General features: G+C 42.3%; 1 protein-coding gene across 1 annotated transcript; it reads left to right on the forward strand.

Annotated features, from left to right (window-relative positions):
- The first annotated feature begins 4,200 nt into the window (after nt 1-4,200).
- RAB18 (RAB18, member RAS oncogene family) lies at nt 4,201-20,083 on the forward strand. The gene is made up of 7 exons (XM_054816564.1): nt 4,201-4,500; nt 7,158-7,213; nt 12,400-12,461; nt 14,412-14,484; nt 16,755-16,873; nt 16,951-17,017; nt 18,503-20,083. The coding sequence occupies exons 1-7, from the start codon at nt 4,433-4,435 to the stop codon at nt 18,679-18,681; spliced, it is 624 nt and encodes a 207-aa protein (XP_054672539.1). The 5' UTR covers nt 4,201-4,432; the 3' UTR covers nt 18,682-20,083.
- The last annotated feature ends 52,006 nt before the right edge of the window (nt 20,084-72,089 follow it).

The following is a 72,089-nucleotide window of genomic DNA, read 5'->3' on the forward strand; positions in this document are numbered from 1 at the left end:
GTGCCCAGCTCTGGCTGCTGTTGGAGGGGGGGAAAGAAACATTATTATGTAGTTGCTTCATAGAAATAGGTTGGATTCTTTAGAAAAGGAGTGGCCAGCCACAGCAGGATCATTTACATTGCAGTGTGGTCTCCAGAGAAATCCTGCCCAGAGTTCTGGGACTGCTGCAGCACTTTTCACTCCTTGCTATTATTTGCTGAATGTGAAATCACACGGATGTGCTGACTGTGTTTAAGGATGTCACACAGAAAAGGAACCTCCCTGAATCTGACACACATGCTGATAGTCACTTTTACAAACTTTGCAAATTACTGCATGAAGAAGAAAAAAAGAATGAGCATGTGTATGTGTGTCATTTCTGCTAGGAGGGACTGGTGAGCTTAGCAATCATGCTTGTTTCACTGTGAATCGTAACTCCTGACTCACTGCCACGGCAACATATGGGTCAGCCTCCCAATCTGGAAATGGGACAGCAGGATTAGTCTTTGCAACACAAGACCTGTAGACTGCTGTCAACTTCTCTCTGAAGTGGCTGAGCTTCTCAGCTTCTGCTGGACATTTTGCATAGTTGATGTACCTGAGAAAATCTTTGAAAGTACCAATGAATTAAGGACTTTGACACCTGGAGATGTGCATCCTCCTGAGACTTTTGTGTACCTAAACAACCTGAACAGAACCTATACATTTCAAGGCCTCTTTTTACTTGTGATGTCATTGATGAAGGGAGGGAGAGGAGGATAGCCATGTAGTTATGTAGCCACTCTCCCATTATGAATCTCACAGCTCATGCTAAACTAGGCAGTGCTGGCAGAGAAAACGCAAACCCTTAGCTCCCTTGGCATATCAGCCCTTGCTGTTTCTGCAGTCTTCTACAGCAAATACCATTATCCCCATGTTTAAGCTGTGGAAGATAAGGCAGATGGTTCAAGTGAATTTATCAAGGGCTCCCAGGTGTCTTTCAGACACACAAGGAGACTGCAGGAGCCCTGCGTTGTTTATACCAGGTTGTTTCTCACGGTATTGACTCATTCCTGACACACTCATCCCTGTTGCTAAGGTTACACTGCTGCTAGTTCAGCAGGAACAAACTGGATGGAGGTCCTTCTCGCCTTTACTTGCTCTCAGTGGCTGCCTAAGGGCACTGCACTATGCAACTGGTCTAGGATGCCCTGAGGACACTTGAAGTGCAATGGCTCTTTCATTATAAATCCCAGCCCTAAGGGAAGGACTGTAAACAATTCCCCATCTTTTGAGAAAGGTAATCAGAGTTACTCAGTCCCAATGACCTGTTTTCATGGTCAAGGATATAGTCAAGTCCGTAACACAGTGGACAGGGAATTCTGATGCTGAAAATATGGTTACAGGAGCTATCATTTTTAAGATGTTTTCCCTTTTTTGTCACATCTCCAAAGTAATAAAAATCTCAGAACACTGCTTGCATACATTTGCGCTAGCTGAGATCACAGAATCATAGAATCATAGAATGGTTAGGGTTGGAAGGGACCTTAAAGATCATCTAGTTCCAACCCCCCTGCCATGGGCAGGGACACCCTCCACTAGACCACGTTGCCTAAAGCCTCATCCAACCTGGTCTTAAACACTGCCAGGGATGGGGCCTCCACAACCTCTCTGGGCAACCTGTTCCAGTGCCTCACCACTCTAACAGTAAAGAATTTCTAACATCTAATCTAAATTGACCCTCCTTCAGCTTAAACCCATTACCCCTTGTCCTGTCACTACACTCCCTGATAAACAGTCCCTGACTGTTTAACATGCTGAGATGGAGCTGACATTTTTCTACTTCTCTGAGCCCTGTATCAGGCCAGGGATTGTAAAGGCATGAGGGGAAACACTGAAGTGCAAATTCCATCTCTCTATAGATACATCTCCAAACGTGGCAGGGAGCTGCCTTGGAACCAGTTATGCTAGTTTTCTACCATTAGACTGCTTCCCTTAGCAGCTTATGAAGAATCAGAAAAGTATACCTATAATTATTTACAAATATTATTTGTGGACAAGTTGATCTGCTTGGTGGTATCCTACCAGAAATTCAAAGAGATCACTGGAAAGAAATCAAGATGAAACAGAATAGCATTAAAAAAAAAATGCAGTCAAAAGATCTCCAGTGTTCTAGGAACACTAATTATCAGGGAAGGCTAACCAAGCTGTTATGGCTTGACCCTCCCACATCTGAGGTTGGGATCAAATGGAATAGTAAATGATAAAAAGAAAAAAAACACCTCCAGCTTTATTAAATAAATGGATTGGGTTAGTTGTCACGAGTAACTCTGGGCTCCTCATGAGTAGTGAAAAGCACGCAAGAAAACAGGCAGACACACATGAATTACAGCAGATTAGAGGTCTCTCCCAATTCAGAGATGGCTTCACTGAAGAGACCCTAGAAAAGCTTCATAGGAAAATAAGTTAATATTTTTCCCTGATCATTGTACATCTTTCAGTGAATAAATAATACTCTTATTTTGAAGGAGCACAGTTCTACCTGGAGGAGGACAACATGAAGAAACACCTATTCTCAAAGAGCATGCTCAGGAAGGTCTAAAGCACCACATCCATAAGCATGAGCTGTGGGCCTGTTCATTCAGGGCAGGTTTTGCCTCCTTTCTTGCGTCTGCTCACCATTAAGGTTAAGGATCTGAATGCCATCCTGGCCAACCCTTCGTTCTGACTGAGGTATAGAATTATAATCTGAATCAGGACTAATATCCATATTGACTAGTTTGATTCTATGGCTACAGTGGGAAAAAAATCAAATCCCAGAATACAAATACTCTCTGACTTCAAGGGATTCAGTATCCTTAGTAGAATACTTTGCTGTTTGGGTCCACCTTCCAAATTCAAATTCTCATCCTGTCACATGCTAACACCCCGCAGCTCTTATGCACTTCAACAAAAACTACAGAGCACAGACATACTGCTTTGTTGTATGACTGCAAAGCACAATCCAGACCATGAAAACTAAGTCACACCTTCAACAAATCTCAGATTATTACTAATAAACAGGCACAGTCCTGGTATAAACGCAGCCAGCCATTTGCACATTTAATTATAGAATATACCTCCATAATTTAATAGGATAATTATTGTTATTGTACTCATCCTGGGAGTTAAGTTTTCTGAGGTAAAAGAGGCAGGAGAGCAGATCCTGAAAGTGGAAGGAGCGAGGCACCAGAGATGTTTACCACACAAACACCAAAGAACGGTTACTGTGTTGACCCTGTAACTCAGTTGAAGGCAACTGCCCAGCAAAACCAGGGCTCTGCTAGAACTGTGCTCTCTGGAGCCAGCATTCTGACAAAAACCACCTCACAAGTCTCACAAGTACACCTGCCTTGTGCAAACTGCTGACATGGCTCGATCTCTTGCATTCCATGTGACCACAGAGGAGCCCAAGGCCATTCGCACGTGCTACCAAGGCAGCCTTTGGACATGAACAGAGGCTGCCTAGCTGGCCCAAGAAATATATAGCACAGACCAGGGACAATTTCAGACCCGCATCAGACATGCGCCTAATTAATTTCAGAAGGGTTGCACTTGCTTACACATGGTCTGAGGTAGGTCATGAACCATAATAGCAGGTTAGCCAAATTGGTTGTAAGAGGCTTTCTCACTGGAATCAGTTTTAGAGGATTACTTAGGGCTTTCATGGAGGATGGAGAATTCTGCTTGCAGAAAAGTACACAGCATCACGTATCAACTGGCCTACACTGTTGGACATAGAGGGGCTTGTGATCAAATGAGCCCATTTTTTTGGTGGTGGGTTTCTGACCAGCTATTCTTCACCTCTAGCGGTGGCTGCTCGCTCAGCTTCGGCACAGGAAGCTGGCTAGCCACCATTGTGCGGCTCAGGCCTTCTCTTTTCCCTCCAAAATTTCATCCAGTTTCTTTTCTCCACCGATCCTGATTCGTAACGCCAACAGATACTGAAAACTCAACAGCAATCCCCCCACCCCCCGGAAACGCTGGACAGGACCGGATTTACCAACCGACGGAGCGGGGCAGGGCAGGGCAGGACAAGGCAGGGCAGGACAAGGCGGGGCGCGGCGGGGCGGGGCAGGGCGGTGCCCCCTCAGCCCCGGCCCCTCACAGGTTCCCGCCCTGCCGCGCACGCGCTCACGGACAAGTCCCAGTGCGCAGGCGCCTACCAACTGTACGGGGTGTAAACAAACAGCGGGCGGCTCGCTCCCGTCCCTCTGCGCATGCGCTACCTGCAGGGGCGGGGCCGATTGTCTCCCTCTCCCCTATCCGCTGGCACACCTGAGGCGCCCGAGGCGCATGCGCGGGGCCGGCGGCGAGGGGGCGAGTGAAAAGGGGCGGCAGGCGCGCAGGCGCAGGCGGTGCTGCTGCAGCCTGCGTAGGGAGTGTCGGTCGGGGTCGGGTCGGGTTGGGTTGGGCTGGGCCGGGCGCTGACGGGATGGACGAGGACGTGCTCACTACCCTGAAGATCCTCATCATCGGCGAGAGCGGCGTCGGCAAGTCCAGGTGAGGGGGCGCCCGCCTCCCCCCAGCCTCTCCTGTCACGACGCAGGGCACCGGTCGGGCCCGGCCTAGTCTCCCGCGGTGCCGCGTTGGACAACCCCACCTCTGCCTCAGCGGCCGCCCGGTCTGAGCGCGGCCTGCCCTGAGGAGGGCTAGGCCCCGCGGGGGGACCTTCGTCGCCCCTTCTCGGCCAGCCCTCCTGCAGGTGGGGGGCTGCCCCTGCTCGGGGCTGCTTGCCTATTCCACAGCCCTCCCCCAGCCGCCGGCCCCGCGGCAGGGAGGGGGGAGAGCCGGTGTCTGCCTGACCCAGTTGGAACCTGAGACGAAGCAGAGCTCTGCCGGCCTGGCCAGGGGGATCTGGTCCTCCCTGTGTCCTCTGCAGCCTTGTGTCGTGTGAAGATGGGTGCGCTTGCACATCTCCGTAGCACTTCAGGGTTAATCTGGTCCATAATATGTACATGTAGAGTCACAAGTGACCCAGCACGGGGTCTAGGGGGGGAAACTGAGGCATATAATGTAGGCAGTGAAGTAGATCTACCACTGATTGTTCTGCTGACTAATTACACTGTCTCAGGTACTTTGAGGTTGATTTTTTCCCTCCTTCAATCCCCTGCCCTTTTTATGGCTTTTGTCTAAGCTACCTTTTTTGTCTTTTAGTATTTTTTTCTTTAACTTTTTTTTTGTTAGTGCCATAGATCTTAAGGAAGTGGGATATAAATGTAGGAGGGCATCTGGGAATGTAGCACACTAGTCAGATTTGATGTTTTTATGGCGGTAATCTAAGGCTTCTACCATGACTAAATAATATATAAGTTGCTAATTACAAAAACCCCACAACTTATTTGTTAAAAATCTGGTAGTCACTCCTTTGAGTTAGTTACTGAATTGATAATCTAGTACAGTAGGCCTCTGGTGACAGACAAGATCTGAGCAAATGTCTTTTAGTTGAGGTCATCTCTTTTATATGTGGCCATATGGAAGAATTTTTCCTGAGACAGATAGTATATACAATGGTTTTGTATACCTACTTATACTTATTTCTTCACATCAGAAAAGTTGTTAAAAGAGACTTTATGAAGAGGAAATAACATTGCTATGAAATGATAACACTACAGTTGTTCGGGTACAGGAACTTAATATTGAACTGTTCCTGAATTTGTGTCACTTACTTATTACTCGATTAGGAAGGGTCAGATGGTAAACTTGTATTAGCATGGTGTAGTAAGTGGTTGGAGTCCTGACTTCTGAACCAAATTCTGTCTTAAACCTGGTTCCTGTGAGTGTGATGTACTTTGTAGAAAAGGATATTTGCATATGAAAGAAAGGTGGGGAAAGTGGAAGTTGGCTGGGCTTAGCACTCAACACTTGTAAACTGATGTTTTTATTCTAGTGGCAGTATGAGATTTCCATATTTTGTCTGAGTGAAACTAGTTTTGATTGTAACTAAAAATAGCTACTCTTAAATAGCATCCTGATACAACCATCTGAAAGTACCAGTAAATCCTATGTACTATCAGTTTTGGTTTGGTTTTTTTTAATTATTCTTTGGTAAATAAAGCTACCATTTGTTTTTGGCGTTCTGGAGTAAGGGAAAAAAAAAAGGTCGATCTATAGTTAACTTTGAAATTGTCACCCATCCTTATTGAAGTAAAGGAATTTCAGTAGTTGCTTTTCTGTCAATGCAGGACTGTGTCCAAATACTTAAAAGGACTTGGCTGCTAAATTCACATGCAAAAAGAGGAGGAAAAAAACCGGGGTGGGGGGAAAGACCAAAAAATAAATAGGGCTTTGTTTTGTTTCTCTAGCCTGGAAATGAATAGAAGCTGTCAGTCATAGCAAACAGCTGTCTGCCACATGGTAATATACACTTGCCACAGATGCATAAGACTGGTGATTTTAAAAACTGTATGCTAACAATCTTTGTCTTTTTCCAAAATATTTACATTTGGCACAAGTACAGTGGCATTCTGGGCACTTCCTTGAGGGACCCTTTTACTAAAGTGTGATGTGCTGGGTAGCTGTTCTTCTGTTGGTAGCAAACATATCCATCAGGATCAGGGAAAATAGTGTGTGTGTGAGTCCTTAGATACAAAAAGATACAAAATCGTAAACTAATGGTGGCCTAATTCTACTCTTAAACTTCTGCATCTTTATTTCTGATAGGTGAGGTCCTTATTGTTCTGCTGTGTGTCCAGTTCCAGGAGTTATTTCTGGGGTGAAAAGCTGACTTGGAATTTTCTTATCAAGCTTACAGAAATACTGTGTGAGGCAATATGAAACAAACAAACAAAAATCATACTTTTGTACTGAATTCTGGGAGAACAAAAATAGAATAAGATAAAGTAAAACACTTCTAGAAGCAGACCATGTGATTGTTAGGCAACCGATTTGACAACTTGTGTGGTACTTTGTTTTCAGAGAGACATACTTTGTAATAGATGCAGAGAAGAGGCCTGGGCGGTTCTAGCAGAACAAGTTTACTGTATTATTTTTGTGTTCCTTTGTTTTTCTGTAGGAAAGAAATTATAGAAAAATGAGATGTGTTTTTTATTTAGCTATGTGATCTTGCTGTTACTTTCAGACTTGTAATTTATAGGCTTCTGGCAAGCTACAAATATGCTGCAATAATAGTAACTCTTATTTTTTTCCCTCCCTATCAGCCTTCTGCTGCGGTTTACAGATGATACATTTGACCCGGAACTTGCAGCAACAATTGGTATGTATGTGCTGATGCTACCTTAGAAAAATTTATACCAACTTCAGTACAAAATTGTAGTTTGTTCAGACTTGCCTAACCGGTAGTGAAGCTCAGACATGTCTGCTTCTCTGTAAGGAAAGAATGATGTGGACACAGTTTTAGCATGCAGCACTTATTGGTGTAGAGCATTCACTGTACTGGTCTGTAGTTGTCCTCTTTATGCAAGAATATATACTTGGCTAGGAAAACAGATGGGAATGTCACTCTTCACCATGAGGATGGAAGCCATAGGTATGGGCAGTGAGAAGTTCTAGTGAAACAACCTGCAGTTCACTCTTTGCCAGTGTTTCAGGCTAAAATGGAAATTTACGAACTACTGTTATGTCTCCTACCAATTTATCTGTACAAGATAGCTGTCAATTTGTTTGAATAGTAATATTGCTTGTCAGAACTTGTGTTCTATGTAATATGATACTTGGTAGCTATCTTAGGAAGACTTAAGATCCTCTTTAGTAGGGGTTGTGAGCTATTGCAATTTCTGACAATGCTAGAGAGTACTGGGCTCTGTGTGGCTTCTGCTTTTCCTCTGTAGGGTGGAAATTACAATGTGGCTTTTTCTCTCCTACTTAGTAATCTGTTCCTTGGCAGCTAGACTCTTGAGAAAAATGGAAGAAAGCCAAGAATCTAGAGCTGCTGGGGAAAAAAAGCAGTGATGTATTATTGCTATGTTGGTATGATACCTACCAGCAGTGAAGTCAGTTGTGCTGGAGCAGAGTGACCAAGAATGCTGGATATACTATGTAGATGGTTGTCAAAGGAAGCAAAATGAACCTTATAAGAATGTGATGCAGCTCTGTACCAAATTAATAACTGAAGTAATAGAAAACAGAGATTAATTTTCCACACAATGCATTTCAATTGTGTTTTTTACTTTCTCTGTAGGAAGAGTTCTGGCTAAGGACTTGTATCAAATTTTTTTAGTTCAGCTAAACAAAGCCAGCTCTGTCTCATTGGTTAAGAAGTCAATAAATTGATCTAATTTTCATTAATGTTAATAGGATACAGGAATACTGTTTCATGTAAAGCACTGAGCAGCTGAGGAAAGGGATATGGCCTATTTTTGTTCATTTCATTGCTCATAATAAATGAACTTGTGCGAGTAGCCCTACCTCAGTTCATGAGGAAGTAGAGGGAGGTAGGAAACAGGAATGAAGGTGGCAATCTTGTATTCTAATCTAGATAGTTTTGGCACTGTATATACTTCAAATCATGTTACTTTCTTGGTATGTCAACCATGTGGGCCAGGAAGTCAGTGCAGAATACCTTTATGGTATTTTGGATACCAATAGACTAGTTTGGTCTTGGTGTGGGCATCTTTTATTGGGTGTTTTTGCGGGGCGCTTTTTTTCTTAATGGGGGAGGGGGGTGTTCATTCTGCTGTTCATACATAATACTCTTTACCAATGTCAAAAACTGACATCAGTGCACTATTTGAGAAACTAAGGAATTATTTCCTGAAGTTCTTTGGTATTTGTCAAAATGCACAACAGCGTGTGTGGTAGCTAATTGTTGGTTGTTAAATAGCAACAACTCAAGGTTTACTACTGGCAGATCCTACCTTATCAGTAGTAGGATCTACTGGCAGGTCCTACCCTGCTCCGTTTCTGATGTGGAAAAGGAGGAAGAGTACTTAATGTGAGCATTACTTCAAATAGAGTTTGAGTTCTGAAACAAATACACTAATCTGGAATGAACATGATCATTTGGCAGGAAAAGGAAGTTTCTAGAGACCGAGTAAATGCTGGCCTAGATCATCCTAGCTGTTAGGCCCCTCTAGCAGATGTTTGTAGTCCTATTGTGTAGTAGAGCTACTGTGACCCCCAACTGTGAAAGTCCTTTAGTGTGATGTGTGGAGCACTCATATGGGATAGCAAATTCTCCCCCGCCCAACTGGAAGGGAAACAGAATCTGGATGTTCTTACTTGTTTTCTTTTAAAATACTAGGCTGTGGCATTGCCATTTTTCTGGTGAGTGTATTGCTAAGGAGCAACACGTCAGCTTTAAATTCAGGGCAGGATTTGTTGTTCATGTTGATAAAGTACTTGGAGTGAGTTCTTAGAGATAACTGTTTCCTGCTGCATGAATACAGATTCCAAATTCAGGTACTTCCAAGGTGGTGAAATGCTGAAACACTTTGAATTGCGATGTGGATTTCTTTTTGTGCTATTGTTTTGGGTGTTTTTTTTTCCTTCAGAATTTTGTAAAAATCCTCAGAAGAATAAGATGCCTTGGGCAAATATTTTGACTTCAGTAGCTTCAGTTGGATTAACCATGTTTTGTTCGACCTAGCAGATCGCCTGTCCTCCTTGTGTTCTGTGGAGGCTAACTCGTACACCGGGCTTCATCATGTGGATCTTATCAGACTATATATACCTCAGTATTTTCTGTTGTCTTTACTGCTTGTGCTGGTCTTGACTTGCTTGCTCTTTGTATGACATATTCTAGATAAGTGTTCAGTGCAGTCCCTGTTTCGTAAGTGGAGTAAAGTATTGCATTGCATGGATCTGATGTCTCAACTTCTTAGCCTTCCTTGCACTTGTAGTGCAACTCCAAGCTGTCCAACTTGTCAGTTACGTACAACACAAATAATATGAAGGTGACAGAGCTATTCCTTGGAGACTGTAAATCGGTAGTATGTTAGTGTGTAGTGCTGAGTCCATTTGGCTGAGGTGGTAGGTGTCAACACACAGGAGTACAGTCTATTAGTGTTGTGTTGTCTTCTGGCTGCCTTCCAAGGTATGGTGATGAAAAGCACTGTCAACTTTCTGTTATCAAGGGTAGAAACATCACTCTTAAACTCAGAAACTGACATGTCACACAAACATGTCTGTATTTCATGGCAGTATTTAGGGAACATAAGTACCATGTTTGTTCAATTTAACAAAAGTTTTTTGGGCCCTGCATTTTTTTCTACTTGTCCTCTTCTATGGCAGATTGATAATAAAAAACCTACTTATTTAAAAGATTTCTTTTTAACTGGCTTTTGTATATGTTGAGCTCCTTGGTTTACTAGAATTATATTTGCCGTGTTTTGATCACTGTAAAGGACATATTTTTGTGTGCAATCAGTTTACTTTCATACTCTTTGCCTTTCAGTAATCAGTCTATAACACATGGGGTTTATTCACTGTTTTAGTTTCTTAATTTACTTGCACTGTTCATGCAGATTTTAAAGCATTAGCTTTTAATTTTAAGCCACAGCAAGGCTAACATAAAGGTGTATATGCACTTTCTATTCGATGAAAATTGCAGAACTGCAGGCACAAGATACTGAATCTGTTTACTCAATGGGAGAAGGATACTTCAAAATATACCTAATACATTTGCCCGAAGTGGGTGGAGGGGGAGCTTTCTTGAAACTGCTGTGACATACTTTTGATTCGTTATGTTAAGTATATGATAGACTTGTAATATCTACAGTTAACAGGTTTTGATGTCAGACTAATGGATAAAAGAATGCACTGTGAGCTGTTGGAGGATGTCCTGGCTGAGCAATGGTGACCCTTACAGTTTAGGGAAGGAAATAATGCAATTACAGCGGAAGAAGATATTCTATTAATCCTTTTAGATTACTGCCAAGTGCTGAAAAATGGCAGGACAGTATATTCTTTAGGATCAATTTGAGTAAACTTGCTAGTCTTCTATGAACTAGATACAATTCTAAGAACTGGTGTTTAAATCAAAGTTAATAGTGACTGTTCTTTTCTGTGAACATAACTCTAGAATAATGTACCATCCTTATGTGTGGCATGGAGCGTTATATTACTGAGTTAGGGACTAAGAGTCTTAGTCCCTGAAAAAATGGAGTTCTGTTCAGTTACAGCAAAAGTTAATGTACTTTGCCAAAATTTTGCTTGAAATAGAGTATGAACTTCCAGTGCAGAATGTAGTCTGAAAATCACTTGATACTTCAGGGAACACTAGCGAGCTGAAGCTGTGAAACAGTGGCATAAAAATTGTGTGTGTTTCTTTAAGTAAAGCTATTTCAAACCTCAGTTGCAGCGAAGAAGTACATCTTGCAACATGCAATTTCTTAAGCATCCTATCTTCTGTGACTCTAAGTTGAATGTATTTTGCCAGCTGTTTGCACTTGTTTGTAGTCTGCATGGCCTTGGGAATATAAGTGCAGCACACTTATCATGAGGCCCTACTTAAACGTTTTGTGTTACCATAGTTAAAACAGAAATTCTTGTAGCAAGTATGATGACTACCATTTTAAGTCAAAGTGCAAAAAGCTTGGTGTTACACTTCAAAGTTGTTCATACAAAGGTATCAACTTTCCATGCTACTACTTCATTTCACAGCTGCTGCCTGGTGGGCAGTGAGAGTCACTCCAAAATAATTGAAACATACTTCCAGTTACTTGCTATTGGTAACCTAAGGAATAAATTACAGCAAAATGGATCATAACTGTACTCAGCCTTTCAAATTGATGTGTGTTGCTATATCCTTTAAATTTGCACAGTCATTAACATCTTGTCCTCCTTTGCTTGAGTTTCGTGCAGCTTGTCCTTGGGCAAGTGTTAGGCTGCTAGTTCGTCTCTTACAGGGATTCCAGTATGTTCAAATCATGCGAAGCTTATTTGACGTGTTTATTAGAGGAATTACTGTTGTCTAACATTATTTTTCATAGGATAGCGATCTCATCTACTCATAGTAGATGAGTGTCTATATTGGTTTACTTCTGCATGATCACCTTGATGGTACTTGGTCAGATTGTTTGAGATGGGGAAACAGCAAATAGCTACCAGAATGCAGCTTCCTTCTTTATTTTGAAAGTTCTCAAGATTGGGGACATATTCAAGGAGAAAACGTGTATGAGTAGTAGAATAGAAAGTTAATACATTTAAATTACAAACTCGAATATTTGTCCTGGAATATGTGCTTTAATACACGAAATGTAGTATTTGCCTTATTTCCATAAAATATTTTGAGTCAGTGGCTTAAAAGGCCCTTAGGCTTTTGCAAAAGTCTGTCAGCAACAAAACTTTGAGTTTTGTGCAAGGTTCACAAATAGCTAATGAAACTTACTCTTCCTGCTTCTGTCAAAACACAACTTGTTTTCTGAGTTTGCTTTTTTCTTCTTTCTTTTTCAAAAATAGCTGTAGTATGTTTGAAGAACTAAAATATTTTTCCTTCTCTAGGTGTGGACTTCAAGGTAAAAACTATTTCAGTTGATGGAAACAAAGCTAAACTGGCAATATGGGTAAGTCTTTCTGAAGTTCTTAATGTATTGCTTTGCTCTAGGCATAGTGATGGCTTGTATAATGTACAGTTTGTATAGAATCCTTTTCTATTTAATATGAAGGTGATTTGGAGGAGTGGGAGGTTAATACTGAACAATTCAGAAGGTGGAATGAACTGTGGGACAATAGGGGCAATTCTGTTGCCTATGAGCTGCTTCTGCAGCACTGATTCCAGGTCTGGTTGGGATAGGAGTAGAGAAAAGGAAAAATAAAATGGTACTAAATCAATTGGACTTAAAACAGTGAATGTGGCCATTCCTATTTTTTTTTTAGTGAGTATTTCATTGTTTATCTTCTAAAGAGTTAGCCCTCACTAATCTGAGACTTCCCTGTATATATCGTTCTTGTCTGTACTTGACAGGTTTTATAAGGGTGCACTACTTATCCTGAACATTTTGGGAAAATCTAGTAGTGTATTAATAGATTAAGAATTATTGTTGCATGCTTAATCTATGCTCAAATGTTACCTCTCAAACCAATTTTTAGCCTAAAAGTTTCATAGCCCTCATACAAAGATTTTTCTAGGCTAAAGGTCAGTGTTATTTGTAGCAGATGCAGCTGAAAGAGGGCAGTGTTTGTAATCTTAGCCTTAGTGTGTTCAACATCTACTTTTAACTACAGTAGAACTTGTGAATTCATAGCAACTGAAGAAAGAAAAAGTACTTCCAAGCTTTTTTTAAAACATTCTTCATTCTGCAAACCAGCTTCCACACTTGTGTGACTCAAAACACCTTTTGAATATTCAGACCCAATTGTGACTTCTTGTAGCAAGCAAGAATAAAACCTTGTTTCTTATATAAGCAAGATACCTGATATTTACTTCCTTGCGAAGTAGTAGTGCAACAGAAGTGCAATATATATTTCATGTTCCTTTCAGGGTGTTTCATATCTTGACTAACAGAGGACTTATCTCTTAGTGTGACAGCAGTAATCATTACTAAAAGAAATGGGTTTGACAAGGAAAATAACTGCAACAGCTTGACAGACAAATAGACATATAAGAGGAAAACCAGACTGATAGCAGAAAAAGAGTGATCATTGGATAGAAAATATTACGTAGGACTAAGGGTTTATCTTCTTTCATATTGGTGAATATGAAGAAATAATTCTGAGGTAAACTGGAAAAGAAAAGCTTGTAAAGGTGTATTATGACACACAGTCAGTTTGAAATATGTGGGGTTGCCCAGGTGACTTGTAGAATATTGGAAGTCCAGTTCAGTTATTCAGGGTCTTTGGCAAGGAACCGTTTCATGTGTCACTTCTGACCCAGGGTGACTTGGATGAAATTACTTAAATCTTCTATGCATAGTCTGTAATGAGTGTGCACTATAACTTAATCTCTGATAAGAAAACAGCATTCTAATAATTGGGTTTTTGCAGAGCTGTTGACACTTTAAACTTGAGGCTGTAAATTCAACTTTACTTAAAAACAGAAAAACCTCTGACTTATTTCTGGTCTGCTCTGTCATAGCATGTTAAATGCATTTACCCTGATGCTGAATCAAATTTAATTGGACCAAGGTGATTGAAGTGAGGGAACTAGTTTAGTTGCCAGGGATTTTGATGCTTGTTACAAAATCTTAGTTACTACTGCAGCTATGCTGCTTTCTTGCTGGTTGCTGCCATACTAGCTGCAGAACAAATGCTTCCACAGAAATGGCTATCTTATTGCTATATAGTCCAGTCATTTACTACACATAACAGTTTAAAAGTGTTTCCCAGGACAGACTACATAAAATCTCCAAGTTAATGTGTAGTAAAATAGCAGGGGAGGGTATAAACTCAGTTAATCTGGTAGTTGAATATACTTTGAATCTTATTTTGTATGTTCATTAGAAGCAGAATACCTGAGAGCTAAACTAGATTCTGCTCAAATTCTGAATAATGGAACTTTCTGAATGGCTTTTTAGGATACTGCAGGTCAGGAGCGGTTCAGGACATTAACACCCAGTTACTATAGAGGTGCACAAGGTGTTATCCTAGGTAAGTATAGCTTTGCATGCTATTTTGAATAAGTTTGTGGTTTTCTCATGCATTGGAGTTATACAAACTCATATAACCTTTCTATAATCACAGAATGGTAGGTGTTGGAAGGGACCTCTGGAGATCATCTAGTCCAACCCCTTGTTAAAGCAAGATCACCTAGAGCAGGTTACGCAGGATCGCATCCAGGCGGGTGTTGAATATCTCCAGAGAAGGAGACTCCACAACCTCTCTGGGCAGCCTGTTTCAGTGCTTGGTCACCTTCAGATTAAAGAAGGTTTTTCCTCACGTTCAGATGAAACTTCCTGTTCTCCAGTTTGTGCTCGTTGCCCCTTGTCCTGTCACTGGACACCACTGAAAAGAGTCTGGCCCCATCCTCTAGACATCCACCCTTTAGATATTTATAAGTATTGATGAGATCCCATCTGTGTCTTCTCTTTTCCAGGCTAAAGAGACCCAGCTCTCTCAGCCTTTCCTCATAAGAGAGATGCTCCAGTCCCCCAATCATCTTTGTAGCCCTTCACTGGACTTGCGCTCGCTCTTCATGCGTGCTCTCACTCCCTACAATAATACTAAAAGTCACTGTACCTGTGTTGAACAACTTGTATATTAAAGGATCTTGAATTTGATGTATGACCTCTTTCTCAAGTAGTCAGTCTCGCTGACCTGAGAACCACTGATTTTTTTGCATGAGATTAAAAGCTACTGCTATTTGAAGGGATAGCTTGGAGCTGTCCCTGTGATGCCAGGAATCTGTCCTTTATTTTATTGGGTTTTGCCTGTGCTCACTAAGCTCAGAGTCAAAGATTTTTCTCTTCTCCTCAGTGTATTCTTTTTGTGTCAATATGTATACAACTTTCTGTTTTTCTTCTCCCTATTTTTCCTAATGAAATTAATGTAAACACTGTGGAGTCTGGCTGGGATTTTTTTGCTATTTGTGTCTCCATACTGATGGGATGTTACAGTCAGAATCACTTAGAAAAGACTGGCTGGGAGCATAAAAAGCATCAGTCTGTGTGGGAGAAACCCAGGCCAATCCCTATAATTGCAACTTCACAATGAAGTCTTTTGCTTTTCTTTCATCTTTAGAATCCTGTTAACTAGGCAGTGAGCTCTGAAGTTCTGCTTCTCCATTGTTAGAAGTGAGGAGCTAACTAAAGTAAGAGCAGGGAAGTAAACTTAACTTTCTTTTTTAAAGTTGCATCTCACCTGAGAGATTCTTGGTAAGTTATTGTGTCCAGTTAAATTGTTTAACTTGGAATAACCTCTGTCATGAGACTTCCTGGTAGGTTTTGTTTTGTATGTACTGTTTCTCAAGTCTGAGTTGTGTTATCTTCCTGGTATAGGAAGATGCTGTCAAAGCATGTCTTGTCAAGTCACTTAGTTGCTGGCACTGGACCTGCCACTTAGTGTTGAAAGCTGTAAAAGTAAGGAAGTGCTGCTTGGGAGGTAGAAAGTTCTGATGTTGAGATTTGCGCTCTCATTTAATAATCTTCTTCTATTTCTTTGTTAAACAACTTCCTGAAAATAAGGTTGTTCATGCAAGCCAAGCCATAGATTTGATTGAAACCAACTGTTTATGTCTGTCTGCACATGGGATGTGAGAATGAAGGAAAAAATACTTTGATAGCTTGAAATGGTAGCTATTAGATAGTTGCTGGGTAGTGGATTTTAGGTTTAACAATCTGCTTTGTGTCTGCCATTTCTGCTCCTAGCATGACTTATTACTTATATTCCACACAAATGCTAAGTAGTTTGAAACACTAAAATACTAAAAATTCAGTAGTTCACTGGTGTTTGTGAGGATTTGGTTATCAGTTTACTTTTTTAGCTAAATCAGTGGCATAGTAGTGGTGTTAAACACGTCTTAATTATCACAAATTAACTCAGTGGAGAAGGTCATGCCATCCTCTTTGCATGTCTTTTGTGTAATTATATTAATAAATATCCTATATCAGGACTCTGCAAGTGTAGAGTTCTTTAGAGAATGATAGTCTCTAGCCTGTAAGCTAGGATGTCTCAAGATAAATTAGTCTGAGAACAGTAGGTCACTGAATCTTTGAGTTGCTCTGCACTTGAACCATCAGTGACTTGAGCTGGTGGATGTTCAACTCTTTCCAATTATTGTCTTGCTCTAGTGAGTAAATTGGAATCCCTGGGACTCCTTCAGTTTTCTAATTCAAAAAGCTGTAACTTTTGCTTCTTTTGTAACATAAGCTGTATTTCTTGGAAAAAAACATTGTGGAAATAATATTACTAATATCTTTCAGTTTATGATGTCACAAGAAGAGATACTTTTGTCAAGCTGGATAACTGGTTAAATGAACTGGAAACGTACTGCACAAGGAATGACATAGTGAAAATGCTAGTTGGAAACAAGATTGATAAGGTAAACAGAATTCAACTGCAGTAAGTGATCTGTTGGCGTATTTTGTTAATAATGCATATTAATACTATGTCTTATAGGAAAACCGTGAAGTTGACAGAAATGAAGGTCTCAAATTTGCAAGAAAACATTCCATGTTGTTCATAGGTATGTTATAGATATTTGCAGGGATCTTGCTTGACTTTTGTTATATAATGAAAAGTACTATTCTGTAGAACTGATAGTATTTATACATACAATCCAACAAATGATATTTCTCAGCTGCAGTAGGTATAAAGATAATAGATATTCCCATTTTTTTAAAACTGTCCCTAAATATGTCCAGATATCTAATCTAACTGTGGATGAGTATACTGAAATTCATGAGGATTAAGAGTGGAATACAGACTCTATTGTAGTCTAACAAAACCTGTCTTAGGTTTGGGGTTTTGTCCGATTTCTTTTCTCAGCTGACTTGCTAAATTAGTAACAGAAGCAAAATGAGAGGTACTGGTACTGGTGGCCAGCTTTCAGTATGGCAGAAGAGCTGGTGCTTGACAGAAATCTGTATTAGAGCTGGGCTGTAAAAATAGGTAAGAATAGAATTAACCTATAAATGGTGGGTGGGATTGAATGATGACATAATCATGACTGGAGCAAATACGTTGGTCTCATCTTAGGTCTTGTATGTAAAGTCTTGTAATGATAAATTAAAGTGAGTGGCGAAGTGATTCTTTATGCACAAGTTTATTACATGTCTCGTTTAAGGATCAGCAGGGATGGTACTGGAGTCATCCTATAAAGTAAAGCAGTTCATTGACATGTCCTGTACTTAGACTTATGTCCCTCATCTGACTAATGGTATATCTTTGTCTAGTGCCTTGTTGTGTTTCTTTCTGGCTACAGTGTCAGATGTGGAAATAGTTCAAAGTTGAGGCACAAGCTAAGTGCATGGAAGATGAAAAGAAACCTGAGAATTAAACTATAACTATATATAATTATATCTGCATGCTACATATGCAAGTATCTGCATAGCTGTGTAGAAGAACAGGGCAAGCCCTAGTGGCATTGAAGAGTTTCAGATAGTATCTGTTGGTCTCATAATATAACCTGTGAGCAAATTTCTTGGGCTTAGCCAAAGGCACCTGAGTGAAATTACCTAGAATTCTGCTAACTGCAGAAGAAACAAGATCCCTTACTGCTTTTAGGAGATGAGTTGTATCATGGAGGCTGACCCAGAATCCTACAGTAGGGATCCTTCCTTCTTATGGTATGGTGGTAGTGCAGTTATGACTAATGTATGGAACTGAAATACAGAGCAGCAACCAGGCTTACCAGATATCTTAAGTTAGTAGAACCATCCTTTCTTTTCACTGAAGTGCTTTCCATAGTGAAATAAAGCTAGGCTATGGCTGTCTCCATAGCCTAGTGGCATTCAACTTGGAAGCTCTTCTATTAAGAGTGTTTTGAGGTGCTGCCTTATGTGGGAACAGAAATCTGCATACCTGCTAATTTTGGCACTGCTGTGTTACTAAAGAATATATTGCAGAAGCTGTAAGTCTGGGTTGTAGGTTGAGACTTAACTGCAAGAAAAATACTAAACAAGTTACTGGAAGCTATGCTAACACTTGACTTCTTGCATCCCTTCTCCAGAGGCAAGTGCAAAAACATGTGATGGTGTACAGTGTGCCTTTGAAGAACTTGTTGAAAAAATCATTCAAACTCCTGGACTGTGGGAGAGTGAGAGCCAAAACAGAGGTGTAAAGTTATCAAACAAGGAAGAAGGATATGGAGGAGGAGGAGCATGTGGTGGATACTGTTCTATGTTATAAACTTTGGGAAGCTTATTCTTTGCATATTTAAACAGATAGTGACATCTTTCTGTACATAAATTCATTAAATGCTATTTTTAGGGACCTTGCAGTTTGCACATATTTGTTTTGTATCATGGCAGTGAACACTTGTAGGAAAAATGTTCTGCAGCTTTCCCAGTTTGAAAATGTTATGGTAAGCATGCCCAATTTGCAATTTCAGGTTTTTATAAGTAGCATAAATAATGTGCAAGAACAAATGCACTAAAAATTTTACGACTGTATACATTCATCATGTAACTATTCTAAACAAATCCATCTAACAAACACGTTACTGCATTGTCTGCTCTTTGTCTTATTTTTAAATACTCTTGAAATTATAGAACTATATATTGTGCACAGATCTTGGAAACGGTGTGAGCTATAAATGTTACATTTCATCTCTTCCAGTAAAGGCTTTTTTTTATGGTATTAAAAACAGCAAGATTCTACAGTTCTTAGACAAATCTGCTAGATTTTTGTCTTTCAGCAGAGCTGTCTAAAAACCAACTATGGCCTGTGCCAATTTGTAATCAGCACCTTTTGAAGAGATGCTTTGACAGCTTCCTTTGCAAAGCTGGGGGATTCCCTTTTTTCTTTTTAATCATCACTTCAGTTGATGGCTTAACTGGAGTTTTAATCCTGTGATATTTATATACTAAATTTGTGGTACTCTTGCACTCTAGGTTTTTATGATGCAGTCTACTCTAGACTTGCTGTAGAAAGTCTTCATTATTGGCAAAGGGTCTGAATGACATCTTTGTTCTTTCATTGTGAATCAGTTTGCCACACACTAGTATGGATGCCTAATTTTCTTAAATGTTTGTAATATAACTTTATCTCAAACTGTAGCTCACTGGCTGTGAAGATCTCTATCACATGTCTGCTTTGTGCGGCTACTTGTTCAGAAATAAAACTTCCTGTCACAGACACTAAATGGGAAGCTATAGGGCTTCTTGATATCTGTATGAAAAAATACTATTGCAATGAGTATTCACTTGAATTATTGTCTCAAAGCCAATGGTTTGTTTCAGAAGACTTGTATAGACTAATAAATTTTTTTTTTCCACAGTAGTCAAATTTTCTAACCTCTTCATATTGTAGAGTTGTATATTTTCTAGCACATGCAGTTTAAACAAGGTCACTTATGGACAAATTCTGATTTCTGAAGGACAAGACAAGGATGCTGTGTTGTGGGGTTTTTTTTAATAATTACTATAGTGCAATTGGTAACTCAACTATTGGGCAGTTTTTTGTAAATATAGTGAATGACAGTACCTTTTATTACTGCAAGGTTTTGTGTAAATGTCAGCATAAATGATCTGTATTTTGCGGCAGGTCTTGGCTGCTTCTGTTAAAATACACTTTATTCTTCACAAGGAAACTTGTTTTCTATTCTGTTTTACACTTGGTAGAAAACAATACCAAAATTTGAAGACTTAACCATGCTAGTTGTTTTTACCAAATATTGTATCAATAGTATTGTTAATGTAGTAGGATAATTTAAATATGTAAATGTAATTAATATTAAATATACATATTGTATTAAAATGTTAGATTTGTATTACTGTTTCATGCAGAATATGTGGGCTGAGCAAATCTTATTTGTTAGCATTGAAGTAAAAGGATTTCTTTTTTGTAGGTCAGCAGTAGAGGAAACTTGTAGGAGCATTAAAACTCTGAATAACTGAATTATTTTAGTATTATCTCAGCAATATTGAGCAGCTATCATAATGCTGCCAGACGCCTGTAGTTTATTTCCATACCTATTTTCCCTCTGGTCTGGGTGCCTCCCTGTGTTGAGAAGAGACTTAATTTTCAGTTTCTCACAAAAGGTCCTTTTTTTTCACAGGACCTGGATTCATCTTTCATTCTGCCTTTGCCGGATCTAACAGCTCTTGTTTAAAGGAAGGAGCTGCAGGGCACTCTGAATAGTGGGTATTGTTCTGCAAAAGAATCAAGTAATTTGCCCCTTCTTTCCCTGCAAAATTTTTCTGGGGAGAGGAGTATTCTGAAACAGCATATTTAGTGAGACTGAGAGCAGTTAGACAGCTATTTATTTTTTTTAAAAAAAGAGCAGATGTTTTCTAATTGAGTTGCAACTAGCTTTTTTATCTTCGTCTTTTAAGCATGTTTGGTTATATCCCTGAGGAATGGCTTTTCTTACAGTCTCACCTCCTTTCCTGATTCTTCTGTCAAAAAGCTGTGTGCTGGAGGAACGGGTTCCTGTGCTTCCAGTGTTTGTTAGAGCAAATTTAGCATCAATTACTGCCATCTTTCAAATAAGACTGTTCTGATACTTTCAAAGTTGTTTGTTCTCTTTGCAGGTCAGAATTGTATTGCCATGATCACCAAGTGCACTGTCACTGTTGTAGCATGTCTGAAACTATTGCAAGCTGTATCATAACCTCTGCTTAACACTGATCTAAGCCTGTGTCTCTGTGGAATATTGAGTATAGGAATCAGAAATATGCACAAGAGCCTTCAGTCTGCCTCAGGAGGTAGCCAAGGGATAATGGGGATAGCTATTGTTTGCTCTTTATCAGGTAATGAGACTGTGTCTGTTTCCATGGCAAATAGTTTTATAAGAAATACTAAACCAGAGTGATAACAGAAATCTTACATGATTATGAAAGGTATCTAAAACTGAAGTTGTTTCCAGTTCATTTACTCTGTAGTCAATATTTTTAATATTTGACTAGCAGTTAAGTACTTGGGGCTGGCAGAGGCTTTCCGTAGTCTTTACACTAGCCTGGAAGAATAATGCACAGCAGTTGCATCTTCTTGAACTTAGACTTGAGAATACTGCTAAGTGTTGTTATGGCTTTGTCTTGGATTTCTTCTTCCACCATTTTAAAAAGGGAGCTGGGATAGGCTTCTGGTGGAGATTTCAAGGTGCTTTTTTTTTTTTTAATTTTTATTGTTAGTGTGGCTTCTATCCAAGCTACAGCATCACTTTTCCTGTTCTCCTACTACAAAAATGAGATCAACAGCTGGCTCAAAGTAAGTCTTATCAAAATGAAAATGTGAGTTCAGTAAGTCCCCAGATGATACCAATGACTGATCAATCTTGGCAGAACTTCAGGAAACAATGGTGGTGTTGCTGCCATCACATACCAGTGGGAACTGCTCTGTATGCTTCCTTTTTGTTAGTTCCCTTGTTTGCCAGTAACCTGAAGGATATACAGTGAACTACAATAATCCTTCCAATCTTGCCCCATTGTTCAATGTAATAATTCTATGGTTTGAGGCTGAACTGGATGCATTTTTTCAAATACTTGCAAAAGTTGGGCAGCCTGTGTTGCAGTCAGCACAAGTTACTGCTATTTAGCTACTGGAGGTTTGAAACAAGTGTTCAAGGTGCTGCGTGCAGCCCCTATGCGCTGTCTTGTTCCAAGCTCCTGTAGTAGTTTTCAGTGTCTTGCTGACATGAAGGTGTCAAGAAGCAACACTGAGTGGGGCTTTTTCATGTTACCACACAAATCATTGCATGGTTTTCAGACCTAGTTGAGCCTTCAGGGGCAAAATATAAAGTGTTTTTCCTGGTCGCTTTCCAACAGCATTAGCTTTTGGGGAAAAAAGAGAAGCTATTAAAACTGTTTCACGTTTTGTAAGGTTTCCACATACCTTGCTCTTGAGTACCTGTGGCACCTTAATTAAAAATTGATGAGGGTTGTACAGGCAAAGTACTGTGAGGGCACATTTCCAAAGTACTACTACATGCTTAGATTCTGTGGCTGATTTTTATGCAAGAGTAAGAAGTTTTGTCCTTGCCCCTGAGTAACATCTGATCTTCTCTGGAGTTAAAATAGTCATAGTGATTAACTACTGAAGACTTCTTTTTCCTCATGCTACTAGCTTCTGTAACATCTATGCACATTTTACGTACAACGATAACAAAATTCCTAGTGAAGTTCTAGAACTTTTGGGCTCTAGTTTATTTTAGAAGCTCAAAAAAACCCAGGAGGACACCTAAAATGTGTCAAATTGTGATTGCAAGGAAACTTCTAGTGTTTTCTATGTACAATCACCTCTGGGTTTACTTGGTTCTGGGAACAAGTCTTCCGCTTGGATCCTTTTGACAGGAGTGGTTGTTGGTTCCCAGTTCTTAATGCTTGTCAGCCTGGATTTTCTGATCTGAGAAGTGTGACTATTGGAATGTTCATGACAGCATGAATCTTGTTCTTTAACAGAACTAGATCTGGAGTTGCTCATTACTACTAAGGATTAGGAGCAAAGCTGTAAACTGGGGTTCAGGGAAGAACAGTAGCAGCTGCCCAAACTATGAAGGCAGTGGTATTATACATCAAATGTATAATACATCATATACACAAAATAGATAATTATATAATATGCCATATAATAAACAGTGTTTAATAAACACATTTTATTATCATTAATGTACTTTATAATGATAAAGTATATATTATATACTTTATTAAAATATACACTATATTTCTATATTGCATTATATATAGTATATTAATATTTTATATTGATTAGATATTATGTATCATCTCTGAACTCCAGCTTCAAACATAATGAACTACTTTAATTTGGGGTAGGTATGACAAAGGAACAAAGCCTGTTCCAGAACAACAGAATGAAGGATGTGTATGGAAGCAAGAGTTTGGCTTTATATACTGGTAATTCCTGAGCTTGCTATGAAATCAAAGCTGAAGTTCTAGATTAATTGGGTACTCAGGATGCCAGATGTCAGAGATCACATCTGCCTAGATGGGATTTGACTTAATTTTTTTCTCCTGGTCAGTATCCTGAATCACAGAATGGTTGAGGTTGGAAGGTGCTTCTGGAGGTCATCTTGTCCAATGCCCTGCTCAAGCCAGGATACCTAGAGCTGATTGTCTGGGACTATACCCAGATGGATTTTGAATGTCTTCAAGGAGAGAGACTCCACAACCTCCTTGAGAAACTTGTTCCAGTGATTAGTCACCCTTACAGTTAAAAAAAAAAAAAGTGTTTCTTGATGCTCAGAGGGAACCTACTGTGTTTCTGTGTATGCCCATTGCATCTGGTCCTGGTCACCACTGAAAAGAGCCTGGCTCTGTACTCTTTGCACCCTCCCTTCAGGTATTTACATACATTAATAAGATTCCCCCCTCAGCCACCTTTTCTCCAGGCTGAACAGTTCAGCCTTTCCTCATGGGAGAGAGGCTCCTGTCCTTTATTTATATTTGTGGCCCTTTGTTGGACTCTCTCCAGTATGTCCATGTGTCTTGTACTAGGGAGCCCAGAACTGGACACTGCTCCAGGTGTGGCCTTACCTGTGCTGAGGAGAGGGCAAAGATCACCTCCCTTGATCTGCTGGCAGTGCCCCTCCTAATGCAGCCCTGGAGATTGTTGGCTGCCTTTGCTGCAAGGGCACATTGCTGGCTCATGTTCACTTGCTGTGCATGAGGATCCCCAGGTCCTTTTCTGCCAAGCAGCTTTCTAGGTGCAAACCCAGCATGTACTGGTGCCTGTGATGGTTCCTCTCCTGGGGCAGGACTTGGCCCTTCCCCTTGTTGAGCTTCCTGAGGTTTCTGTTGGCTCTTAAAAGGGAGCTCGTCCCTGGGTGGGCTCGAGCCACCAAGCTTTCGGTTAACAGCTGAACGCGCTAACCGATTGCGCCACAGAGACTGATATGCAGCATTTTTCTTCAGGAAAGCTGAATTCCAGATTGTGTTTGATAACTGCTGGTGGTGGTGGCTGCACGTGTTAGCGACAGGCCAGTACTGCTGCTGCATTGCTGCAACAAACCTGATGTGTTAGTGTGTCAGAATACTGTAAGAGATGGGGAGGAGGAAGAAATGCTATTACCTCCCACAGGGTGTTAAAGATGGGATTCTTTTGATTTGAAGAAGTAGCTGTTCCTCACCGCTGACCTCCCTCAGCAGAGGAGGGCTTGGGGTCATGTCATGCTAGGACAGCTGCTAGTACTTCAGAGGTGGGCTAACAGCATTGTTTCTCTAGCCAAAGCTACAGAAAGGCCCTGCAGTACCCATGTGCTTTTTTGTGCTCATGGGCATGGCCGTAAGTCTGAAAACCTGTGTGGCTGTGAATGTTAATGCAATTAAAGCAAAACACAGATAAACTTCAGAACGTGGATTGAGAGACATCTGAGATGCTGACTGCTGAGTTCTCACTGTGTCTGGGAACTGGGGGTGGGACATGACACCCCGCTTGGGCAGGTCTTAATGAACAGTAAAGATTTCATGGTGAAACTTGTGATTTATTTTTTGAAGTTCCGTAGGTGTGCTACCTCAGAGAAACCACTGACAACTTCAGTTTGTAATGGGCATATGTATTTTTCACTGTCCTTCACAAGCCAGGAAAAGATGGAGCCTTTCATTCTGTACACCCCTTGTATATCGATGGAAACCAAAGGGTATGAAATACTGAGAAACATGACAGCTGAGTTCCGTTCATCTTGTGAATCTGTACCTGTTTGCCTGGTTTTCTGACAGAAGTCTTTTAATATCTTAACCTTTTTTTGTTGTTTGTTTGGTGAAGCAAATACAGCAAAATGTTGGCTTGAAAATGGTTGAATTGCTTTTAAAAGTTTGGAAGCTTAATCTCCAGAATGTTGCACTTGGTAATGCTGCTGACAATGTTGTTGGCGAATTCCTCCTGTAACCAAGCTGCATGAGCATAGGAAGATGTGTGGGTAATTGTTTTAGAAAGAGTTTGAGCAATTTTATTTTGGAGGGATAGAAACTGGTAGGTAGAGGAAAATGTATTTTCATTAGCAGCAGATAGCCTTTCCTAGCATGGAGTTTGACAGAGCAGCTTCCTTTCCATTCCTCTGGTGTTTTAAGTTGTACTGTAAGGGCATCTACGCTATGTGTCTCAAAGCTGTGGAGCAGGTCTGGGGTCTTGCTCCACCAGCTGCTCCCCTGAGGAGCTGATGGGGATGGTACTGAGCTCCTGTCTGTCCTGCACGACCTGGTGCCCTTCCGCTGGGATCCCGGGCACCAGGTGAAGGGACGGATCCAGGATTCATCCCGAACTGGAATTGGAGGGTGGCTGGGCTGTATGGGCCTGTGAGCTAAAAATGTCCTCACAGGTGGCAGAATGTAGCCATGAAGAACTTCGGCTCTGCAACTTTCTGGACTCCTCCCTAACTCGTTCAATACAGGACCGTACGTTTTTAGTGAAGTGTTAATAACGATCTCTCAGTTTCCAACATAATCTGTTAGAGCACTAACAGCATTCAAGCTTCGGCAATTATGTTTGAATTAACAAATTCTTGGTTTTCAAGACTGCAGGCATTACTGATACAGGCTTTTCTGTAACTTACAGCGTTTGAGTCAAAGCTTTGTAGGAGGGAGGAGACTCACTAAACTAGCAAATCTAGTTGGAAGGGACAAGTGTTAAGGTACAGACGTCCATGAAAATGGCTGCAATAATGCTACTGTCACAGCATATTGCTGTTTCTTGGTGTGAACCAGAAGATAGAACAGTACCCCTCTGTGTCAGGTCTGAAAGCCTGTGCCTCCCTCTATGTATGTAGCAATCCAGGTAGAAAGATGGTAAATGAGTAAGGGTGTGAAAAGCATCAGTGGAGTGTTAACGTGGCACAGATGTGGGAGGTAGTTCAGGTACCCGTGGCAGTCTGGCTGAAGCAATGCAGAGCTCAGTAGGTGAATGTAGTCCTCCAGAAAGCAGGCAGTTTCCTGGGTCTTCTCTGGTTTGGTGCCACAGGGAGCACATTTGGGAATGACCTGCTCCGGCTGTGAGGTTTGACTGTCTGATCTTGCCTCAGGGGTAGGAGCACCTTCCTACCACGCTATTTCTCTTTCCTAGGATTGTGTGCTAGCTCACAAACGGAATGAAGGAAACTTCTGTTCCTTCACAGGCAAACATGATGAAATATGTTGGGCAGGCTTACAGATTTCTATGGACTGAGCTAGCAGGTGAGTTTAACCCTGGGAATATCCTGCCTGCTGCTCTTCTCCCTTTAAACAGTAAGAAAAAAGCCATGTTTTGGTCTTGTAATTTCTTTTTGCCTAGAGAGGAGAGGCAAACTGTGAGGCTGGAGCAATCAGAAAGAAGTGCAATGAAGTTTCCCCTGTAAGTTGCAGACAGACAAGAGAGATACCTGAAGGCCTGCAATGATATCCTTCTTTTCTCTTGCGCTCCTCGATACGCGTAGCAGTCTTCTAAACTTAATGGAAATTATTTGCTATGCATTTCACAGTAGTAGTCAGAAGCAATAAAAGCATTTGAAATGCATTTGCCATGCCCTCCAGAGAAGTCAAAATTATTTGACAGTATACAGATCGGAACATTTTATCGTACTAGCTCGAAGTCTTGAATACATCCTTTGTTTGCAAACTTAGTCTGGGAAAACAGAGCAGGAAAGGACTTTAAGCCACCACGGTAGCCTTTCTCTCTACCCTAAGAAAGGATCAAGTACACTTAAACAATTCATGTTTTTAAAATATTCTTACAAGAAACCCAACAATGAAGATTTTATTGCCTCCGCAGACAACCTCTTCCACTGTCTTTGGAACCTTAATAATGGAAAGCTTGTCCTTCTGTTTAACCTTTATTTCCTTTACTGTAATGGGAATGTGTTTCCTTAGCTGGGGTTTCTACTGAAACCTGTATTTGCCAGGTGATGCCTACGTGCCTAATGGAACCAAGCTGAGATTGTTTCATTTATGACACGTAAAATAAAGAAGCAGTTGCATTTCCTGCTGGATAGGAAAGCTGCTCATTGTAAAGTGATGCCTTTTCAATTTATTTTTTTTCGGGGCAATACAGTACAGAACTAGTAATGTAATCTCTCTGAGACGGTACATCTTTTTTTAATGCATCACTGTGGAAATGAACCATATCAAAAAGCTTAAACCTAGTAATAGACTTAGCTCTCAGTGTGGCTCTAAGGAAAGCAGCTTAACTGCGCTGTGTCTCTACTTTGTATACAGGAAAAGGCCTCTAAGGTGGGTTTTTTTGTTCACTAAAGCCTGACGTTTTAGTTTAATGAGCCTGTGGTAGTCCACGTATTGCAGAATGTCTACTTGGAGTTTTGTCTCCTAGAAAGCTGTGGTATCGTTAGCAGCCACCCCTGAGATGAGGCAAACCCTTGGGGATGACCAGCCCTGGTTGCGCCCTGCTGCGGGGCAGCGGGAGTTGTCAGTGGACTTGGAAATGCATGAAAACATCTTAAGGGGAAAACAAATGCTGAAGAGCCCCTAATTTTTCTGGCAGATAGTGTTTGAGTGGTTTTCTATGAATATGTAAATCATATAATTGAGAATTGTTTCAGTTCAGTTACTTAAATTCATGTTTTCTTGCTTGCTCTGTGGTTATGCTTCTGTCTTGACCCAGGCCTGTGCTTGATGGCTCTGCACGCCTTCCTGCCGTGTTTAGCCCTGGCAGCGCTGTGCGATTAAAATCTTTTAGTGTGGCTGCCATTAATATGTTAGTGACCACATGTAAGTGATTAACATTAGTGTGGTTTCCCTATACTTAGTGGAAAGTTCTAGGTCTAATGTTAACTTAGTAATAAAAGGAGATTAGACTGAACATCTTTAAAATATTTCCAATCTTATAGGCATGGCTGAAAATGGGAAGGGAAGAAATTACATGACACTGAGACGGTAACATAGTTTAATGGCAGCTTATCCTAAAGAATGCCATGATATTTTGTAATGACTTGCAAACACTCACTGTCTGCATTGCAAGAAGGATTACTTTGAGATCTCTAATAGGAGAACCTTTAAAAAAACCAGTTGCTATCTGTTAGCAAGTGGTTACGTACCTCCTGAAAGTTTTGATGCTCAAATCATACTCCAGAAGTGTGCGCCGTGTTGAAGGACTGTGCTGTCATCTCCTGCAGCACTCAGAAATCCATCCTGCGCTGTCAGAGCAATCAGTGATAGTAGAGGGGCTGGAAAGTACTGTACACCTATAGTGTGAGCAAAGTCCTTTGTGTCCGTCCTTGCGAGTAGTATACATTCTTTATCCCCCTTGATCCCTAGATATTTTTACAGCATAATCAATATAGGGAAGTGAGGGAGCAAGTTGGGGAGCGTGAAAAAGTAAGGCTGTGAATGTTAGAGAGAATCTGCTCCTTTCTGCCTCCCTCAGCCCCAAACCGCTTGCAAGACAGATTGACATAAAGGTCTGTCTTTAGGACTATGCCATTGCTCAAGTGCATGTGTGCATTGTATGAAAAATTATACCTAATCATGTGTAAAATAACTTTAAGATGTGAGAGTTTATGTGTGTTCTTGTGCTCTGTAAGCTCTGCCTCCCTTGCAGGCTCTCCTGTAGGCTTTGCAAGGGTTAGAGGAGTTTGCCACCAAGCAGAACTCTTTCCTCCAGAGCTTTTATCTTTGAAATGACCTATTGAAAAATCCCTCCTTTGCCCATGCACAACTGATTTTTATGAAGTCCTGTCAAATCTCCTAATCCCGTTTTGGTCTTTCGGTGCAATTTATTTTTATCCCAAAACCTAGTTCTCCAAATTTGCCAAAGAAAACACCAGGCGCTATAGAAAGACCATTTTAAATGAAGCTGTTTGGAGGAGCCTGTTAGGAAAGTAAAAAAAAGTAAAAGAAAAAGAAGACAAAGCAATGTGGTTTTAATATCTTAAATATATGTTTTAAAAAAAAAATCTTTCTTTTATGCTCTGATTAGAAACTAAGTGGACCCTTGAAACCACAATCTCTTTCCTTACTGAAATTTTATATCTCTCGGTTAGTAAGGGGCCATGAAAGTGCTGGAATTTTTATTTAAAGACCAATGTGAACATTATAATAAGATATTTGCAGGCTTAACTAAGAAATGCTGCTTTGCAAGCTGATATGAGAGAAAGAGGATAGTATATTTGTCTTGGGCACCTGCGGCTATCCGTTACCATAGCATGTGAGCTCTCCACACTCATTAGCCCTCTGCAGTGCTTTGAGATAGGCTTGCTGAGTCACCGCAAGATGGGTCTTAATTTCTGTAGAAGCATTTAAGTGGCAAACTCCCTTTGAGTAGTTGGGCACCAATTATTTGTGTAAAATCCTGGAAGGAGACAGAAACGCACAGCTTGATCTAACATGTCTGAGTTCCCACCTAGTGTCCTTGATGCCAACCAGTTCTTTTGCCCTAGGTACAGTAGTGGTAGCTTCCCCATAATAGTCCAGTGATGCTCTATATAAGCTTCATTTAGGCGCACTGGGAGTGTGGGTAAATAGGGATTATGGCCTGACCCAGGGGCCATCGGTCAGTGTACCCAAGGCTGGCTGTGCACTGTTGCTCTAGCACTATGGTTTGGGGTAAGAGCGAGGACGCAGTTATGCTTCCTCTGGATTAGAGCAGATTTCAGTCACGCTTTTGCTCTTGGAAAGAATGATGTAGAGAGAATGTGCTCGATCTATGTGCTCTTTCAATGGACTAATTTTATCAAATGATCCTGATGTCTCTGTAGGGTTTCATTGCCCTTCTCAGTGGTCTGTACTTTTTTTTTTGACTGTAACTAGCAATGACTTACAATTTTTACAAACTCTTGATGTAAATGGAGTGCCCGCAGTGTTGTGCCTGTGCTACTGTCTGAGGTTCCTGTCTGACATTTACCTTGCGAGCAATGTCAGTTTAATCTGTTGAGCGTGAGGCTTACAGATACAGTGTAGTGTGGGCTTTTTCTTTAGACTATCTGATCATGATGTGTCAAACTCCTAAAAACTGCGTCATTTTCCTCACCACTTCCTTTGTGTTTGTCCCAAAGAAGGAAAGCAGATTTTCCTGATGAGACCCTTTTCCAATAAATGGTGTTTAAAAATGTTTAATTCTGCCAGCTATTCCACATTCTGGCCAATCCATTTAAAGACTTATGGTCTTGACTTGTCTCCTGTTGCCATGGGTCCCTCACCCCACCTGTTCTGTGCAGATACACGCAGCTCTGGAGGCTGAAAAAGCCCTTAGCAATCTTTTCAGTCCCTGGTGATAGTTCTGCTCTCTGGTTCATGCCTCCTAGCAGCACAGTGATTAAAATACGCTTTCATTCTTTATTAATGAAGTACTGTATTGTCTTTCTACTGCATTGTCTGGGATTAGTGTTTGTATAGGTCCAGATCTTCCTACTTGCCTTTTAGGATACTGATACAGCACTATAACTTCTCTACTTCATGGATTTCAGTATTTATTAGACATAGCTATCAAATGACTAGACATCTTCTCAGTTAGCCCTTGTAGGATTCTTGGATGCAAGTTACCTAAATCTAGCTAATATTGCTTAAAAATCTAGGTACTAAGAGCTGTTTATTCTCGGTAAGAATTCCTTAATGTTCTCCCTAATTATCAGTGGATTGGAAACTCTTTCACAGAGAGGAGGGAAATGAAGAGCTGAGGCCAGGTTAGATAAAAGGAAGCAAGTGGTTGACCAGTGATTGTGTCTTACCCCTTGGTGCTAGCCCCAGAAGGGCTGGGGAGCTTGGGCTTGCTGGTAGCAAGTCAATGTTAGCTGCTGCGGGAGGTGAGGAGAACACTTGGCTTCTCTCATGCATTTATACTGATCTCGTGATGATCATGCTCCTTCCAAAAATATTTTTGACTTAAATGTTCAAGTTGAATATTGTGTCCTAGATCACAAGAGTTGTGAACTTGCAGGATTCCCACCAATACAGTGCCTTAGCCTTGCTGACCACCCTCCTTTCACAGGCAGTCCTTGTCTGGAATCTTGCATTTCTATCATGTGGTAACATGGAAGCTTGTGGAGGGATTTCCCTTTTGGATCAAAGGCAAAATGTCTCAGCAAAGCTCCCTCACTTTCTGCAAATGCAGCTCTTTCTGCCTTACAGATGGAGAAATTGAACCCTTGTATCCATGCTGGCTTCAGGCTTAAGCTAGCATATTTTCATTTATCTTAGTAAGCATGTTAAAACTCACACCTTTACTTAAACTAGTTCAAGCTGGCCATGTAGAGAAGGCCAGAGATGGAGTACAAAGAATGACTGCCTTAAGACTGGGCAAAAATGATGACTACGCGGTAGTAGCTGAATGGCTCCAGCTGGCTTTTGTTGTACTGTACAAGAAATCTGTCTGAGGCGGTGTCAGGATTAACAGCCTGGCTGGTTTGTTCCCTTTCTCAGTACACTATTCTGACTTCCTGGATGCTCTGAAAATTACTGTAAAAGCATGGGTGAGAAAGTAACTTCCACAAAGAATAACTCACCACAACAGGCAGATATTTGCAAAGCAAGGAAATTATTTTTTTTTTTTAAAAAGAAGTTATTAATCACAGAGTAAACCAACGGAGATGAAGAAATGCAGCAAGAGCAGAAGAGCAGAATTGGTTTTGGACCAAATGCTTTTCAAGGTCTCTTCCATAAGATGGCAGCAGCCTATTTCATGAACTGGACTGGGAGACTGATGTGAAAGGGTATCTGCTGGAAGCCCTACAAAATAGGCATTCAGTCTTCATAGGCTTTATCTCTGTTTGCATGGTACGCATCCCTTATAATTGTCCCCAGATAGATCACTTGGAACCTTACTTTATGTGCTGAACCATTTTCTGTTGTTTGGTACAGTGGTGATTTTATTTTATTTTTTCTAAATACAGGCACAGATGCCAAGAGAGAAACTCCGCAAGAGAGTTGTTAGTATCAAGTGACACTTCTGCATTTGCAGGGGTTGAGTGTGCAGGGTGCAAGGAGAGTGACAAGGTTGTTTGCCCTAGTTTGGATTTTTTTAAGTGTTTCACTTTGCATGGTTATTTTGTTAATAACCACCCATAGCAACTTGAGTTCAGTAGAATTGAACACTAATTTTCCTTTGAAGAGGGAGATTGTGGGGAGAGGGGATTTTTTTTTTTCCTAACAGAAAGCAGTGGAAGGAAAAACATTTGAGAACTATTTTCTGAAGTCCTACAACATAAAAGATTTTCTATTTCAGCTATTTTCACTTTCCCTTCTAAATGTTTTCTGTATTTTCAGTGACACCCACAGTGGTTTGTGCAATACACTTATGGAGTTTGACTGTCTGCTATTCTTTGATGCATTTTTTTCTCTGCAGATGAGTGTCACACACTTATCCCATTAGTACTAAACATTTAATAGTCATAAACTGCTGTGATACCCTCTAATAGAAGACTCTAAGGGCAAATTGTGAACCATTTTCTCAGTGTTTGTGCTTATTCTGAAGAGCTTGATAACATGGGAGGAGCTAAAAGCAGCCTGGGTTTGGCTTTCCTCGGTGCTTACACTTACTGGCTAATGTTAGTCATCTGGTTTTGTTTTCTTTGCCCATTAGTATCCAATCCATCAAGTGCACAGGAGTCACAGTAACAAAGCTGTAAACTTGAGGAGTGGAAGGAATAAGACTGTGGTATTTGCCTTCCATTTGTTTTTAAATTACATCGTTCAACTTCTGTGATTTGGATTTCCGTGTGTTGATGGACCGTTACAGTACAGCCCAAACGGGGTCCATCACAAGCAGGTTCTGACATTGCTCCTCTGTCCTCTAATTCAGACTCCAGCTTGGGGAGGACCCCAGGGCTGGATCTTGTCTGGAAGTGAATGGGCCAAACCAGCGAGTGTGAGTGGTTTCCACAGGCATGCTGGGGAAGAGATGCACTCAAATTACTGATGACAGGAGTCTGATAGTTTTAATCCTGGAGGAGGATGTGGGGGTTTAGAGGCTTCTCCTTCTTAACTATTGGACCTGGTTTTCTACTGAAAACAGCAGCTGGGATGGGTTGCTTTAGCCCCTTTTCCTATCTGATTCGTGCCCCAACATGAACTAGGAAAAGAAAAACTTTCAGCTCTCAAATTCTGGCCAGTGGTGAAGTTTAAAGTCTTCGAAGAAGTTATGCTTGGCAAGAAATGCAATATTTTAAGGGGTCATTTCATTGTTACTGGTGTGCAGTGTGTGTGCTGCCTGATTTATACTAAGGAGACTCCTGGAATGTGTGTCCTGGTGACTTCTTTCTTTCCAATTAACTTTAGAGAAATAAAAAGAGAGATGAAAGCAAGTTATTCGAATAACATTTAAAATGTTTTATTTATTCTAGAAAGGTTCACATTCTTTCCAAGAGTCCACTTTCTTCCACTTTCAGAATGGAGCCTTTTTCATCTCAAATTATTTGTATTGTGATAGCATCCAGAGACTCTGGTCAGGATGGCTCCAGAGGGGTTGGGGAAACAAACTGGGTGAAATGAAAAGGCAAAGTAAATGAGAGCAGTTCAGAGCGTTTGGGGAACGCTGGGTGTGCAAAGTTGGCTTGTGGCACTGAGCGCAGGAACGGATCAACACAGAGCTGGAGCCTGGATGGGGAGGACCAAGTTCAAAGTGCCTGGTTTATTCAGTTCAGGTGGAGTGGATGAGGCTGAGAGGGATGGCCCAACATCTAGCTGCCTGTTAGCCTAAGGATGGGGCTTTCCATGGCCACATAAAGTGCTTTTGTTTTTCTTTTGTGCAAAGTTTTGTTACGGAACAAGTTAATGGCAATAATTTTGGTTAGTAACTAATTCCTTGGCGCAAATGGCTTTAGGTCAATTGCATATCAGATGTTGCCACATATTACTTTGTTTTGGTGTGTAGCCACAAATAACTCATGACAATATTTTTGTATTATGATACACCATAATTTACTTCTAGCAAGCATGTAATTCCTAAGAGACGGAGTGGCATTCAGCCTATACGTTCTTTGGTCCACTCTATATTGAATCCAACACAATGGGTGCAGCTGAATGATTTAATGTCATCCTGAAAGAATTCACACAGGCTGCTGAAAAAGAAAACAGGCCATGGAAATAAATTGTAACTAAATGCGTTCTTAAATATAGGGCTACAATGCATACAGAGGTTCTATAATGCTGTCCCCTGCTGAACTTTTTCAACAATCTTGGAGCCTTACCCTCCTGTGGGGTAAGAGGGGAAAAAAAAGCATCCTGTAGGGTAAATGCCACTAAATTCTGTGAAATGCTCCTTTCATGTCAGACAGGTGGAAGTTCAGGATTCCAGGATGGTTCAGGAGAAATGAGATGGACACCGAGCATGAAAGTATTCTGTTTATGAACATGCCGCTTTAAGTAAGAATGAGAAATCCAAGAAATATGCTAAAATCTGCCTACTAGATGGAGGTAACTTGGGGAGTTTTCAAGTCTGCTGTGTATCAAACCAGATAGTTTGCTATCACTGGGTGTTCACGGGCCGGGATGCGTGTCTGTGTGAAAGAAGTCGTGGAGCTGATCAATAGCTTTTAAATAGGTTGGCCTGCAGTGGTACACGCCAGAGCTGGCATTTGGTACAAATACAACTATTCCTGTGGCAAGATCCTGACATGACACTGGCACTAGGTGCTGGCTTGCGTTACAGCAAAGTCAATAGAATTTCGGTGTTTTGCTTGATAAGCCCAATTATCTGCTGGACACATAAAGGATGTATGCTTGTTTCATTAGGGTAGAGAAATAGCTTACACAGTCACCTCTGGCTTGCACCACTTTTAGCAAACTGACTCTGTTTTGATTTTGGAGGGGTTGTGTTTTAAAATTGTCAGTTTTCAACTCAGAGAGGCTATTTGCCTTTTATTTACTGGAGAAACCATGCGATTCCTTGCATTAGGATGTTCATTAATTCTGCTCTGTTTTAACTATGTCAGAAACCTACTAAAAAGGGTTCATAAAATTTCCATGCCAGATATTTCAGTGTACTTTAGATGATTTATTTTATTCTACTTCTAGCTTATTTTATTTCAACTTATACTTGAATGCTTTCCTGAACATGGGCCTAAATAAATAATTTTTATTTCAAAAACAATGGCAGTTACTTCAACCAATACTCAGAAGGATATTGCTGAGCAAGTGTAATGCTCGCTATGTGGCTTTGTATGCTACTCTTGCAATAGTACCTATGGCAACTGTAAATCAGGCTCTTTTGGTGCAATTGTCCCCAGTGCTGCAATAGGATCTGCCGGTTAGGAAGCTTACAGCCCCTGAATCCCACTGAACTCTGGAGGGCTTTGTGCGAGCTTGAGGATCTGCGCCGGGGTGAGTCTTGTTGCAAGGTGGAGGCTGAGGTGTTGAAAATGCAGTGACAAGATAGAGCTCAGAAAACGTGAGTCCTCCTGCGGCATCTCCTGCCAAAGGAATGACGTCTTTACGGCTGCAAGGGTTCAGGCAGCTGGCTATTTACTAGCCTTCTAGTGTTTTAAGGTAGCTAAAAGTGGACTAAAGAGGCAAAGCACAAATAAAAGTTTTCCTTGCCTCGGTGCATTGGTATAAGCTGATGCCGTTTACCTTAAAGTGCCCGTTCTTGGAGAAATTGGTACCAATAAAATACGTACCGGTAAGAAGCCAATTTATGTACCAGAAATGACTACATGTGTTACATAATTAGAATACCTGCCCCGACTTCTGAAACCTATCGCTGCTGGGCCTGCTTTTAATCTAGCGTCGTCTCTTCAGCTTACGAGATGAAATGTAGCTGGGGAGCGTTATGAGAACCAGATGGCGAGCCTGGCTGGAGGGCTGGCGGGGATGGAGACTACCTTGGCCTGCTCCGAGCCGAGCGTACTGTGTACCTTCGAATGATACCTTAATCCATGATAAAGACAGACAGCTCACTTTTCCAAAATCAAAACCATATTCATCAATGGTAGCCTCTTTCCAACACGGCACAGGCTACTGCTCAGAGCGATGCAATCTGGAACAGCTTGATACAGGCAGAACTAGATGGCTACACATGGATGAGATAAAATCATTCAGCTACCTAATAAATAAATTTGAAAGATGTTCTAAGATGATACAAATTCAAGTACTAACTTGATTTATTATCCCAGAGGGATGTTTGCTCCATCTTTCAGTCACTGAATCCTGATTTATGGTACACGTTTTTAAGCTTGATTTTTTTTTTTAAAGAAGGAAAACCTTTAAAATATAGCTGATTGACCTAGTGCTCTCTGCGCAGCTAGCTTCATGCTGCTTAAATTAATACAACTCGTTCAAAAATGCAATTGAATGGATGGGTTTTTAAGTCAGCAAGGATTCAGTTTTGGTAACTAAATGTTATTCCTACATGGTAAAATACCAGTAGAAGTAAAGTCAATAAACTCTAAAAGCAAATACATTAAAGAATTCTTATGCATCATGATTTTCCTCTTGCCATCGAGGGAAAAGATTGTATTTTATACAGGAACTGAGATGTTTCCCTTTCTGTAGTCCTGTGTGGATTTAACTAAAGCAGCAACTAAGAGAAACAAGAGTTTCATAAAGAAAGCCTTGTTGATAATTATAGAGTGGTTGTAAGCATACGTTCATGGCCTTTATTTTTCTTGTTCAGAACTTTATTATGGATCTCTCAGTTTCAAATGACTCTTGATACTTTGCATGTGTGAGACAGATTTTAGGTAAATAAACATAACTTATTATTTTGAGACAATACTTCAAATATATAGTTTAAAGGGCATGTTCTTTGTTTGACCACATATGACTTATAGATTTATAAGCTAACTATTCTAAATCAGATTATCAGATTGTAAATAGGATAGGATGAAGCTAGAGTGAGAAATAACTACTGTCTCTAGTTAGCAGTTCTAGTTCTAGCAAATCACCCTTACATTAAGCAGGTATAAATTATGTATTGGTTGTTTGAAGTTTTCATCATGGTCAGAGTTAGAAAAATTAACCATACAAAGTTGTGTTCATTTTCCAAATCACAGGCTATATATGTGTTTGCAGAAAAGTAAGAATCTTTGACAGCTGTCTTTTGAACAATCTGTTGTGTTTTTTATCATCTGCACATTCCATCAGGAATAGAAATTGGTTGAGGAAAATGTGAAACTTAGTTTACCAAGTTCTGTCTACAAAGATAAAATATCTTTTTGGCTAGGATTTTGCCTGTTGTTTTTTTAATACCTCTTGAACTCCAACAGCGTCATTTTTGTAATGTAGTCCTGCACATGTGAACAATTTGGTGGTAATAGTAACCTTTGAACGCAAGGCATTCATTGATCTGGAAGAAAAACTTTAATCTATGCAACCTCTTTTCTTTCCAGGTAATGTTCTCCTTGGTAAATAATTTGTATTAACCACACAGTGTCGTCAACACCAAGAATATGACTGATGTAAGCTTGTACTCTCTTATATGCCACAGTATTTGAACCATTGTGTGTGTTGGTGAATTATTTTCACAAGCCATTGATTCAAAAGGCTGGGGACTTCAGAACAGCGTGTTTTGAAACTTTGAAAGCTTAACAAAAGACCCTCAATCCACCAGAAGAGTGTGATCTTATGGGCACAGTTTGCAGTGCTGCTGCTTACAGTATTTGATAGATATCCAGATAAAAGCTCCAAAGGTTTATCTTTGCTGTAATTTATTTTGTCCGCTTTTTGCTGGAACTGGTAGAAAAATTAATCATACCAGTCTTTTTTTTTTTTTGTATTTAAAAGTTTAAAATTTCAGAGAGCCAGACCTTAAGCTGTATTCCCTCTGTTTTGAACTGGTAGTATCTCCATTTGCATATGACACCATGAATTTCTTTGATTTATCCTTTTAGTCAAGGAAGGAGAAAAACATTCGAAGCCTGTTGCAAGTTATGACAAATAAAATTACTGATTTCTTACATGCCGAAAAGCCAAGAACCCATAGTCTGGCTGGTTCAGATTTCTTCTCTCCAAAGGTGTTATGCTGCTCCTTATTCATGCTTTATTTGGGATCCCAGCCATTTAAAGAATGTTATCCTACTAGTATATACAATGCGTTTATTTTATTGCATATACTTACTTTGTTATTTAATGCCACCCAGAGTTTTCAAGGTGGCTTGGAGCATAAGTAAAAGGGCAGTGTCAACTATTAACATCTACAACTTAAACCAGACCTGATGCAGTAAAGGGAAAAACATTAATCACAAGATGCTCGAGTGCCAGCAGTGGAACTTGCCCTTGCATGGTAAGACAAATTGTATGGGCTCCTATAGCTTCGTTTTGGTCTGACTCCTCGGTGTGCCTTGAGCAGCAGGTGGCCTTCTGGTAACGCTGCACTGAGGAAGGTGGTGGCAGAGCACCTCTGGAAGGGTGGCTGAGACCCAAACCAGAAGATGGACAGGAGGGAGGGATGATGCCCTGTGACAGAAGATGCACCAATGGGGAGAGGCACAGTCTTGGGAGTAAGTTACGCTTAAACCTGAGGCAGTGCAGAAAGGGGAGCTGTAAATGGCATCAGATGCAGAGACTCACGGGGCCAGACCTAAACCAGTCTGATTTTGTTATTTGCAGCTGCACTGCCTGTGCCTCAAAGGGATGTTTTTCATGGCTTAAGGCAATGCTGAAAGCAGGAGATGGTGAGGACGTTGGTGAGTCAACAGTCTTGTCTGAGTCCACATTCTCTGCCTGTCATTTGCTTCATACACAATATATTTCAGTGTGAAGAGCCCAGCTAGGGTGAATTGTTCCACAAAGAAGAAAGCTAAGCTTTTCACCATCTAATCAATATTTCCTGAAGAGCTGCCAATGTCTACTGAGCAGAATTATGATCTTTCTGCCATAAATCATGTCATTTCTGACCCTAAACCTTCTCTGTCCAGATGTCCTCTCTCCTGACAAGTGACATTTAGCACAGGAATATTAGCATTTAGGATGAGGACAGTGTGTGCTACAAAGCACATACTTGGGTGCTCTGCAGATAATAATCTCTGAGTTACTCATGACAATAATTTTTTGGAAATTCAGAATGCCTCAGTACACATGCCAGATTCCTGGATTTTGACCAACAGGGTATTATAAATAATAAACATCAGTATCGTTGCCATCCACTGTAGCTAACTACCATCTTGGATGCAGATTAGTTTGTGCACTTGTATTGCACACAGACATATACAAAGTCTAGGTTTCTCTTGAAAAAGCTTGGTGTTTTGGTAACTAACTAAATGAATAAACATACAATCTTTCAGGAGCTGGCAGAACAGCATCTAGTTCTCATTACCCTCTTTGTTTCTCTCCACCCTTTGGCTCTCACCATAATTGAAGACAACTGCTCTGGCCACTCAGCTCAGGATCTGCAAGATGAAGTTATACATCTCAGAATTAAGGTTTCCAGACATGGCACCCAGTTGCCAGCACATTTCTTACCCTCCGGTGTGCTTTGGGCCTCCGCTTTGGCCTCAGAGCCGTCTACCTGTCTCCGAGACTGCTGCTGATGCTCTTTTAGCCATGGCGCGTGGTACTGGATTGCTGTGTTGCTCTCTGTAATGCTGTGCAAAGGGAAAGAATGGGGGATGCTGTGAGAGACAATGACATGGAGCTAACAGTAAGCTCATTTGGCTTGCAAACATATCTAGAACAATCCAGTTATTTCAGAGCTTATGCCCAGCGTTTTTCTGTGACATAAATGCGAGCTGAAGAGCACTCTCTGCCATCATGCCATGGTTCTGAGTACCTGCGTATTTCTGTAACAGCAGCACTTGATTTTCTATTTTATTTTCAGGAGAATGGTATTACCAGAAAATTGTTAACATTTGCATAGAGAAGGTTAACTCTTTTAAGTGGCTTCATGCCATTAAGTAGGAATGTAACTGCTCCAGTATAGCAGTTTGTCCACGGAGAGGAAAAATAACCCTTCAAAACCCTGGCACCAATTCCACATTAAAGCAAAATTACTGTAGCAGATTGAAATGACAAGACTCACATTTTTAAATGAGCATGTAAACGAGGCATGTGACCAGATTGGCATGGGACAGGAATCCTAATTTGCACATACGCCTTGGGATTTGTGCACACACACAAAAACAATTAAAAAATAATCTGGCAAAGAATATATAATACAAGACTGAAGGGATGAGTTTAATATTCTTACAGCAGTGGTGTGTGAGAAGACCTAAGCAGACTTAAATTTTTCAGTGTTTTCTTTAATAGGTAGTACCAGGACAGCTGAGGACAGCTCATCAAAAATGACCGAGGAAATGTGTTATGGCAGGTATATTTAGAGTATACAAGGTCTAGAGTATTTATATATAAATATACTTTAGAGGGCTCTCAGTTGGGTTTTTTTTGTAGCTTTCTAGATGCAATGCAAGAGATCGGACAGCCTGCATTTATTGGGCAGGTCCTCTCCTGTCTCAGCAGATGAAACATGGGATGTGGAATACATAATTTGAAACATTTTTTGTTGTTCCCCATTTCAGGTGATGTGTCCAGTAGCGTTGCTTTATGAACTGCTCTTGAGGGGCCTGTTAGGTACCAGCTAGTCCCGTTGTGGTTTCCTGCATGCTCGATGAGAGAAGCTGGGTAGCCGCAGCAAGGTTGAGGGCAGCTGGGCTGAGGCAGACTGTGCCTGGCTGAGGACATGGTATCCTGCTACACCCCGGGGAGTCTTCTTCATGACTAACAAATTCAGGCTTTGTCAAATTATTTTCTTTTGCTAGCCATGAAAAACCCCACCTGTTTGAATTGCGGTGATCTGGTTGTCCTGGAGCACTGGGTGAGCAGTGGGGCATGGTGACAGTGAAGGCTGGATGATCGAAGGGAGAGGTCGAGCCTGGCACTGGTGCCATGCTGAAGACCCACCTCTGCCACCACAGCCAGCCTCGGCTCTGATGAGCGCAGCAGGTATTTGGGCCACAAGGTCAGTGGTGAGGCTGGCTGTACTGCAGCCTCAGGTACTAATTAGTGTCTTATAGTTTGCTTCAGAACTGCAATCAATGTCTTGTTTCCACTCCGGTTTCATGTAATTGCTTTATATATTGAAACTTTGATAATTGGCCAAGTCGAAAACTTTCTTTAAGGTGAAATCCATATATTTCTCAATGAAAGGATTGTGTTTTAATAGTTCACTAACATCAGGCTGTCTGACAGCGTTATGCTTTATTGTTATACCAGCTGACTTTAAATATGATGGCACTGTGAAATAATCGTGTGTGTGATTTAGTAGAAAACTCTGAATAGAGGATTGGGGCTCCATCAATCTGTGTATAAGCACAGATGGAGTGACTGAACCTGATCCAGAGACCTTTCAATTGAGTAGATTCAAGAGCTGTGCTCTGTTGCTGCTCAAACCAGCTTCTGTATCACACTTTTGCCTTTTTTTCTTCTTTGCTGTTTGTTACGCTCTCAGTGCGTATGCGTACACTCACTTCCAGCCCAATCACTGGCAGTGTTACAATGCACCAAATAATCACTTTTTAAAAGTTGGTTTTAAAGATGATATTTTAAAAAACCCATAAGAGTCATAGGGTGGCTTTTCCAATAACATCTTGAACTTGTAATTCTGCAATGTTGTCTCTGAGCCATTAATGAAATCCATATTGCAGGGATGGCCTTGAAGTAATGGAGGAAGGAAAAAGCAGCTGTATTTGCTATCCTGCGGCTCTGTGTTTTTCATTACGTTCCCTCTTATTTTTGTTTTGGGGTATATTTTTCTGAAGCAAACAACCTCCCTGGAGCTGGCCTGCTGCAGAAAGCAGGCTGAGTGCCTGGTGCTGGCTCTCTGAGGGGTGTCAGTCCCAGTCATTGCAACCTGTTAAGCAAAGCACCGAGGTGCTCAGAAAGGAGGAGCAGCATTTTCTGTGGGTGAAAGTTCTGGCACAAATATTTGACTGAATGACTGTGAGTATATTACCAAAAAAACAACCCAACCAGCAAGATACTGCCAGAGTTAGCCTAATGATCCAAGCATTTTACATAGCCGATGACCAGGACAGGTTTATCCTCTCCTCAGAATGACACATTGGAATAATATTAGCTAACTGTAGCCTGGTTGGGGCGTCTCCTTCCAGACACATAGTTGTTACTGTCACCTCTCATGCTGTATGGTATGCAAGGCTGATGCCTATGAATTTTGCCTGTGTGCTTTTTAAGAGTGCTGGAGGCAGTCAGCCTTGAATTCTGAACAAATGGTGATGGGTCAATTAATAATGGACTGAAAAAGCACAAAATTAAAGCATGCGTTAGAGTGCATGCATTAGCTAGATGGTTTTTCAACAAGCTGTCAGACACTATATGTAGGAAAAGTAGAGCTACCATGATAGAGACAAAGACGTAACTTAAATAACTAAATCTCAGTCTTAAATAACTACTAAGACTCAGATAACTAAAGCCCAACTCATCTTTGATTGGATTTGCAAAACTGGATTCACTGTGCTTCATGCAACCAGTGACTGTTTATAGTGGAGCAGAGGGTTGGAGCTCACATGGACTGAGAGCCGCAGAGAAGGGCTTAATCCCATTCAGCTCTCTCTAGTATGCAGACAAATCTTCCCCCTAATGAAAGACTACAAAACTGAAACAGAATTTATTAGACACTGGCTGTGTTTTAAAAGGATCAAAATAATATAGGCACATCGCTGCTTGATTTTTGGCGCTCTAGTAACTAATTTCTCCCAACCTGAATCTGCACATTTGTAATGCAAAATGTTTTACTTCACATTAAAGTAAGAGTGTTTATTTATGCAGTTTCATTTCCAATAAAAGCTATGCTTTACAGTGCGTTATACAGAATGACAGCGGTGCACTGAATTGCAAGGTCACACTATAGATCATACTCCCTCTGCCAAACACCCAGTAAGGAATTTTGAAGTAAGCTGTAGTAAGGGGCTGAGCAGTGAGCAGAGCCAGAAACAATACAGGTTAGAAAAATGTTTGTTTTATTTAGTGAAAGAAGAAAGAGTTTGACTTATTAGGGAGGCTTTTCCTACTGTATTCGTTCTGGGTCCAGGTCCTGGAAAGAACGTTTGGGATGGAACTTCCTGTAGTTGACCCTAATCTGTCCTCAGAGCCTCATGCGTCTTCCTCTAAACCGAGGAATATTGGGTGTGTTTGAAGATCTAACTAGCAGTTTATGCTCTGCACTGTTACATTACCAGACTCTTGCTTTTTTCCATAACGTGTGTGAGGCTACATGTCTGGTGAAAGGTGGGGAGGTGTCATCCTCTGCACATAGATTAACTGTGTGCTACTGTGCAGCTTAAAGTATAGTGGGTCTAAAGGACCCCACTAAGGAGGAGTGCCTTATTCCAGATGTTTGCAAAGGTAACTTGTCCTCCAGAGGAAAAATTTACCCTAGGACAGAGAGGGTGACAGAGGTAACACCGCACAATCCAACCACTGCATGGGTTTGTGCATTTTCTGTGTGCGGAAAACAATTTGAAGATAACTTATCAGATGCCTAGAATGCCAAGAAGTACCAAAGCCAGCGTGGCAAATAACTTCTGTTTAGGAGGAGTACAGTTTGCAGGCCCTATTGCAGATGTGGGACAACAGAAGCAGCACTAATGGTGAAAGCGGAGAGCCACAAGAGGAATTATTGTCGCACCCACACAAAACATGAGATCAAAGTAAAATTTCAGTATCAAATAGACTGTTCTCCAGACATGATTGGTGAGCTGCACCCAAAGCTCCGAAATGCCTATAGTAAACTGGCCTCCCAACAGAATCAAAGCTGAGCAACACCACTTGTGGTATTCCTCAGCTGATACAGCTGGATATTATTTTGGGAGTATAATTTATGGACGGGGTTGTACTGCCTGAGGGACAGCACAGAGATGGTGGTGCCATTTTAGAAATCTCCCTTTTGACTTGGTATCTACCAGGTTATTCCCTGCAGAAGAAAGAAATTGGTGATGGAGTGAGGAGCATCTTTGGTGCAGTCCAGTTTATCTATTTATTTAAATGCAGAGAAAGCACAGGAAACTCTTTCAGGAATTGGCAGCAGAAGACATCTCCAAGTCTCTCTCACTCACTGACTTTGGCAGAAGTGCCTGCTCCCCTGAGAACTACTTTTTAGGGCTCTTGTAGCAATGATTCTGACCGGAGGTTCAGTTTGCTGTCGCCCTTCTTTGTCTCTGTCAGGCAATCACGCCCCTCTGGGCTGCCGTGATTGTCAGATGTAATTGGGATTGATGGTCATGGGGCCTTTGCCCCACTTTTCTCAGCACAAATAACTACTTTGAATTCTGTTGGTGGTTTCATCCATGGGACTGAGTACCTGCACTTAATGCAAGTGCTCCTGATGTTTTCCTGAATATTGTCATCATTTTCAGATGAATGAAGGTCAGTCAAGAGTGAAAGACATAAAACTGTGGTAGGGACAACCACAGGATATTGAAGGATTGGCGATGGAAGTCCAAAACAATAGAGAAGTGATGGCGGAAGGTTTCTCTACATGGGTCCAGAAAGGAACTAAGGGGCTTCTGTGGTTGACCCAGAGGAAGGCTGGCTCTTCCACCCTCAACTTCAGTGAACCCGAGCAATATCAGTGGCCCAAGCTGTGGAACTTTCATAAAAATATGTTCTCCCTCACCCTTTTTTGTTACTGTAGTTCTTCACACAGGCTGTGCATTATGTCTATGTGCTTCTGAACATAGCAGGGTCTCTGGGGTGTTACGCTAGGTCAGTTCCTCATTCTCTCTAGCCAATACATACCTCCACTCTTCTTGCAGCTGCAGTAGTTGTATTCTGTCCAAAGTCCTCCAGTCTTGTCATGCAGAAAGGTACTGGTTTTCACCCGGCTTGAGGGAACTTTGCAGTGTCATGGCTTTTGTGGTGAGCATTGCTGTCAACAGTCTGGTTCATACTTTATTAGCAACTCTTCATTAAATCTGTCATGTTAGTTGTGCTCCTTGTTCCAGCCTGCCAGATGACTGAGGACAACAGTATCAGGTCAGATAAGTCACACCTTTGCTGTTTTAGCCCAGTCATGCTCTGGTAGATCATTACTGTGCCCAGAAAGGTTTTGTATGAAATAGCATTTACAGCTTAACACACTTAAAACATAATCCGTGTTTTCTGGCAATACAAGAAGCTATTAAGAAAGGAAAACCACTGTGCAGAGCTGGAGTCTCAGATCTGTGCTGCACAAATAGCTGCATTCCTCTCCTGGGCTGGATAAACAGGCTGTGACATTGCTCATGGGCAATGCCCAGCTATGCTGAGCATCCCAGTGCTGAGCTGTCTATCAATACGTGACCTATACAGATTAAGGCTGATGTTAGGAGCAGCTGGATCCTTGTCTGATTTCAAGAGCAGTTGAAAAGTTATTGTTGATGGGTTTCTTGGCATGTACAGGTCAGTGGCTGAACTTACTGCTTCACTGGGAGCTGTGCTCTTGCATGACGTGTAAAGCAAAGGCAGTAAACATTACTGCCTTGGGGGACACCAGTCTGTGTACTGGTTAGGGGTGGTGGGTTTTGCAACTAGAAGCTTCCTTTTGAGGAAGACTTTCTCTGGACAGATTCATATTTGCGTCAGTGGTTACTGCCGGAATTTCATTAACTCCTCAGTAAGTGAAGAAAAAGTGGATCTGACTGAAACAGAATAGATTGCTTTTATTGAATTCTTCTTTAATTAAAGCTCTTAGTGGTTTCATGCTGTTTTGGTGTCATAGTTTAGATTTTTACATTGAATGACAGGAGAAGGGAGAAAAAAGAGGAAATGTTTATTTAATTCATACTATAGAATGTAATGACAAGAGATTGTTTCCATACGTACTGTTTTTGTTGACCTTTTAACATTTGGAAATGTCAGGAAATACCATTACTGTAGGTCTATCCAGCTTTAATGATACAATAACTTTATAGCTATTCACAAGGGAAATTATTATACGTTGCCTGAAACAGTGAAGGTGTATGCGAGAATACACACAGATCTCTTTTTTTTTCTCCTTCCCTGCCAAATAGATCTCTGTCTGCATGCAGTCTCTGTTAAAAATGCAACTTTTGTGTCCCTGTAACTTTGACTTTGCTTTCAAACCTGCCAGATTTATGGAGGCAGCAAAGAGGTATGTTTCTGGGAAGTTTAAAGACACTTAAAATAGCATAGAATGCATTTTAACTTTGATTAGACAATGGCCAAAATTGCATAGGTTTTTCAAACACAGATATTAGCCTTTGTTTGGCTTGCGTTTTTTTTTGAGGGGGCCTGTTAAGCTTCAGAGAGGTTCAGAAGCAGGCACTTTGATCCATGCATGTCGTTTGCCTTTGGAACTGAGGAATAGGTTCCAGTCATTACTCTGATGCTTAAGTCCCAAAAACACTAGAGGGTTTTGCTGAGTAAGCAATGCTGTGTTAGCGGTGTAACACACACCCGTGTCGTGTCGTGTCGTGGAACAGCCCTGGGTGCAGCCGAGTGGCAGGAGGACGCCGTTACCTTGGACAGCACCAGGCGAGCCTCTGATTTATTCGTCCCCTTGTCCTCAGCCAAAACCAAAACAACATAGAGACCCAAGAGAAAGTGATTAACAGCCAGCACACCGCTTGTCAGATTCTGGCCTAGAAGTCAAACCTTCCGAGATTTGAGAGGGATGGGGACTTTTGTCCGTTGGTTACGAAAAAAGAACCCAGTAGGTGATGGGTTTGAATCTCCTCAAAATATCATCTGAGGACTTCAAACACAAACCAAGGGAGACTGAAACCAGCAAACACACATACGTGTATCTAAAAAATATTCTAAATGATTAAAATTCACGTTGAGAATGGGCATAATTATTGCATGTTTTACAGAACCCAGCCACTTAAATGTTAGGGAATTAACTCTAAGATTATAATTAACTTTATACTGTCTGTCCAGAAATATCCAGGGCCTTCCACTGGCTGGTGGAGGAAGCTCTTCTGTCTTCAGGAGAATTTTACTTATGCGTACAATTAAAAACCAGCAGTCCCCCAAAAGACCCAAATAGAAATGCCCTCCATGAAAATTGTAATCTGGACTAATGACAAGGTACTGTTGTTATCGTTTCACAAGCTTAATTGGATTTTTTGAACAGAGTAATTTTGAAATACAGAAAATGAGTAGTAATTGTCAGGTGTCATTTATTACTTTGCAGGAGTTTGGAAATGAGAACTGTGAAAACTGGCTACCCTAAAGTATCAACAAATCTCTTCTATTGGCTGTGATCAAGCCCACAGCTGAAGTTTGTATGGGTTGTTCCAAAGAATACATGAAAAAGATTTAGATTTTTGACACAATTTATTGAGACTTATTTGTATATAGTCTTTTAGCTATATACATGAATGTGTTTGTATAAATATAATCTCATTCGCACAGAGTAATCTGACTATGCTAAGTCTTCCTTTGTAATTCGCTTGTATAATATCAGTATTACTAAATGTTAGCTTCCTGATGTACTGAACAATAGTCTGAATCTAAGTGTTTCAGTCATAATTTGCTAAACAATTTTTAAAACCATGGATAGTATTCAAAACATTGAACAGTAGTGGATTATCCTGATAACGTTTTAAACTTCTTTGTTTCTCATTCATTACATTAATTAGAGAAAAATCTAATTTAGCTTTAGAAAGTGTCAAAATTAAAAAATATCTTTTATGGTCTTAGGATTCATACATATGTACACATGGAAGTATATCCGTATTGTGGATACACACACAAATACACATATGGGATTCAGCTCTAGGCTTGATCTCAGCCAGTAGAAGAAATTTCTGCTACTTGTGGATAGCGAGTTTTCACAGTCTTTGTTTCCAAAATTTTGCAGTCTCGTAAACTATACCTGACAATTAGGACTGGTATAGTCATGCTGTCTCTAGGTTAGTAGCCTGCATGTACTTTATTACTTTGGCTACATAATGATTTATGATCTTTAATTATAAACTCAGACACTGTTATGTGTGTGAATACTAATAGACATGCTTCATTTAGACATGTAATGTGCTTCCAAATTGTTACATGTGATTGCTGGCAGTACCTATTGTCTTTCTGATGCCTTTCCCATCTACATATTAAAAAGAATGCGCCATTTTTTTAATCTGGTAGATTTTTGATGAATACAATTAAGCACAAAAACTATCTTTAACACATCTGATCAACCCAGGGATGACCTAATTTGAGATAAGATTTTGCACAGATTTTTCTGGACTACTTTGCATCTGTAAAGGATAGAAGATTTATTGGCCCAGGTTGTTGCTGCTAGTGCCTAAAGCAGAAACACTGCTTCAGTGTGTTGGCCTGTTGAGGGTCCCCATGTGCTAGGACTGGAGTGATTCCCAGGGTGGGCCACAGGCAGGAGAAACAGCCTGCTGCAAGATGGCCTAAAGGGACGCTATATAAAATAATTGCTTGGTATAGATGTCTGGTATTCCTTGTGAGAGAAGCTAAAAGCTGGGGTAACCCTCTGGAGCCCTCCAAATCATACAGGCAAGATTTGAAGTTGGGTCTTTTATAACATAAGCCAGCTGAGCTGACTGCAGGGCTACAAAAGGGGAAGGAAGGGAGAGAAGACAAACCCACCTTCTCCTCCCTTCTGGGAGCCAGCTGATGAACCTTCTCTTCTACAATGTGCCACCGGGGATTAAACAATAGATGTTTAATCACAACTGGAAACTGTTTCACTTGATCCAAATCAAGGGTGTTTCTTCCCCTTTTCAATCTGCCCAGTTGAGTGCCTGCTTAGCCAAAAGTGCGATTGGAACTACCAGCCATTTTCACAGCCTTGTTACTCAGTTTCTGTAAGACTGTGCTAATTAAGAGCTTTGCAGTTACAATGCTCTAATTGTGTAGAGCAAATACGTATTAAACAGCAGATATACAGGCGAAGTTATCTAAATAAAGTAGCAATAGCCTTCAAAGGGTAATACTTTTGAGGTAGTGAGGCTTTGGTTTTGCAAAAATGTCAACAAAGTCTCCAGCTGGCTGCAGTGGCAGGTACTACAAGTCAGTAATCCAGAATGAGATATCACTTATTAAACGTGAGGCTTACTCCTTCGTTGCTTGCTCTCCCTTTGCTAGTGGAAAAGGTGAATACTGCTTCTTCGGCAAAAGCTTTGTCAAGAGCTGAATGGTCTTCAGGCACAAGTGGTAGGTGCTAAAAGGGAAAAATGTGCATGATTTGATGCATATAGATTAGCAATGAGCGTGGTGTTGAAAATTCCTGGCTGTGGGTCAGTTTAACATAACATTTGGACAACATTTCCTTGAACTGAAGTTTCTTAGTCTGGAAATCCAAACTGGTGATAACAATTATTTGTTCCCTTTGCTTCTGCCCTTAATTAGGAATCTGTGGGGAGAGGCAGAGGGGGAGCAAATGAAAAACAATCAATCATTTTCAAACCTGTCAGAAGGTGAAGGTCAACTTAAATTTAAGCTGTGGCTTATGTTTGATTCATATTTGATCTGAGCCACCACACGCCCCTCAGACTTTAATATGTCCTGGCAATCAGATGTTCCAGGGCTGAGGTTTTTCCCATTACTTGCCAGACAACGGCCGGGTGGCTCTCTGCAGAAGGCTGTAAGGAATGGAGAAAGACGGGAGGCCATCAGTGACCACTAAAGGATCAAAGAGGGGGAAGCTGGGTGGTTTCTTACCGTCAATCTCATATGGTAAATGATTTTATATTGCTCAAAGTCCAACTCTGGTGCAGTCCACTTTTACTGCTTTTCTAAATACCCTGACTTGTTCAGAAATGCAGTAAAAGGCTTTCGTTCCAGCCCATTCAACATAAAAAATGGAAAACGAAATCCTCTTAATCCCTCCTTGGATCAGCCTGCACAATGAAGTAGCCAAACTGGTAGTCACAGTATTGCTATGGTGCTCAGGCTGCTGTGATTCCTACACCTCGTCCCTCTCGGATCACCAGTGGGATCAGTCATTCGCTATTACGTTGGAAAAGCTCAGAAAATAAGAACAATAAAAATGTTAAACGTGCTGTGGAATTTCATTCCACTTCTATAATGAGCTTAGCAAACCCTAAAGCAGAGAATACGTAATTTTAAGCAGATTTTTAAATAGCTTTTTTGTCAGCTCTCTTGGAAGAGGAGCAGAGCCAGTTGATGATACTTTTTCAGCAGCAGAAGCAGTGGCTTTCTGGGGTTGATCCCCAAGGTGCTGACTGCCCTGGCTTCTCCTGCTGTCACCTGGAGCAGGGTGAGCTGCGTCTTGTGGGATCAGAGCTTCTCAATGGGGTGGTAAGGAAGGCCCAGGGTGCTCCTGCTCTCACCTATAGTGCAATGGTGGCAGCACAAGAGCCCCTGGTAATTGGGCATGGAGGCAGCCAGCTGGGCCTTGCAAAGGAACCAGCTCCTTCCTACTGGAGAACGACATTGCATAGCAGTAATTACGATTTCAATAATTCCTCCAACGTCTTCAGCTTCATTTAATTCCTGCCTTAACAGAAGAGGAGAATTTTTCTATTTTGGGGGGCACCTTAAACGATGGCTATAAAGTAGAGGAAGCAGATTGCAACCCAACACCATCACATCTCTCATCAGAGTCCTCCTCTTTGTTCCTAATCTCATTTGACTGGTAACTGCTCAACAGAGCAATAAGAAAAGCATTTGAAGCATCCCATCCAGCCAGCACAGATTTTTAACACAGGCCGGTTCAATTAGACTATTATGGGTGGCCAAAATAAGATCCCTGTGCTCTTGATTAAGTCACATGAAGTTACTGGATGGTCATGTTGTAGTGAGCAATTTGAAGCTGAAAGCAAGAAAGTTTCTAGTCTCAGTTTCTGTCTAGAAAAGCAGACAACATGGAAAGGATCTGCTGCTCTTGATTTAAAAAAAATAGAGCTGGAAATGAAACAGATGAAACCATTAGTTTATTTCACTTGAAAGCTTCTGCTTTGAGGAGAGCTATGCCATATTGTTCTGTACAAGGACACCAGATTAATCGCCTTTTCTCTCCTTCACCTTTTATAGTGATGCTGCACAAATGGTATCAAGCTGACGGAGAAAATTATAAATATACTGTGGCTGCAATTTAGCAGCATTAATCACACAAATTTAGTAGTTTTAGATGGTAGTAGGTCATCCATTAGCTGAAAAGTTGACAGTTGTAGCATAGAAGCCCGAGTTCAGGCCTCATCTTCCCCTTTCAGGTCATCTATTTCTTTCTCGGCAAAAACATCTGGTCATTTCAAAACTGTAATTTTCATACATTTTAGCTAACAGTGGAATGTTGAAAAGCTGTTCTGAAAAACATAGTTCTTTCCTGTGCCAAACCAGTTGGCCTAGAGTTAGCAAATGTTGTTATAAATCTTCCTTTTGCTTTTTCAACAGCTCTAAAACTACAGAATTAAATGCTTCATAAAGACTAGCCAGTGGACACAGGTTAGTATGCTGAAGAAGTTGAGCGTGCAAAGCCACCAAGACCTCTTGAAGGAGGCCGCAGTCACCCCATGGAGCTCAAGACTGCAGAACCCCCAAACTGCCTCCCAGCCCCAAACTTTAGACTGAAGATCCTTTTGCTTTCTTTCCTTCCTCCCAAGCACAGCTTAATATAAGGTGCTGAGTGGAGTCAGAAGGAAAATAACAAAACAGAAAGCCTGCCTTCAGTCACGTGTACACACACTCTCCATTAATGTGTGTCAGTGGAGATGCTCTTTCTCACTGCTTGTCCTCCAAACCTTAACCCAGCTTTGTGTGTAGTCATAAATAGTAGGCTGAGGGATTTCCCTCACACACCTCATTTATTTGCCAAAAAAAAGAGAGAAACAGCAACTCAGCAGTTTTTGTCAACCCAAAAGAATTAGCAATATGAAGTGAAAATTTTGGAAGTGATAAATTTCATCCAGAGGGAAGTGAGGACTTCAGAGTTGTGCCAGCTGGTGTGCTGGTTTGTCCCACCAAACAACAACCCAAGAGCCTGGGAATGGCAAACCCAACTTCTTGTTCTTCCTCCTACAGATACGTAATCATATATGTCAAATACAAGGGGAGACCACTGGAAGCTCTACCCTCCCAATCCTACAGCACATGGCCAGGGTGCACTGTGCACAGACCTGCTTTGGTTGGAAGCCCTTTTCTGAGTTAGGCACAGGGATGTAAAATCCCACCTCCCCTCTCCATACAAGTCCCCCAGCTTCTGCTTTGGAGGCTTGCACAGGAGAGATACCATCCTCCATGCTGTGAAGGGTGCATGGGTCAGAATCAATGGTGCATTTTTAAAAAAAAACATGTAGGGAAACAGGATGACCCATTGAAGCAGGGGCAGGGTTCCTAGTTTGCTGAAAATTAAAGAACTATTGAAACTTTGGATCTGAGCCAAAGCAATTTTTTTAATTATCATTCCAGTTTTGTGGTTCTGACAAGGACAGCAGGAATGGAATGTTCTCCACTACTGAATCCTCGTGTGCTAACACTGCTCATCTGGACCAGCAGTGCCAGGACAAAGCAAGAAGAAAATACTGACTGCATGGGATATCTTCTCAGAGCCATGACAAAATTTCTGGTCAGAGAGAGGCAGCTGTATTTCAGAAGAGTCCAGCAGAGTGTAATACACATTTAACACATGGAGGAGGAAAGTTCAAGTTGTTCGTCTGCACAGCAAATCCCAAACAAGGACCCGGCTGCCAGGAGTGCTGGGGTTCTCTCACTCTCATGTTCATCATCTGTCATTAGAGCGGTTCTGCTTTGTGTAAGGATTAACCAGAGTAAAGATTAAGATCCAACTGCTGAGCTGCAAGCTGAGTGTCTGTCCATGGATCCGTTCACAAGTCATTAGCCAGCAAGCAGCTCTTCTCTTGCTCAGTAGAAGGAGGCAAAGACTACAAACCTCTTCATTTGAGAAAGAAGAGGGACTTGAATGCATGTCTTCCCCAGAGCACGTAAACAGCTTCAGAACTGGTGGTCTGGATCAGAGATCTTGCAGGCTCGCTTTTGCTGATTCTACATAGAAAGGTGAAATAACCTTCCATTCTGAGGAAGATATTTTAAATCTCCCCAGGTTGTGAATGTGAGCAGGAATTTTTGCAGTCACGGAAGATAGGAACCAGCCATACATTACAGTAAGAAGAAGAACCAAGCAGTAAAGTTATCTCTGGCCCCTTCTGCTGTTCTTGAATGTGATGTCTAGTAGCCTGGTACCTTAGCCACTGGCCTGGGATGCTCAGCACACAAGATCACTCTTTCAATCAGGGTACAGCACCAGCAGCAAAGGTTGCCTGTTTCTTAACCTTGATATTATTTGCTTTCAGGCAGATCCCCTCAGCTCAGACAAGGTCTTCTCCAGCCTTAAAGATATCAAGCAGGCAGATAATACCCATCCTTGGAGGGACCAAGAAATATAGGTACAGAAAAAAAGGTGTGAACCCCAGCTGCTGGCTGGATGAGCTTCCAGGCTCATGTTTCAGTAGGGCCCATACGGAAAAATACTTCTTATTTCCAAGTCCTTCAGCCAGTCATGCTAAAATTGCAGACTAGCTCCTTATGAGCCAATGTCTCCTGTCATTTGCTGTCCAGGAATGTGGAAGCACATTGATTTTCTAATGGAAATTAATTGAGCCTGCCTCCAGCCAAGACTCTCAACAAACTGACAATGATATGGCAGGAGGACTTCTTATCCCTCACTTCTCAGCCTAAGTCCATGAAGCCCTTATGCCTGTACAAGCCAGTATAATATGCTGGTTTGCTGTCATGGTGGTGTTTTATAGCAAAACTGCACAGATAGATTGTGCCTTTGCAAGCTGTAAGTTAGATAGGAACCACATTTTGGTTACCTAAACCACACTTCCAGATCCTAGAAACAGACTACCACCTTGCAGATCTGACCATGTAGAACAGGTATTTGTCAGACATCTGCTACCCAGTCTCCCCCACAGCACACTCCAGTCCCTCCACTCTGAAGGCTGGTGTTCAAGGCAGTAGCAAAGTTATTACAATACCGCAAAGAGATCTGGCTTTGGTTTTAGCTTGCCACAAATTTAATTCCCTTCTATCTGAACTAGTTACCCTGTTCTTTCTCACTGCTGGGCTTTCTGCCTGGATGTGTTTACCTAAAGCAGGCTGATGTTGGGGCTGATAGGTATTTTGTAAGAAAAAGAGTTCTCCAGCTCATCCGTTTCGCCTCTACCTTTGCCAGCGGTAGCCACCAAGGCTCCTTTTCCACACCTGGTCTTCTCTTATAATTAAGGTTGCTGTGTGCTCTATAACCAGAGGACCTGTATTGAGTTTTAGAAGCCATATTTGGGAAGCGGGGACTTTTTTCCCCCTGCTTCTCCAGTGGCTGTAACCAGCGGCCCATTTAAAGCTCTGCCTGTGTTGTAAGTGCCATGGGCTGCGTTAGCCCCTTCGGGGTTGGGAGTGGGGTTTCCTGGCCGGCCTTTGGGGCTGGCAATCACACAGGCTGCGACTGCAAGAGCCAAGGAGCAAAAATTTAGAAAGCTACTTAACAAAGAGATTGCATATGTGCTGCTCGACCTGAGGAATGAACAATTACTTTCCTGACTGGTCTGAAAGGGGGCTGCTTTATTTCAGTATCAGAAGAGAGATTCTGGCTTTCTCCCCAGTTGCGGGCAGAGCAATCCTTCATTAGTGATGCTGCATGGAGACTTGTATCAGCCTCAGAGCAAGCCCAGCTCCTTCAGCTTCTTAAGCACATCCTGGTGATTGTAATTTTCTCCTAATGCTCCCCATGAGTGTGAAATGGCTGTCGCTGTCTGCGAGGCAGAGCAGGGGAAGACAAGAGCCCTTGCTTGCATCCCAGCACTGTCAGCCAAGACGATCCAGGGAGAGTGGTCTCATGCATTACAAGAGAGGAGTTGTTACTCCTTTTTCCATAACACTTCCTTTCAGCCTTCCATACAGTGCAAAACAGAAAACTATCACTACCCACAGGGGCAGAAGGCACAACCCAAAATCTATGAAATTCAAGGCAAGGAAGTGAAATTCCTTCTTTTCATTATGTTTAAATTGCCACTTTAAGATTTGCTGCTGCTTCTCCTCTTTCAGCTTTCTCTGCTGCTAAGGGCAGCATCTCACGGACAGCGGGACACATGTAAGCCAGACCTTACCATGAGCTGTGACTCCTCTTTTTGTTGGGGACATCCCTCACCTTTGAACGCCTTGCAGCGGAAAGCCTCTCTTATACAGCTAATGCCCTGTGATGGGGGGTGTTTATGGCCAAAGCTTCAAGACACACTACTGTAATACATGTCAAGGCAAAGGGGGCCGAGATGACTGGCAAACAAGTTGGAGGAAGGAATATTCTCTCTGCAAAGGGTATCAGAAGTGGTGGAAACAGTACAGAAAGGACCGGGGGCTGAAGGGGAAGAGACAGATGAAGTCTCGTGTTCAGAAAGTGCTGGAGCCCTTGCAATGAGCTCAGATTGCTTACAGGGCATTCTGTGCAAACTGTTTACAAAGGCCCAAGGTTTAAATTATGATGGTGTCAGCAACCGTTAAAGTTTGCTGCACTGGAAGTATTTTATGCTTGTCAAAATTCACCTCCTGCTCCCATACTCTTGAGAGAATTTCAGAAATAAAAATAAAACTTAAGAGTTTTTTCTTTTGGTTTTACCCCCCTGCCCCCCCCACCAAATAATCAATGATGTCCTGAAAAAAGCTTCAGTTTCATAATTATGCTTTCACTGATAAAGTGACATTTCCTGTAGTAATTAGTACAGGCTGTGCCATCCTGAGACTTTATCTCCATCCTTCTGCGGGGATCTGATCCTTTCTCCTTACAATTATTCCTAGGCATTCCCTAAATGCAGTTAGACACTGTAGAGAGTTACTGCATGGGGAAAAACCAAAATGAAACAAAAACAAACACACCCCACACCCCACACACCCCCCCCCCCGGTAACTCACTCAGCAGTTGCACCATAGCCCATAAAGTTTCATACAGAAGAAAGATAAAACTGTACAAGCATTTAGGAAAAACTAGTATTTGCACCGGGATAAAAAAAGTACATAATGCATTCCCACCCCCCACCCCCAACCATAAAGAAATTGTTAATTATTTGTGCTGAGTGGAGTTAAGCCAAAACTGGAACTTTGATGCTGTTTTCTTCAGGCAGGATCACCCACCAGAGGATTTAAATGATATTTGAGCCTTACTGGGGGGGCCTGAAGGGCTCACCCTGCAGCACAGTGTTTTCATTAGACCAACATAGTGGGGTCACTGTTGCTCAAGACTTAATTTTATCCCACTCCAAACTGCCTGGGGCAGGAAACTCCAGGTCTGGTCTCACGGCAGTTTCCGAAAGGCAGAACTTGATTTGCCGTCTGGGGCTACTCCCAAACTACACAGCAGCACAGTCGGACTTGGAGCCCCTTCGCGCAGGGAACACAGAGATGCTTTTCAATACCAGTTCTCAGGTACCTGTTCTCTCCCATCTAACAAAAGCAATGTTGTGTTTCCATTGACTTGTCCTCCTTTTGTAGAGCTCAAAAGCAAGCCTTCATCTTCACTCGGGTTTCCCCAGGTAACAAACAAGACTCTCAGAAAATAAACATTTGTAATTATCCTCGGCCGCCACTGGATGTCAGTGATTGCTGGACTTTAGCGGTGGTTTTGGTTAAAAAAAATAAAGGGCAGCATTTTCAGATGTGCCTGAGCCACAGGCAGGACCAGAACCAGGCAGCGCAAGTGCAACTGGATGGTGGGGCAGCCAAGCAGAGGACCAGATATGTTGGGTTGTCTCAGGCTGTGTACTTGCATTTGCATTCACACGCACCTGTATGCACTAGTTTGTAAAAAAAATATTTTAAAGCAGAGAAGAGACTGGTGAAAAAGGGGTGCCCTTTTGCCTAATGGGCACAGTAGAGTTTAATGATCTCCATTTGATCTGCTCAGCTTACGGCTTGCGAAGGCATTGCAGACGTTGTAATCTGAAAATGTGGCATTGGCACTTAGACACAAGGAACCCATCGAGAAAGAAAAGGCCGTTTGTTCGTGCTCAGTGAGTCTCCAGAGCAGAGCGAAGGAGGGCAGAAGCCACGACAGAGCAATACAAAATCTTAGACAGGCACCCCCTGATTTTTACAGGCATAAACAGCAAAGGTAAGTGGAAGCTTGTGTGTGCTGGATGCAATCAGTGTTGGTGACTACAGACTAAGCAGATCTGTTCTTACACAGGACCTGGTCGCAGAAGCAATGCTTTCTGCTAGACTGTGCTTTAAGGGCATGCTGGATGCTTCCCCTATAGATTGCTAAGTCTGTAACTGGGGGAAAAAAAGATGTAATTGGAAACACTTGAAGACTGATCTGTTAACATGCTACAGCAGCCTTCAAAAGTGGGGAAAAAAAACCTGTAAAAGCAAACTGGATGACAGGAGGGAGGGAAGGAAGGTTAACATGCTCAATTTGTTCTGCTTCCATAGTTAAAATGTGAGGAATGTACACAAGCGCATGAATGATAAAGTAAATAACGACGCTGTACTGCAGAAGGCAGTTGCAGTGAGCAGCTTCCCGGCAGCGTGGGGAGCTCAGAAGAGGCTGTCAGATAGCCCAGGCATGAGAAACCACACGGGGCTCTGCAGCTGGCACATCCTCTCTATGGCGTTTGTTGTCCCGCAGGGAAGGAGTGGGCTGCTGGCACTGGTTGGGACACTTTGCTGGGAGGAGGGCACATGGGCTTCCCACCCTTCCCTTGCAACGAGCTGCCAGGGTCAGCACCTGACCCTCCTTCTCCCAGAGCTGCTCCCTGTCTCCTGCTCCCATTCCCCCTTTCTCCATCTCTCGTTCCCAGACCCCTGTCCCTACCTTCTTCTCACAAGAGTTGCTCCATTTCTGCAGAAGGAGCAGAGCAGCCCTCCCAGAGAGGTGACCACACAGCACTGCTAGATAGCCCTGCTTGCTTGCAGGAGACCAGGTCATATCCTCTCCAGCCAGCGACGGCATTGAAGTCAGGTCCTCTAGTCCTTAGCAAAATACTCTAACCGCTGGGCTATGTAGGAGCATCAGGGGTCATATCACTGGACACATTTTAAGGAAAGAACTTTCCACAATTTTATACTAAAGCATGACCTAGAATGTACATATGCTCTCAGAGCAAACTGAAACCTCTGGGCACTTAGGAAGAGAAAAGACTCAAGTCCTGGATCCCAAGTAGTTTTAGGTATAAGGTAGGACTGCTGGCCTAAGATGGTTCCAAACATATGTTCCCTGGGGTACCAAAAAAATAAGTGGGGACTTAGGCACTGTGAGGGTCACCTCCTAATAAGGGACTGTTTTCAAGATAATCTATTTTAGACTTAGCTATTTAAATCTTCGTTGGCTTTAGACTTTAAAAACATAAAGTAATAAAGAATCTACCACAGCTCTAGATAAGTGTTCCAGTGGAAAACTACCCAAGCACTTAGAAGGAAGTATATTTTAGTACCTTAAATACACCTTCAGCAAATATCAAATGGATTTCATGGCAGCTGGGTAGAAGAAGAAAATGGTTTCATGGCAGCAACAGTAGAAGATGATGCTGATACCAGACTTCTGTAAGCCTGCCTTTATAATTTATGGCATTTGAGTAGACCTGTGAGATAAATGAATAAATCTACAAGAATCTAGTCACAATATTTCACTGTCCTCTATGGAAGCTGAAGAATGTGCACACCATTGACCATGACTACCAGTATGACACTACAGCAGGTACCAGCGGCCAGCTGCCACTAAGAAGATGATGGAGGGATCCTACCACAAGTACCAAGGATGGTGAAGTAGCTCACATCCTATCATCTCAGCAGCTTCCAGGCATTTCAACACAGGTACAGAAGTTTCACAGAGGTTTCTATACTACACAGAACCACACGCTTGTGGTAACTTTGAGGTATGCTACATCTGGGACTGCAGAAAAAGAAGATGAGGCAAGAAAAGCAGCTGAATGAACTTCAGCTCTTTGCAGCTCCTCTCTGAGCAGCTGTTTTACCCTCAAGTGGTGGCTTTGCACCATACTGCAGGTATCAGCCACATCCTATAGCACAGCGGAACAGCCATGGGGAAGCTGAGCCTGCTCCCCTCCGTCTTCCTGCCATTGCACGTATCTATGATTTTGGCCGCAGCGTGTGCGTTGCCCATGGTGGTGCGTTGGGATCCTGCTGGCAGGCTCAAGCAGCCTGGTACCAGGGCAGAGTGCAGGCTTGCTCTTGGTCCCATGTACTACCCTGTTGGAAAGTCGCTGGAGGGAAGGAGGTCCCAGGACAGCCCTTATGTTCCTGCTCTATCTACAGAGAACACGTTCTTTCTGTTAATTGTAGCTCATGCTGAAAAGACACCTAAAAGCCCATTACAGAGGAAGCCACTGGGCGTACCTGCTGTGGGGTAAAGAAACCTTTTATAACTTGCTAGGAAAACAGGAACAGAGGGTAAAAGTCCTTTGCTTAAAGCCTGTTGCTGAAAATAAAGACTTCTTTCACTCTATTGTTAGTGTAAGTATTGAGACAGTCCTCCCTTTCTAGAGCCTGATTTTCCCAGCCCACAGGGGCCCACAACGGGTCAGCACCAGGCTTCACCCTCCCTTGACACCACGTCTTTGATGCTGTCATTGCTAAGTGCTTTCATTAAATAAGAAACTGTTTGGATTATTTGCCACAATCATATGCTCAAAATTGCTTGTTTTACAAATAAAAATGATCCCTTGTCCCAGCTGTCATCATCACGCTTGTGAATCAGATTTAGCCTGACTGTTGTAGGATATGAATGAATGTTGGGCTTGACTTCAGTGCCGGCTCTGCAGGACTTTGTAGCCATGAGAAAACACTTCTGAACTGATGGCCAGCCCTCTCCCACACCAGGCACTGCAAAACCAGCAAAATCAGTGGGGACATGTAGATTTCCAGCCTGGCACACACAGGGTGTGACTGCTTTGCCTTCAAAAGATAGCTGTAACAAATGAAGCAGTTTTCCTTCATGTGCGTATGCTTTCTGCTTTAATTTTTTTGTGAGCAGTATTTTATATTTTCACATATATCCAGAGGCACATTTTAAAAGTCCCTTGGAAAAATGACACACATACCGTATTTCAGATTCAGTAATTTTATGTCACGCTACACAGAAACTTCAGTACTTTATAGCAACCGTATTTCTCTGGATGCATTTCCCATCGCCTGTTAGTAGGCTAGGGAAAGAAGAGTGAAGAAAGCTGGCAGGTGTAAGACTAAGAGGAACACATTTCAGAAGATCTTTTTCAGACTACCAAGCGAAGTTGTCATATAAATCCTAATCTTAGGGTTGAGAAAGTCAGCATGAAAAAATTTCTCTCCCTTCTCCTCCAACCTCCCCCCGAAAAAGCCCATCGTGGTAATCGCTGCCTTTAACCTTAGGGTCGGAGAGCTCTGACAAAGGGTGGCAGATTAATTTTAGTTCTACCTACTCTGTCCTATCCAATAGCTCATAAAAAATAAAGCTGCCTTTGAATGCTCTTGCGCTCCCCAGCTCTCGAGCAGTTTTAGGAGGCAATATAGCAAAAAGGGCTAGGAGCACCTGTACTATTTCAGCAGTGATTGAGCCAGGTTTTTGGATAACCTGTTTGACTCACAACAAGAACCATGCCTTAAATGAAGCCAGACCCCTAGGTTTAGCCTGATTCTCCACGTAAACTGATCTCACAACCATACAGCCACCCGGCATCTTCCAACCCAGGTGGCAACACAGGTTTCCTGCCGCAGCCCGACCCTTACGGCAGTGCCAGAGGAACCGGAGCAGGCAGGCCTGCAGCATTCACACAGCCGCTGATTTATTATCCTCTGGGCACACACGCTTGACTTCCACTGCTAATAATAGACGCTGCTCACACAATGGGGGAGAATAGACTCCCAAACTGCTGCTGACATTCGCTTGCCTCCTGATCACTGTATCCCATGTGACTCTGCTGGTCTCCACCATACCCTGCTTAAGCGCTTTGCAGTCATTATGGGCTTGATTCTCCACTGCTTCTCACCTTGTGCAGTCATTTGCACCTATGTAAAGTGAGTGCAAAGTGAGTTTACATCTACTTTGCACAGGTGTAAATGATTACACATCCATGGAAGCTAAGACTCTATATTGAAGCTGCTCTGGCCAGAAATTGCATCTCTGTTGAAGCATAAAGAATCCATAGAGGGCCGGTGATAGAATTACTTAGTAGGGGAGAATAATGAATATGCCATGGAGAGAGAGTCCTTTTGTTTGAGTATGAGCTTGCCGCATCTTGTAGCACACAACCATAGTCCTCAGAGGCGCAACGGTAATACTTACTTTTGCGTTTTATTTTTTTAAAGCAAATGGTGTTCTGGTACAGGGGAAGGGAGGTAGAGCTGGAAATAAAATATGGCTAAAAGACTTTACTGAAATTGCTTGAAAGAATTTCTGAATAACACAGTTACTGATAGCACACAGATGCGTCTCACCTCATTTTGAAAAAGGACAGGTTCCTGCCTTGCCTCTGTTAGTGCTACAGAAAACAGGGTTTGACAGTTCTTTTTGATAGGGAAAAAAGTGAGTTGTAGTTCTATCAGCAACCAGTTGATGTTATCGTCCAGATTAATTGGTTTGAGGGAACCTGACATTAAGTTATGTAGGCGAAGAGGGTCTTTTAAAGACAATGCTATAAATAAGTCTGCTGAATACTTGCATGGGAAGTTCATGTATGTTAACAGTATTCTCAAAAGGTTTAAGAAAAAAATAAATGTATTATCTTCTTGACCTGAGTGGTCACAACTCATAGTCCTGTAGGTAGGTTCTGTTAGGGAGAGAAATTGCTCACTAAATGTGGTTTTGGGACCAGCCTCTTTACTCACAGTGATCATCCAAAGCTTTTTCTCCTCAGCACAGGAGGAGTTGAACAGCAAGGGGTAGGCATTCTGCTCATAGTTTCTTGTCCCTTTTGCAGGACACTTGGCCTAATAATTTTTTGGGTTTTTGTTGGTTTTTTTTTTTAGCTTTTCAACAAGCTTTTTGGATCAAGAAACTTAATTTCTTGCTCTTCTGTTACATTCTGTCTCTACTTCAGACACCCAAGTTTCACAAAATAAGACCAAAAGAGATTTGTCTTTCCATATACGCAAGTGTAGCAATGTCCATGTTTCATACAGAGGTTGTTGATGCTGAGTTTCACAAAAGGACTTAACTCCTTCCAGCTGAAAGTCAGCAGCTACATTTAATCCATAAAAGCACCTTTGCTTCATTCTCCCCAATGTCATGAGTCTACAATGGTGTTAGTCTAAAGAGTATGTTCTAGACAAAAAGAAAAATGGTAGCTATTGTAATCATATTTTAAGTAGTTATTGTTAAATAATAAATTATTACATAATTATGCAATGCCCTCTTGTCAGAATATTTTCATTTTGCTATTCCACAATGATTTTATTCCCATCCAAGCAGTAGTGAAGATATATAAATAAAACTTTTGCCCTAAGGTGTGCTTCAGTAATACAATAAATCGTTTGAGAGATCTGAAACTTTTGCTGCAACCGGGACAGTTTCAAATCCTTTATGTTGCTGTAGCAATACGGTCTCTAACCTGTAAGTTCAGTATCTGTTAGCATCTGTTTCCTATATGAAAGGCATTTTAAAATCCAGAAAAGCAAACTGTGAAAGGTCACAAAAGCCTTTGTAACTCCACAAATGCTAAATTGTGTTCTGGTGACCACTGCAATAGTTTTATGTCACAAGCTCACCCAAGCTAGCTGGTGTCGTGCAGTATCTGTCAACTTAGAAGTAAACCACTTGTTAGGAAACAAAGTCCTCCCCGATCCTGCACACCCAGGAGGAGCGACTGTTTCTGGACAGCTCCACTGTCATTATGTCAGCGGAAATTCCTCCTTCACTCCCCATCTGCCCTAAGCAAACTACTTTTTTATTACAAAATACTCTCTTTCTTTGAGTTTTATTGCAGCCTGGAAGACTTAAGCTTGTCTCAGACCATCTGTAAATGCACCAGGTAGGGACCACAGCTTTTGATGTGTGCAGCAGAATTGCCCCACCAAGGAGCCAGAGGGGATGACTCGCCCAGGGCATGTCACCACTCCCAGGGTGAGCTGGGACATCCACAAGGCTGATGCACCAGTGCCATGTGGAGATGCTCAAAAGCAGTTTGACTGCGTCTCTGCAGGGCTTTGCTTGAGGTATAATCCCTTGCCCCACAGCAAGGGCTAAGCAGCCGTATTCAGTGGCCACTGATGGCTTCATTCTGCCACTGCGAAGCAGATCTTTCTACCAAGGTCCACAGCTGTTTGTCAGATCCAGAGAGGAAAACTAGGCTGCAGTGGTCCTTGCAGCCTTGAACAGGGTGTGGGGCTGCCCTCCTTCCTCTGAACAACCAGTGAAGCCCAAGGTGATGTGAGACCTCGGTCTTGCCTTCCTGAAATTCCCAGCTGTCCAGACTATCTCCTGCACTTGTCTTCAGATAAGCAGTGAAGTGGCTGCTCCATGGCCACCTTCCTGTATTTTGGTCCTGTGCTGCTTTGGCAACAAGGCGGAGGACAATTCCAGGAACCTCCGCAGCAAAGGTTTGTAAGCCAGCCTCAGCACCAGGATACCAAGTTCCCTGCATTTATCTCCACTCTTCTTTCACTGCTAGTTTTCTTCTGTATATTTACTACATCTGTTTACTTCATTGTGTTTTCTGGCCCTCATTCCTTTATTCCCCCATTTTATTTGCTCCTCATCAGAAATGTCTAGCACACAAGGGGAACAGATTCCTGCTTCCAATATACCAACACTTGAGCAGCTAAAATCCCTGTGAGATCCTAGGTCTCAAAACAGGTTTCAGCCTCTGGGAAGTGATTTCTCTGGCTGGAAAGCTCCCAAGGCATGTCACTTAGAACAGTGCCATCCCCCGTTCTCTGTGAACCAGTTGCCTACAAATCATTTTGCTTACCTGTGCCACATATTTATAAAGAATTTTCACAGGCAGGGTCTGTAAGACATGGTTTCCTGGCACTTACTCAGCTATTAGGCATAATGAAATCCAAACTGTTTATTAGCTCATCCACTATCTCGGCTATCCAGAAATCTAGCTCAAATTCCAGATGTCCAATTTGCAAACCCAACTTTCCCAACTGTTGGATGAATGTACGTTTCCCTGTCACTGTCTCCATTTGAGACCAATTAGTTGGTTCACTTTTGGACAGTCTACTCCTTACTGTTTTTAGCATGTCTGCTCTATTAATGGTTATCCTTGAGGCAGTGTCCACTTTTTCCATGCATTTCACAGATACCAGCAGATGATTTGTAGCCAGTCTCCTCCTCCTATTGTTCAACTGTGAGGATCTAAACAAAAACCTGGGGCCTCATTTGTGTATCCCTGGGCTTCACTGACATAATGCGGTGTCCTTGCAACTCACAGACTGGGAAAGAGGATTTTTACTAGGCTCTTGTGATGTTTTGTTCTGGCCCAGCCTCCTATTATAACAGGTTGATGTTTTATAGCAAACTTTTTCACTGTACCAGCACTTAACTCAACTGCTTTCTTTAGGATTAGCATTATTGCCAACTGCTCTTGTTTTACAAACCAAATCTATCACTTTTTCTAATTGTTCAAAAATGCCACAGACCAGACTAGAATCACCTTTTCCATTTGACATATCTGTGCTTACAGGGCTCATGGCAATTAATGTCCATCTTTCTTGCTAGCAGCTGCTTCCCTTCCTGGTTGGCTGCTGCAGAGTAAGACTCAAATGGTGGGGCAAATTCCCCAAGCCCTTGGGGTGTCTGATTTCCTTTTGCTGATCTGGCCCTGCAAGCTGAAGTCCAGCTAAATGTGTCTAAGTTGTTCCACTGCCCATTTATCCTGGGAGTCCTTGTTTGCACCGGATTATGCCAAGAACAGGTCTTGTCTGGTCCTCAGCCAGGCCAGAGGATTCAGCTTTCCCCTTGCTGCTAATTCTCTGATCTGGCTCCTTCCGCCTGATGGCTGCCTGCGCGCCACATCTCAACAGCTCCTGCAAACTTGGAGCGCTCGGTCGTCTGTCGTGGGCTGCTCTGTAGCACGGACAGAGCTGGCGTGCACGGGCTGGCTGCTGGAAACCTCTCCTTTTCCTCTTCCTAGCCACTCACTTGGGTGAGACGCTGAGCAGAGCCAAGAAGCCTGTCAGGGAGTTTTCCCTCAAAGAAATCAAGTTTTGCATTATTTGAACTGGACAATCTCTCCTCTCCCTGATTGGCCTCTGAGGGTTACAAATGGAGTAGAAAATAGTTTTACTGAGGTCATTTGGCTAACCCACTTGTGCAGCCAGGTGGCTGAGTGAGGTCTGCTCTGACCTTTGCCCCTTTCATTGCTTTCTCAACACAGTTTCTGAGATCTGTCATTCCTTGCTGCTGCTCACGTCTATTAGCAGGTTTCGGGTTGTCAAGACACCTTTGAGTCTCCCTGGCTCCATGGAAATCCTCCTCCTTCAGAGCAGACAGGTCTCTGCTTCCAGCTATGGGGCTTCCCAGTCTGGCTAGACACTGCGTAGCTGGTGCTCCAAAACCAATTTCGTCTCCCCCTACAAGTCATGTTTCCACCATTATCAGGAGACTTCTGGATGCTTCTTCCCTCTTTATTTGAAGCTTTCTTCTTTAGTGATACCTCATGCTGGTGGCTGTAGGTCAAGGGAGACCTTTTTGATGGGGAGGAGGGCTTTAATGAGCTCAAATGTGCTGAGGGTTGTCCCAGCCCTTTCCCAGCGCCATGCTGGCAGTGCAGGTAACATTGACAGCCACATGGCTGATGTGGGACAGCTCTGTCCTTCCACCACTTGGCACCGTAGAGTCAAGAGGAGTTGAGGGTGGAGAGGGAGAGGAGCACTGGGGAGAGGAGGAGGCAGAAGCACCACGGAGGGTGAGATGAAGGAAGGTTGGAGGTAGAGCAATGACTTTGGCTGCCCACAGGCTTTGCAGGATACAGCTGCAGATCAGATGTAGCCTGTGAGCCCTGTGCTTCCCACTTGGCTTTCAGATTTGCTTCCACCATGCTTGATTTTGCTGGCATTTCCATTCCCTGTCTCTCTTGAGCCTGTTCACATAACAGCTCTTCAGTTTCTCCTCCTGGAGCACAGCAATGCTTTGCACCCCAGGTCGCTCGCCAAAATTCAGAATGCTGTGGGCTGTGTTGATTAAGAGATGAAGGTGATGATAGAGTCAGGCTTCTTTACTATGGTCCTCTGTCTACAAGGAATGTGCAATATGCAGTGTTCCCAGACACAGGAGGAATTTGGAGCTGTTTTTTCATGTTACAGTTGTCTTTTAATCAGTTTAGACAAAATGTCTCTCCTCGCCCGCCCTGCCTCTGTTCTTGGAGCCATAATCCTAATGTTTGTTTAGGCCATGTCCTTGGCTTCTCTGATCTGCTCTGCCTTCTTTCCATAAACACACAAAACCAATAACCATTGAGATATGAGATACCTGTAGAGGTAATTTCTTTATATTATTTATGCAGGACTGCATGTCTCTGCGTGGAGGTCGCTTTGTTTTTTCTGGTTCCACAAAGCATCTTGAAGTCTTTTGTTTCTTCTATTTATCTCAAATGGATGTTGGCTCTTACAGTCCTCCTTGTCTCCTCTGAGGACAATCTCAGTGCTCGCCTGGCTGTGCAATTGGCACCGCACTTTGAAGAGAAGGCAGGGTTGTGTTTTTGTTGGTTGTTATCAGCCATTTAGCCTCATTGTCACTAATTTGCTTTAGCAGTAACTAAAAGGGTACAAGATTGCTACAAAGTCAGGTATCTTCATGGTGGCCTTAGTCCAGTCCAGTTAGATTGATGTCTGCAGACAAACTGCTGCCCTAGCTGGGAACTATCTCAGGACCATTAACAGAAAGTCACAGTAATGTGTAGGTCTGGGGAAAGGAGCACCCTCCTCTGTCTGTCTGAGATGGATTAGCACATCACCGTCAGAAAGGCAGCCTAGCGGCTTCTTGTGCCTGCTGTGGACAGCAAATGGAGTCTTCAACCTCAAGAACAGTCTATCAAGGTACTTCTGCCAATGCTAAATTCAATCATTAGGAAAAAAGTACTCACTGGTGACCTGTTCAAGTGTGATGCAAAGCAGCATGGGTGGGGAAGAGAGGTAGGGAACCAAAGAGTGGCTGGACCAAAGCTCTGACTGTGTAATTCAAAAGGAATGAGCTCAAATCCTTTGAACGTTATCCATTTGAAAACATTTCTGCTAACTTTTTTCCTCACATCAATTTGCTTATAGATTAATTTTTATAAGCTTTCCATGGGGGGAAAATTGATAATGTGACCCAAAATATTTCTCTTCCAAAAATGGCCAAGTTACAGTGGAAAAAAACAGTTCAGCCACATAAAGATGTGATAGTTATAAAAGCAATGTGAGGGACTTGCACAGCTCTCCACCTGCAGCAGCTAATTAAGAAGCAGTGGCTGAAGCCAGGTCTTTCCCCTTCCTCGGAAAGGACTGCTTCCTGTCCGCCACCACAGCAAGATTTGGGGCTTGTTTCTGGGATTATCCACTCCAGCAAACAGCCACATTGGGGGGAGAGTTAGAAGCCATTTCCCAGTAACGATTGCTCTTTCCTGCAGGCAGCAATAATTGCAGAATTAGGCCCTAATTCTGTCTTTCTTGTAGGGTTGCAACTAGGTTAGTGATCAAAGCAGCGGCAGACTTAGGAAAGGGTTAGGTATTTATACAGCCAAATAAACTGGTGCAGCACCCACACCGGTGCTGTTGTGTTAGGTCTTCTACTTCCATGCGGAGGGACAAAGCTGGAACAGCTTGTCCTTGGCCATAGCCCTCTGGAGCTTGGTTTCTCCGTCACATCTGCACTGTCCAGGGCATCCACAGGGTACCGCCCACCACAAGACCTTTCAACATCTCCAGGCATTGTCAATGGTCACCTCTCACTGACTCCCTTCCACCCCTTGTTGCCCATTTGTGCCCTGTCTACCTCATTGCGACCATACCCTGGGAATCCCCAGGATCAGGCAAGGTGGAGAGGATGCTGAAATCTCAACTGAAGATTGGACAACCACAAGTGGTTGTCATGCAGCTTGTCTTGTTGCCTGGGGTACAGGCCAACATAAGCCGTCTCAGATGGACCTAGAGCTTGACTAGCTGTGGACCACAGCTCTTTTGGGGTTCATGTTTGTGATCTAATTTTTGTACTGACTGATGCATGCTCTATATTTGTGGTACTTGTCAACATTTAATGATGCACAGACAAGTGCTGGATTCAGAGGCTGCAAGCACAGAAGAGAGGAGCAATGTGGTCCTCTTTAACTTTCAACTTACTGCACCTCTGTAGGCACATGCTGGTGCCTCATATTTGTTCCTCATATGCCTTTAAGTTCCAAGCTAGAATAGGTCTGCATGTCGTTCCCCTTCTCTCTCTATGTAACATACCTCAAGCTATAGCCTAAAGAAAGTGTCTGGGTACAACCACTGAATACAGAGTGTGATGCTCCTTCTTAAGTCATTTCTCAGTCAGGTTGATCTGAAACGGGTGAGCTGAAAACACTTTCTAGCTCTGAATACACCAAAACTTTGAGGAAGGTGCGCTAGTCCCAGGAGGAAGGCTGGCTGCTCCTTCCTGCCCTGTTCTGGGTGTTAATATTATCTCTTGCTTCTGCAGCCAGCAGTCCCCAGAGGGCTGCTCAGCACAGCTGGGCTTTCAGGGCTTCTCCTTCTCGGTTTGAGCTGGGCAGTGCTGGCAATTTTCTGCCACAGGCATTGTGCATGTCCTGTCCAGGGGACAGGAGAGGGCTGGGCAGAGTAGGCAGCATGTGGCTGTGATCGCAGCGGTGCTGGAAACAAAGAGCCTGCTGCTGCTGCGCTGTAGCTGTTAGGTGTCTCTAAGGGCAGGGTTTCACTTGGTGACAAACACCTAAATGGGGGTTTATGAAGGTAGATGTCCACAGGTGTCTGAGGTAGAGGGGAGGTGTAGACAGCTCAGGAAGGAAATCATGCTTTAGGAAGGGCAGAATCCCTCTGCATGCTCCCCTGGCTGTTTCAGTGAGAACTCCATCACGTTGATGGGCATTAAAGTGCCTGGCTCACATGGAAACCTGCATTTTGACCCCAAGATCTGGTGTCTCAAACTGAATCATGCCCATGGGGGGGTCAGCAGGATCTGTTCTCATGAAGAGATGCCCATCCACCCCTGTGCTGACTCATGGCCCTGGAAGCCAGTCCTGGGAGTGTTGTAAAAGCCAGGCTGCTGTCCACATCCTACAGTCATCCTGCCTTTGTAGCTTGGGATTGGGGTGTCTGCAGTCCCAGCTCCTTCTGGGCATGCTCCTAGGAAAAGCCGGAGGGACCGTGCCCAGGTGGTGCTCTAAGTGCTCCGTAAACACCCTGTAATACCAGCTGCGGCATCCCAGAGGCACCCCTACGAATACCTGTGGGTAAACACCATGGGAAGGCGTCACATCTGGGACTGACCATTCCGCACAGGCTGCTCTACGTGGCAGACTAATGCAGCTAAGACTAATATCCGAGTTCTTTCCCTGCCTGAATCAAGCCACTCATTTGAACCTGGCCTTCTACCTGCCAGCTGTCTCCTGCAGCCATTAAACCCTGACATCAGTTACTACCTCTGTCCTCATCCCAATAACATTCTGTTACCTTCGGATAGAGCCTAAAGAGAAAGACGCCGAGCGGTAGGCTCAGATATTAGTCTGAACCTGAGTAAAGTCCCACAGAGACTGCTTTAGCAGCTGGCCTCAGAGCTAAGTGTCGGGTCTGTCGCCAGCATCTGCCTGGTGGCAGGAGAAAGCCTAGTGACAGCATCCTCCTTCCCCTTCTGGGGTTGAGCCTCAAGTTTGCAACATGCCCCGGAACTTAGGAAGAGAAGGTATTTCTTGAAAGTCCCAACTCAGCTGCCACAACCATGCATGAAATCAGGCGTCCTCACTGGTCACTGTGGTCCCAGCGTGCAGCACTAGTGTAGGTTTGTTCTTCACTGTCTGCACGTGCTCTCCTGGTGCCTTCTGGTGCCTCATGCAAAACCAGGCATGACCACTGCCTGAAGGAATTCAACCAGGCAGTGAGATGTCTAGCTGCTAGAAAATCACCTGCAATTATTCACACCCTCAAAATTGCAGGAGCAAAATGAGAGCCTGCTTTTCAAAATCAGGTCCATTATGTGTCTGCAAAGTATATAATCTCCACATAATTCATCAACACCATTAATCTAAACTCCTAGGTACTGAGCTCAATAGCGCATGTGTTTTCCATGTGTGTGTAATATCAAACAAACCTGTGTTTAACTTGTCAGAATATAATCAACTTTCATTAATTACTTCAGTATGAAGTCTCCAGTACCAATGGTTCTTCATATAATCACTCAAAAAGCTTTTATTGGGGAGCTAAACAGCTCAATAACACTAATTAATTGTGTTTCTTGGACAACTGAGGTTGTATAAGTGGAAAGGTGGTTTTGGTACATTTCCCACTACATTGATTTTCACATTTCTGGAACGCATTTCCCCATAATAGTCATTAGTGCACAGAGAGAAGAGTTGGAAAGGTGCGGTAGAAGCACGGCATTCCTGAAATATGATTTGAGATTTGTACTGGATCTGCACTGTTTGCCAGAAATTCAAACTCTGGCAAATAACTTAGCCTTTCTAGGCTGTTTGCCCAATAGGCTGAGTGAAAAAAACAGCAAACGTAAAAATCTGCCAATATTTATGTACCAGCGTGTGATTCAATTGTTTTATTGCAGAGTAAAAGTGACACGAGAGAGAGGAGGAGGACGGAAACTCTGCAAGTCCAGGGGAAAAATATGAAGCATTTGAATGTTAATGTTAAAGAATTTTAAGACCTTTAATTAAACTATCCCAAAACTCACAAGCTCAACAAAACCAAAAGAGAAAGAGAAAGAGAGCAATTGCTCTCCCGGGGCTTTCAGGGCTTTACTTCTACACATATTTTTCTAATTCCATCTAGAGGAACAAAGAATGTGCTTTTCCCACCTGAGAGGTGTTGTTTGGTGATTCATGAAGCTTTCTCCCTTGTCTGAAGCAGAGATTTCTCAGTTACGTACCCCAGGGCTGCGCTGTTGCAGAGCGGAAGAGAGCTGGCTGGGAGGGGGATCGCCGGCGGGGAGGGTGTGAGGCCTGCGGAGCATTTCGGATCAGCAGGATATTACTTAGTGTCGTGTGTGTATGTATTTATATATTGGGAGTAAATGAATTGTTGCACTCAATGGCATGGAAAAGTAAATAAAGAGCCTCTCTCAGCTGGATTGTGAATGCTGGTTGTGGGTTTGGATTTGTGTTTCAAGGCTCCATTCACTGCTGGTTTTTATTTTTTCAGGCCCTCTGTGCAGCTCCAGTGTTATCTCAAAAGCACCATCTTTTTGTCTACACAAATACTCAGCATCACTCAAAATACAAATCTTATCCACGTGTTTGTAGCTTGTTGCCTTTGAAGTTCCCACCCCTTCCCCATCACAAAATACAAATTCCACTCAATGGAAATGTATGGCACAGAAGTGCCTTGGTAAATCAAGATCAAAGTGTGCTTAAACCCTATGAGATTATTCTTATTTAGTAGCTGCTTCTTCAGTAGCAAACGTTGTCACAAAGAAGCCATCATTTAGTGCTGTGCCCTATTGAGCCAGGCTCTGCAAAAGTCAAGCCATCCCTGGAAAAGCTTCATCGACGAGGTGGCAAAGATGTATTGGGAAGTGCGAGAGGGGAAGGAGAAAAGTTGTAGATAAATGTATTATGATGATTTAGGGCTTTACATTTTCCCTTGGTCTAAAGGGCAGAGTTAATTCTGACCTGTAATTAACTAAGGAAAGAAGGAAATCTGCACTTTAATTCAGTAGTTTGAAGAAAGTAATTAAATAATTATTAATAATGATGATTG

Source organism: Grus americana, chromosome 2 (genome assembly GCF_028858705.1).
Source record: "Grus americana isolate bGruAme1 chromosome 2, bGruAme1.mat, whole genome shotgun sequence".
Taxonomy (NCBI): domain Eukaryota; kingdom Metazoa; phylum Chordata; class Aves; order Gruiformes; family Gruidae; genus Grus; species Grus americana.

Coding starts and splice junctions, on each gene's coding strand:
- RAB18 (XM_054816564.1), top strand. CDS start 4,433: ATGGACGAGGACGTGCTCACTACCCTGAAGATCCTCATCATCGGCGAG. Junction 12,462..14,411: donor AAGCTAAACTGGCAATATGG/GTAAGTCTTTCT, acceptor ATGGCTTTTTAG/GATACTGCAGGTCAGGAGCG. Junction 14,485..16,754: donor TGCACAAGGTGTTATCCTAG/GTAAGTATAGCT, acceptor AATATCTTTCAG/TTTATGATGTCACAAGAAGA.